The 64,199-nt window shown below is 37.9% G+C and overlaps 3 protein-coding genes across 3 annotated transcripts; all 3 read left to right on the top strand.

The window, feature by feature from the left end:
- The first annotated feature begins 19,855 nt into the window (after positions 1–19,855).
- Positions 19,856–34,058, top strand: LOC145777370 (nostrin-like). Its single transcript, XM_082588737.1, has 16 exons — positions 19,856–19,935; positions 22,356–22,441; positions 23,078–23,224; positions 24,717–24,798; positions 25,113–25,175; positions 26,231–26,326; positions 27,166–27,300; positions 27,497–27,586; positions 27,867–27,986; positions 29,365–29,532; positions 29,981–30,109; positions 30,586–30,676; positions 30,809–30,871; positions 31,402–31,563; positions 31,661–31,747; positions 32,804–34,058. The coding sequence occupies exons 1-16, from the start codon at positions 19,909–19,911 to the stop codon at positions 32,914–32,916; spliced, it is 1,659 nt and encodes a 552-aa protein (XP_082444863.1). The 5' UTR covers positions 19,856–19,908; the 3' UTR covers positions 32,917–34,058.
- Positions 34,059–44,132: 10,074 nt separating this feature from the next.
- Positions 44,133–59,921, top strand: LOC145777105 (ADP-ribosylation factor 2-like). Its single transcript, XM_082588396.1, has 4 exons — positions 44,133–44,310; positions 44,512–44,622; positions 57,194–57,318; positions 57,523–59,921. The coding sequence occupies exons 1-4, from the start codon at positions 44,166–44,168 to the stop codon at positions 57,688–57,690; spliced, it is 549 nt and encodes a 182-aa protein (XP_082444522.1). The 5' UTR covers positions 44,133–44,165; the 3' UTR covers positions 57,691–59,921.
- A 4-nt stretch (positions 59,922–59,925) lies between these two features.
- Positions 59,926–63,948, top strand: LOC145777107 (ADP-ribosylation factor 1-like). The gene is made up of 4 exons (XM_082588398.1): positions 59,926–60,105; positions 60,298–60,408; positions 62,074–62,198; positions 62,303–63,948. The coding sequence occupies exons 1-4, from the start codon at positions 59,961–59,963 to the stop codon at positions 62,462–62,464; spliced, it is 543 nt and encodes a 180-aa protein (XP_082444524.1). The 5' UTR covers positions 59,926–59,960; the 3' UTR covers positions 62,465–63,948.
- Positions 63,949–64,199: the final 251 nt, after the last annotated feature.

Genomic DNA, 64,199 nt, shown 5'->3' with positions numbered 1-64,199 from the left:
AGTGATTTGCGACAATAGTGACAGTGACAAAAAGCCAATGCCCATTGCCCATCCCTTTTATTAATATTTAAAGGCACTCACAGCCCACAAGCCACCGGTTGCCGATAGCCTACATCAGGATTCGTTCTCTCAATTAGATTAGAAGTTAGCCTATTGAACCCCATGCTATTAGCACCATCAGCATCCTCATCCCTACGTCCACTCTCGCAATCTTCTATAGATTTCGACTTTTTCGTCATGTATGGCAAAATAGAATTAGCTTTCCGTTTGCCAACACAAATAAGTGCGAAAGCAACAACTAGCACCAAAATAGTTTGAAACAAAACACTAATTTTGAAAACAGTAAATTTGACGTGGACGTTTTTCCTACTTATAGGCTACAACATTCAAATTTAGTTCGTATTTTCAAGTAAAGTCCCAGACGCCTTCGTCTCTCTGCTCAAATGTTGTAGCCTATACAGCTTTACATGTCCGTGTGATTCGGCATTGACGTACTACATCGGTACGGAAATACGTCGGTACGTAGGCAGTGGCGTAGCCAGAAAAAATATTTGGGGGGGGGCCAAATATTTGATAGATCGAAGAGAACGACGAAGTATTTGATTAAAGACATCGCTACCTGATGTGCAGTGGCGTATCCTGGTGGGTTAAGCAAGGGAACTGGTGGGGGGTAGAGCGTGCCGAAGGCACGCGTTTTCTAGGGGGGTCCGGGGGCATGCTCCCACGGAAAAATTTTGCAAAATTACACTCAAATAATGGATTATAGCGCTTTCTGGAAACACTTTTAGGGTAATATTTGTATGAAATTTATTAGCAGAAAAACAGCTATTAACTTATTAAAGGTAGGTCTTGCACACGAACGGGCAAAAACTGCGGCTAAAATTAAAGAACACCAAAAACTTAGCTACACAAAAATTCAAAAACTATACAAAAACCCAACAGAGTAAGCGATTCTGAAATTGCTTCCACAGATTAGTTAAAAGAAGCGTAAATCGCGTAAACTTTGTGCGATTTACGATTTTCAAAATTTATTGGTGTCTTTCTGCGTGTCTAAAACAAGTCCTGGGGGGCGTAAATAGCCAGATGTTTTGGAAAACGATATAAATTTCTACAAGTTTTATTATATTTTCAACAAAAGGCTCAACTTCGGAATCCAAACTTTAAAAATTTGGGGGGGGGGGCCATGGCCCCTTTCGCCCCCCCCTGGCTACGCCTATGTACGTAGGCCTATGTCCACCAGACATTTGACCACGAGAGTAGCCTACGGGAGCATCTGAACTTTAGTGAGTTAAAGAAAAGTGCTATCAAAGACCATATCATGGAGTGTTCTTTTTGCTCTGATCGAAAATTCTCTGCCGACTTATTTAAAACTTTATTCAAAGGCAAATCCCAATTTGACACCAAAATTTAGGATGCAATGTTAATCAAACGCTACAACCAAATTTAAACAAACAACTATTTGCTGGAGACGCGCCCATTCCTTTCAACATTTACTAGTCTTGATGTATCACGTTCCCTGTGGTGCAAATTTTTTTGTAGTTATTTATGTAGTTGCCTTTTCCTAATGTAATTTTACTATCAAGAAGTTGAAATTTATTGCATTTTTATAAATATTTTCAGATTCCTGATGAGGGCTTAAGTTAAACCGATAACGTTCGACTGTTAAAACTATTGGTAAACATGTAAAATATATTGTTATAATGCTCAGGCCTGTTGTATTGTTGTGTCTTATTCATATCTAACCTGTAAGCAAAATGTATAAATGGGGAGCGTCCAAAATTTTCATTTTTGGTGGCAGGTTTGGGGGGAGCTTGAGCCCCCTTAGCCCCATGCTGGGTGCGCTACAGGACTTGTGGGCAAGACGACAATACCTCTGGGAACGATAGTGGCGAGATGTGGTTAGGATCCGATCAGTAGCGTAGCCAGGAATTTTGAAAGAGGGGGGTTTTGACCAGCCAGCGGCGGGGGGTCTGGGGGGCCTCCCCCAGAAAATTTTGAAAAATTGCTTTGAATTTGGTGCATTCTGAGAGCATTTTCAACAAAAATGTGGGTACGAATATTCCTGTAAAATGGTGCTGTCTGGTAGCATAGCAAAAGGATAAGATCATGTTTTCTTCGGCATTTTTCGGAAATAAAGCTAAGTCTCTGTGTTTTCTTGTTGCTAATTCCTGGCTGAGATGTTTGAATGTTTGGTATTGGCAAAACTCGTATCTTTTAATGCAATTTTGTTTAAAACTAGGCAATTTTTTATTAGACTGAAAGCATCGTTCTTAATATCGTGACGTCACACGCGTGCCAAAGGGGGGGTTGTAACCCCCAAAACCCCCCCCTTGGCTACGCCACTGGATCCGATAGTCTTCGATGTTACATTTATTGATTTATTCCAACACAGCAAACATGATGTTGAGCAACAGAATTATATCCCTGAACAGAATGCAGAAAACAGAATACCGAACGAAAAACACCAGAACGGTTGACTTTTACTTGTGTCAAAGAAGGAGTGTGAAGACCAGTTGGCAGAGTAGTGTGGTGGAAATGCGTGCGTGGGTGAAATCAGAAATCAAGTTACGCTTACCATTTACCAATAAAGTTACTTTGTTTGGTGGCCGTGGGGAAATTCAACTTGAAGTGTAGTGTCTGGCAGCACTTGGCTAGAGGAAGGCCAAGTCAGAACTGTAGGGGTCTGGGGTTGTGACAAATTTGTGGCAGTGGTACCTGCCGCGGCACCTAGTCAGAATCAAAAGTTAGTAAAGTGAAGTTTACCAGATGTGTTCACAGATCTGGATGCTGCAGGATCACTGAATAATGGCAAGATCTCGATTTTTGCGGAAAATCAGGACAAGATTCAAAATTTTTTGATGAAAGGTTGATTCAAAATGTTTGTAAAAAATTGCTAGAGGTTCCTGAGCCATTCTGAAGCTTAGAAATTATTTGGACACTAACGCACTGAAAATTGTAGGCTACATTGCAGTCTTATTTATTCTCATCTTCAATACTGCATATCCAGCTGTGAGTGGATCTTGTGACAATGCACTAGACCAGCGGTTCTCAACCACCGGTCCGCAGACCGGTGCCGGTCCGTGTAATTTTTTTGCCGGTCCGCAGAAGATCTTACTTTCTGCAAAGCTTATTTTAATGTGGAGTCATTAGCATATTGTGAAATTGTGATCGCACTCGTGCACAGCTGTAAAACTGACAAATCTCCACATAACATTGTTTGATAATAAAGGTGAAATTTTTGATGACCTAATTCTGTGCTGTTAATAATGTTTTTGTGACAAATTGGTTTGAAACACAGAAATACATAACCAAATCTACATAATTAAATGCGGAATTTTGCCCTTAATTTTGAAAAATTTCAAAGTCATTGGAGACGAAAATATGGAATTAGCCTAGATAAATTTGAAGTTCCGAGATAAAGTCAGGCCTGCAATGGAAATTTGCCAGAACCGGAATTTGAGAAAGCAAAGATCTTGTTTTTGAAAGACTATGCGGCAAATAGCGCTTCGGAATGGAATGAAGACAAGCCGATTTGCTGTGGAAAATGCTGGCGAAATGGAGTTGTGAAAACAGTAAAAAGAGGTGCTGAGCATTGTGAGTCAACACTTGAAAGAGTTGGCTAACAATTTTAACGATTATTTTGCGTAACATGAAGATCCTCGACATGGAAACTTTTGGATAAACATTCCGTGCATCGATGATGTCAACACATGCGACCTTAATCTTCATGAAAAAGAAAGTCTGATTGAATTACATTATGTTGTGCTTCTACTTTGCAGTCCAGATTCGAAAAACATCATTGTCACACTTCTGGTTATGTCTTGCAAACGAATTCGTGCCTAACTTTCAAAACAATCGATTTGATGGTAATTGTTTCAACTAGCTATTTAAGAAACGGTCCCACGAATTACCCATAAGTACCCATAAGCACCATAAGTACCCATAAGCCCCATAAGTCGCGTCGAATTACCCATAAGTACCCATAAGTCGCGTCGAATTACCCATACGCCCCATAAGTCGCGTCGAATTACCCATAAGCCCCATAAGTCGCGTCGAATTACCCATAAGCCCCATAAGTCGCGTCGAATTACCCATAAGCCCCATAAGTCGCGTCGAATTACCCATAGGCACCATAAGTAGCATTGAATTACCTAGAAGTAACGTCGAATTACCCATAAGCCTGTATAGTGTAGAGTGTAGTCTATAGCCGTCTAGAAGCCTAGTAGTCGGCTGCATAGCCGAGTGGTGAGGAGCACGGGCTGGGCGTTCCAAAATATAGTTTGACACCGCTCAAGAGCAGGACACTTGAAGGCATGCCTAAAGGTAGAAACAAAGATTGGCTTCGTTGCCTTCTCGTCCGCTTATGTGTAATCTGCAGTTTGCTGCAGCAGATGGAGTGTTTTGTCCGATAAAACACCTTAACATTGGACAATTTTCCCTATGAACCAGGTGACTGCAGCATAGCAATCGTTCTCGCACTCAGCCAGAGACTTAATTCTTGCTTTAAACTTGATAATTAAAGAACAAAAAGAATAATGGCAAGGGTGGGAATCAAACCCGTGTCACCAAATTCAATAGCCTTTGCCTTAACCACTCAGCCACGCAAGCGCTCGTGAAATCTTCGCTTAATTTGTTTATATGGGTAATGTTTCGAGAACGTTCACAATATTATCAGTTTAGTTTGTTTTTATTTCTGACCATCACAACGAAAAAACAATACACGACAAACTTAGCACAGATCTATAAAAGGTAGAAGCGACAAAACGCGGACGTTATAACGTGCACGATACCAAAGCCTGCAGATTACATATACGCTGACATGAGGCGTAAGTAATTCCACGTTGCTTATGGGTAATTCGACGCAACTTATGGGGCATTTGGGTAATTCGACGCGACTTATGGGGCTTATGGGTAATTCGACGCGACTTATGGGGCTTATGGGTAATTCGACTCGCGTCGAATTACCCATAAGCAACGTGGAATTACTTACGCCTTCATGTCAGCGTATATGTAATCTGCAAGTCGCTGTTGCGACTTGCGATCGTGTCACTTAAACTGATTGTCCTGCTTTGGTATCATGCACGTTATAACGTCCGCGTTTTGTCTCTTCTACCTTTTATAGACCTCTGCTAAGTTTGTCGTATATTGTTTTTTCGTGGTGATGGTCAGAAATAAAAACAAACTAAACTGATAATATTGTGAACGTTCTCGAAACATTACCCATATAAACCAAATTAAGCGAAGTTTTCACGAGCTCTTGCGTGGCTGAGTGGTTAAGGCAAAGGCTATTGAATTTGGTGACACGGGTTTGATTCCCACCCTTGCCATTATTCTTTTTTTCTTTAATTATCAAGTTTAAAGCAAGAATTAAGTCTCTAGCTGAGTGCGAGAACGATTGCTATGCTGCAGTCACCTGGTTCATAGGGAAAATTGCCCAATGTTAAGGTGTTTTATCGGACAAAACACTCCATCTGCTGCAGCAAACTGCAGATTACACATAAGCGGACGGGAAGGCAACGAAGCCAATCTTCGTGTCCACCTTTAGGCATGCCTTCAAGTGTCCTGCTCTTGAGCGGTGTCGAACTATATTTTGGAACGCCCAGCCCGTGCTCCTCACCACTCGGCTATGCAGCCGACTACTATAGGCTTCTAGACGGCTATAGACTACACTCTACACTATACAGGCTTATGGGTAATTCGACGTTACTTCTATGTAATTCAATGTTACTTATGGTGCCTATGGGTAATTCGACGCGACTTATGGGGCTTATGGGTAATTCGACGCGACTTATGGGGCTTATGGGTAATTCGACGCGACTTATGGGGCTTATGGGTAATTCGACGTGACTTATGGGGCGTATGGGTAATTCGACGCGACTTATGGGGCTTATGGGTAATTCGACGCGACTTATGGGGCTTATGGGTAATTCGACGCAACTTATGGGTAATTCGACGCGACTTATGGTGCTTATGGGTACTTATGGGTACTTATGGGGCTTATGGGTAATTCGTGGGACCCTTTAGAAACGACAATTCTTTTTCATCTCCAGCTTTAACAAAGCAAAGAAATCGTCTGGATGCCGAAACAGAGCTACGTGTTTTAGAAACTTCTTTGATATCTCGTTTTCCTCACATAGGCTACTGGCAGCGTAACATTAGCAAATTTCCCACTGACATTGATTTCGTATGCAAATGGATTGACATTTTTCTGTTTGAGTTGATTTGATCGCCGTTTTATTCCAATTTTTGTCCTGAATACAAATCATATGCTAAAACCTTGCATATACAGTTAAGTATGATACGCAACAATAACTTTGGTTAATAAAACATTACAAATAGGCTATTCATTCTATTCACTACGATCTTTGGTTGCCGGTCCGCAAACATTTTTTAAAAAATTTGTTGGTCCCCCACTGTTAGAAGGTTGAGAACCACTGCACTAGACCATTTAATTGAGCTACATAAAAAAGTTGCTAGACTAATGACATTAACAACTACAAAGCTCACGCAGATTGTAACTTTTCCATAAACTACCAGTACAGCTGCCAAATACACATGAAATTTATTGCCAAAAACAGAATGTGATATCATCCACAGACTATCAGAATACCACTCACACAATAGGCTACTCGCCAATCATCCAGCAGTAACTATTTTGTTTCAAGAGTGCGTACTGGATTGGTTAAAGGCATATGTTAATAAGCAGAGATGTACATATACGTCGCAAATTACACGCCGTAGACTTGCGGCGTAGACTTTTTGTTTACGCTAACGCTTGCGGCCACATTTTTTTGGATAGTTGTCGCTTGAGGCTACCCCTAAAGTTTTTGCGGTTTTTAGCGCATAGCGTCAACGCATACTTTTAAATGTATTTTTTTTCTCTACAACACGCCAATACCTTCCAGCGCTGCAGTTGAAAGAATGTTTTCAATGGGCAAAGACATATTGAAACCAAAACGCAGCAAAATGTCAGATGAACACTTTCAGATGCTTGTGTTTCTTCGTGGAAATTCAAAATAAAACTTGTTTGTTTCGAGTGGTTTACACCATGTGAATGTTTGGCATCTAGCAAGCAAAATGAGCTTACGGTAGTGTATGCGCTGACGCCGCCAACTTTTTTTACAAGTTACGTTGACGCATACGGTGTATATGGTTTTTCGAACATTTGCGTTTACGCTGACGGCGTCAATATTTATTGTATGCGTGTACATCACTGTTAATAAGTGGTCCTAAAGTAGCCAATGGCATGAGGTTCCAGGTGACTTCAACGGCCTTTCTTCAACTTCCTTTAATAGAAAGTGTAAACGCTCAGGTCTTTAAGCTCGTTTATTCTTCTGGCGACCAAGCATGGCCTACCAAAGCTTCTTCCCTGTGGCCCAATTCTCGCGCCCGGCAGCCAAAATAAAAAAATTGTTAAATAATTGTGTTTTAAGATTCTGTTAATTAATATCGTGTTTTTGCGTTCACTCAGGTAAGAACAATGCAAAGAAACAAGACCCTGAAACATATTTGCAGTTGTATATACTTAAATGCACTGCTTCCCATATTGGTGTACAGTTGTACACCTAGCCTTCAAGCAGGTTGACGCTCAGACTTTTTGCAAAACTTTTATCAGCAACATTTCTCGTCGCCATGTGAGAGATTTTGGCTTGTTTGTGATAAAAAGATGCCAGTAAAGAGAAACAGCTTCACGTATAAACGCAAGTGGAGAATATGATTACGGTTAGAGAAATGTTGCTTGTGGAAGCCGGCGACCAAACATGGCCTACTGACGCAGTAGTTTTGGAGGCCATTTTAATAGCTTCTGGGAGCTTAGAGGCCTGACGCTATCTTGATTTAAATAAAGCTGAATAAATATTAGGTGCTCTTTCACAATTCACCCAGTTGGTCAACTGGATGATGACGTCATCATTCGCCACACACGTTGGAGTGTACTATTATAAAGGAGGAAGTACCTGGTGGAAATAGACTGAAAAACACCTGAAGGAAATTGTCTCCCATTTATTCATTTGTTGTTCAATTTCAACAAATTATTTGCTATCGCTGGAAAGCACAAGCATAGATCTAACCAACTAAGTTAATACCAAGTCCCAAAATAGTACTAGCTCCATCTGGTGGGTCTGCTACTGTTCGGCGAGTCCGATTCGGCGAGTCCGATTCGACTAGTCCGATTCGGCGAGTTCCCTATTCGGCGAGAGCCCTTTTCGGCGAGTGCCCTATTCGGCGAGGTTTTGAAATTTTTGAAAGGAAATTATCGGGTACCGTAGCCTAATTATAATTGCCGTTTTTACATCGTTTTAACGTCGCTAAACGTTGAAATCGTGCAGAAAGGAATAAAAAGAAAATGTTTGAACTATTAAATTAAAATTCGTCATGTCAGTTCAGTTGTTTTTATTTCTGACCATCATATGAAAAACAATACACGTCAACATAGCAAAGGTAGAAGCGACAAAACGCGAACGTTAAAACGTGCTTGAATTCATCATGTCAGTTCAGTTGTTTTTCTTTCTGATCATGATATCAAAAACAATACGTCAACATAGCAAAGGTGTAGAAAAGGTAGAAGCGACAAAACGCGAACGTTAAAACGTGCTTGTGACCGAAGTAAGTTATTGAGTTGAAAGAAATTTGGCACGGTCGCAACACTTTCAGAAAAATTTAAGATATGAAGGAAAAATAAAACAAAGAAAATGTTACAAAAAAAAATAAAATAGATCATGTTTATGTCTATAAGTTAGTACTTTTGAATAGTTAAAATGATTAGTTTGGACCAACAAATGTGTGGCCTACAGCTTGGATTGAAAGGAAATTATCGGGTACCGTAGCCTAGTTATCCCGACCAGCAAAAATTTGTTCCAAGAACACAGTTCATTTTTACATTGTAGTAACAGAATGAAAAGGCTAAACAAATGTGTGGCCTATCGTGTTAACGTCGCTAAACGTTGAAATCGTGTAGAAAAAGGAGCTTTTGCTGACTAGGATACTTTGAAACTGAGAAACATTTACAGAAGCCCTACGATTTGTTCCAAGAACCCATTTAGCATAACATTTCATTTGTACATTGATTCAACGTCTGAATACATTATCTTAAAAATGCAACGTATCGTAGGGCTTCTGTGAATGTTTCTCAGTTTCAACGTATCCTAGTCAGCAAAAGCACCCTTTTCTACACGATTTCAACGTTTAGCGACGTTAAAACGATAGGCCACACATGTGGTTAGCCTTTTCATTCTGTTACTACAATGTAAAAATGAACAGTTAGGCTAACTGGGTTCTTGGAACAAATTTTTGCTGGTCGGTATAACTAGGCTACGGTAGCCTACCCGATAATTTCCTTTCAATCTAAGCTGTAGGAGTGTAGGTCACACATTTGTTGATCCAAACTAATCATTTTAACCATAGGCGCCTAAGCCGTGGGGGCCAGGCCCCCACGCATATTTCCGCGTGGGAGCAACTTTTTATGCGGCATTGATACATAAAACAATAGATGAACTAGCGATCGGCAGCAGGAAAACATTTTTAAATACAAACCGCAACAGCTTCGCAGTAAATAATCACTAGAACGAGTAGCGATGCTACAATCCCACCCCAGACAAAAAAAATCTGTCATTTTTACGTTGATTTAACGTCTGCAGACGTTGAATCAATGTAAAAATGACTGATTTTGCTGCCTGTGACATTGCAAAAATCTACCATTTTGCGTCGATTCAATGTCATCAGATGTTGAATGCACCCAAAAACAACATAATTTGCTACGTTGACGCAGGGTGCGTTTAACTTAATGCGCTTGCAAACAGTCTCCTGTCGCTTTCGAAAGTCGAAACCTCTGCAGAGAATTGTCGCGGCAGTGAATCGCTTGCTGTGAAAATGAACTTGAAGTCTCGGCTCGAGGTTACCACTAACCAACGCAACAAGGGCTGGTACAAACCGCACTGCCCACAGTCGCACAAGCGGCATAATCAACACAACAACGGACTCGCGCAAACTGCATGGCGCACACACGTCCGTTGCCATGGAAACCCGATCAAAGGCGGGGAATATGCGCATCGTTTGTTTCATCTGCAACACGAAAACGGGCGTATTACAGCGAATTGAAACTTGAAAGCTGGTCAGCCATAAGTTGCGATATTGTAGTGAAAAGGGAGCAATGTCAAGTCGAAAACTTAATCAAACGTCTCTCTGTAACTATTTTTCAAGGGCTGTTTACGAATGTCAGCAACTTTTAAATTTATTAAAGGTGACGTGCTGTTGAATTGATGTAAACATGAATGATTTTACTTTCAACAGGTATATTTTCAAGCATATGATCAAGCATAGGCGCCGACTTTTATTTTTGAACGGGGTGGCGGATAGCACAATATGGCAACCTAAAAACTTTCAAACTGCATGTTTTTGTTTGATTTTTACTAAGCGTGTTTCGTAGATGCAATTGTCTTTTCACACCTGATTTGTAGCTCGATAATTTATAAAGCAACTTTAAAACAAAGCACAGGAGGTATGTCGTGAATTTTATTGTTACGTTGCTGCTCTGATTGATTGATTGATTGATTGATTTTATTTCGTTGTAGGTAAATATAATACAATAAATACAGCAATAAAAAAGGAATTTCCAGCAACGGGAATCTGCGAAGAGACCATGGGTCTTCGAGTCAAGCAGATACCCCAGATTCTAATAGAAGTTCTAAAATTGCGATAAGAATAATTCAATAACGAAAATTGAGACAAGGTGTTAGAAGATGGTCATAGAGAAATATATTTAGTAGTCTATCGGTAGCATAAAGGTAATACAAAATTAATCGTGCTAATATTTGGCGATGAGTGAGTATTTGTGTTGTTTTTTAAAAGAATAAAATGACAATTTACGCAAGCTCGTTGGTAAGGAGTTCCAGACTTTCACTCCGGCATATTTAATGCTGCGCTGGAGTCGGGATGAGGCGTAACGTGGGACAAAATAACAATCATTGGAAGAGTGTCTAGTAAGTCGTGCATTATACATGAGTTTGGTTTTTTCAAAGTAGTGTGCGAAAGGCAGAGGCAATACATCCGTATCAAATTTAAACATGAATTTAGCAATTTCATGTTCGTACAAATCTTTAAGCTTGAGTATGTTAAGTTTCTTATAGAAAGGTGTGACATGATCAGACCACCTGCCACCTGCTACTATTCTGACAGCCTTATTTTGTAAGGTGCTAAGCTTGTTCATTTGTGTCTTGCAGCATGAACCCCAAATCGTTATCCCATATACGATATGAGAATGTACCAGTGCGTAGTATAATTGTAATAATGTTTTGTTTGGAAGAATGTATTTGAGTTTCGACAATATCCCTACAGATATAGAAAGTTTCTTGTGGAGCATATTAATATGAGGTTCAAAATTTAGACCATTGTCAAAAATAATGCCAAGGTATTTGGCAAACTTAACTTGTTCGATCTGAACACAATTATAAAGTACATTGATATCTTCTGGGTAGCTGCATTTTTTAGGAGGGATTACAATGACATTTGATTTGGAAGGATTGATAACTAATTTATTGGCATTAATCCAGTTCTTGATGTTAAGTAATTCAGACGATATTTCCTTTTCTAAGTAGGTTAGATTAGGAGCGTTAATTACCAGGCAGGTATCGTCTGCGAAAAGTCTTGGAACAGAAGACGTGCAGTTTGGTAAGTCGTTTACGTACAATAAAAACAGTAATGGACCCAGCGTTGAACCCTGAGGTACACCGTGTGTTATGCATCTCTGTTCAGATTCCTGTTCATTAATCGCGACATACTGCATTCTGTCTTTTAGGTAGGAGGAGAATAATTCGTTTGCTGTACCTCGGATTCCATAGTGGTTGAGTTTGTATAGTAGAATGGGATGGTATACTGTGTCAAAGGCTTTTTTGAGATCCAAGAGAACCAAACCTGTGTACAGGTTGCTTTTTACGTGTTCATAGGTGGCACTAATAATATCAATAGCGGCATATGAAGTAGAGGAGCCAGACCGAAATCCAAATTGCGTAGGAGCAAGGACAGAATGTTTGTCTAGAAAGGAAGAGACCCTTTTATATATGAGCTTTTCCAAAATTTTTTCGAAAGACGATAAAAGGGAGATAGGTCTATAATTATTTACCTCAAGTTTGTCTCCAGATTTGAAGACGGGTACAACTTTGGCAAGTTTAAATGTATCAGGGAAAATACCGAACTGAAAGGAATAGTTAATAAGATTTGAGAAGGGCAGGGCAATAATCACGGAGGCGATCTGTATGAAATATGCTGAAATGTCATCGTAGCCAGTTGCTTTGTTGGGTTTTAGAGCTCGGATTTCTTTGAGTACCTCATCGCCAGTCGTTGGTTCAAGAAAAATAGAAGAAGGAACGTGGTTTGTAAGGTAGGATGTGAAGTTGTTATCGTTGGCAAGCGGAACGCTGTCAGAGATCTCTTTTCCAACGTTGCAGAAGAATTTATTGAATTGGTTCGCCATTTCGATGGGTTTGTTTGATGACACTCCATCAATATTAATGGAATTGATTGTTTGCTTTGATTTTTGTTTATTTGGCAGCAGTGAGTTAATGACTTCCCATACTTTACGTGGGGAAGATTTGTTCAGTTCAATTTCCGAATGTATATAATTTTGCTTGGAAATGTATTTCAATTTAGTGAGCTTATTTGCGTATTTTTTGTACTCTAGCCTGTCTGTTTGATTCCCTTTCAGGTAGTGCGATTGGTACATTTTTTGCTTATTTTTAATTGAAGTAAACAACCCACTGGTAATCCACGGCTTCCTTTTTAACTTGCACATTTTCCTTGACATTTTTTTCAGTGGAGCGTATTTGTCAATTGCGTTTTTTAAAATCTGTAATAGTTCGCTATATTTATAATCCAGTTCCTGAGGTTGTAATGATTTAATACCCAACAGAAACGTGCCTAGTTGGGAGTTCAAGTCCTCAATGAAGGAAGCCGAATCAAGGTTACGCTTGTCTCTGTAGAAACGAGGTTTGTGTTGATGCGAGTTGTCAACATGGGAAATTATACAAAAAGTAGGGTAGTGATCAGAGATGTCAGACTTAATTATTCCAGGTAATACGGAATGAGAAACATCGTTCGATAAAATGTGATCAATTAGTGTTGACGATTTATCAGTAACTCTTGTTGGCTGAGTAATTATAGGGCAAGTACCATTGCTGTTTAGCATATTTAGATAATTTGTGACCGGTGAAGGGAGAACGTCGTTTAAAATATTGATATTGAAATCACCTAATATATAGTAGGTTTGATTCATTTTGTTTAAGTTACTTAGCACACTGTCCAGCGCATCAACAAAACGTTGGATATTGGTGTTTGGGTGACGGTATACTACGCCAATTTTCATGTTAGCGCTTGTTGTGGTGTTACTTATATTAACAAATAAGCTTTCACAGTCAACACAAGGCACTTCAAAAGGTTTCAAGGGTGTGATATTATATTTGTCTAGTGCGTAAATCAAAACTCCACCTGCAGAAGTAATGGAGTTAACGTATTTATACTCGTACCCAGGTAGCGTAATATTTGACAGAGGAGTGACTTTAATACGAGTTTCAGTTATGCAAATAACATCAGGAAGTTTGTCGAAGTTAGCAAGAAAATCGTACAAAGAGTCAAAATTTTTTTGTAATGACCTGATATTTACATGAATAACGAATAATGATGCACTACGAATTGTCTCAAAAGTAGGAGAGTTGATGTTGTGGTATTCGCAGTTATTGAAGTTGCGAGTTAGTGACCGATTAAGAGAATCGCATAGGTAGAACGCATTTTCTGCGTCTGAATCAAGAGCAGCAGCCTGACTCGAGGACACATGGGTCTCTGAAATGTCATTATTGGTACAGTTAATTACGAGATATGTAGATCAGCACAGTTTGACGCGGTAATCAGCACGCAGGGTTTATTCAAGATATGAAGAGCACGCAAAAGAATAGCATCACGTGGCATTGCGGAAGGCCAAATGTTGAATTGAATTATCACTAAGAATCCACGCAGATGCATGAGTGAAAGACATTAGACAAATAACAAGCAAACAAATGATAAGGTTTTGTAAAAAATTAAATGTTACTATTAACAAAAATCAACACAGAGAGAGCAGAAGTTAATTACAGTTCGCAGGCAAGTATGCATAGGCTATTCATGCCAGGGTAATGGAACATAAAGAAGTATAGTACACATTCGTGTCTACAAAACTAGGCCGTTGAATGAAATGTCCGGAGTATTGAAAGGAAACTCTTTTACAAACATAATGTCAATGATTTCCATTGCTTCTACACTTAAAGCAAGACAGAATCAACCAGTGCCCACAAACACCGAAAGAAAACTAGTGCCCGGAGCATCGAAGGAATCCAACAATGCCTACGGCACCGAAGGAAACAATCAGTGCTTGCAGCGCCGGAAGGTTCTCAAAACCAAGGCGAAACACACTTGCTTAGTTTCACAAACTGATTTTGCTATGGGATGCAATTGAGTGAATGTTGCATATCTTATACACTAAACACAAATCTTAGGTACACTAAACATCCACAAGCTTACCGTTAATATAAAGATTTATATCACCGGGCGAGGTAACCCACTTGAAGCTTTCATTATTTTCTTTAGCTTCCTTTAATCGTGGGAGCAATTTCTTTTTTTTTAAGTATATTTGTTTCGGAAGATGGTCAGTGAAGAATATTTTACAGTTCTGTCGTTGATTATAACTCTTGAGAACTTTTAGTGACTTAAAGATTTTATCTTTTACCAACACACTAGAAATTTTGAATATGATTGGTCGTTGGTTAGACTTACTTGAAGTTTGTTTAGAGCCCAGCCTGTGGCAGTCCAGCAGTTCAACATTATTACAATCAAGGGTGTTTTCTAAAAGTTGTTTGACGATTTCTGTTGTTTGGTGTTTCTTTTCGTCTTTATCTCCTTCGATTCCGTGGATTAAGATGTTCAGCCGTTTTTCGTAATGCTCCTTAGCTAAAGTTTCTTTTCGACTTTTTTCTTTAAATTGATTGAGTTCGAGTTCTAGAGCTTGATTTGAGTTTTCTAACGCTTTAATTTGTGAATCTTGGCAGGAAATTCTAACTTCTAGGGCAGTAGTAGTTCTGTTCAGTTTCTCTATAGACTCCATTTGAATCCTAACCTGCTCCGAAAGTCTACTTTCGATTTCTTCAAGTTTTTTGGTGAACTTGTTCTCAAAATTCTCCAGCATTTTAACAATACTTTCAAATGAGCCTTGCTCTGTGCTAGATTTCCTGCTTTTTTGCGACATGGCACAATGCTTGTGGCTTTCTAATTGTTTTCCCTGTCGTGCTGTTAGAGAAGCTAGCAAACCATGCGGTCGCTTGATCAGAGAAAAAAAAATACGTCCGCTTGCTAGAACGACTGAATCAGAATGACTGAATCTGACACTTAACATGTGACAAAAGTATTTTTGCGAACAGCAGCTCTGTCAATCCAACTGTTAATTAACTGGTCAAGTTGTAACGGTGAAGCTTCAGCTTGATAAACATTTAAAATTAGGATGTGGTTCAATCGCTGTTGCGTCATGGTAGATCGCAAGTAGGTTTTTATGCGCCTGAGTGCACTAAACGATCGCTCCGCCTCGCAGGTGGTGGAAGGCAACGATAAGTATATTTTCACAATGCAGGCCACGTTAGGAAGCATTAATGAAATTGTTTCATTGCTTGCAAATAGATCAAGCAGATCAAAAGATCGTAGCTTGTGATAAAAACAATCATTTTCTTCGCAATACTGTATTGGTTCACCTCTTGCTTTACGTTGACTTGAAGCGAAAACCAATGATCAAAAAAATATTTAAACGTCCGTTCATTATTTGCAGTAAGTAATGTAACCTAAACGGGGTGGCTGCCACTCCGCCACAGCGGTTACGGGGTGGCGTGGCCACCCCGTAACCCCGTAAGTCGGCGCCAGTGTGATCAAGTTAGTATTTTCATTCCATTTACAGTATACCTTTTAGTAAACCTTTTCGTCTCTTGTTTCATGCTAATAAATCTAGTTCGTTGCTAAACTTTATGTTGCGCTTAGCTTAAAGAGTCGCAGTCCATCAACCGCTAGCCAACGCAGACGCATAGCATGTGTTTTGGTCGAGCTTTGTTTATAATAATTAACGGTAGGTCGAACGTAGCGATAACTCCGAGTGTGGCAATAAAAGCAATCCTAGTGTGACGACATAATTACATCATCCATCTGCGTGACATTTCGCTGAATTTACGTTGCTGCTGATGAAACACGCTTTCGCCCCCACGGCCAAAAAAATAGTTAGGCGCCTATGATTTTAACTATTCAAAAGTACTAACTTATAGACATAAACATTATTTTTTTTGTAACATTTTCTTTGTTTTATTTTTCCTTCATATCTTAAATTTTTTTGAAGGTGATGCAACCTTGCTAAATTTCTTTCAACTCAATAACTTACTTCGGTCACAAGCACGTTTTAACGTTCGCGTTTTGTCGCTTCTACCTTTTTCTACACCTTTGCTATGTTGACGTGAATTGTCGCTTCTACCTTTGCTATGTTGACGTGTATTGTTTTTCATATGATGGTCAGAAATAAAAACAACTGAACTGACATGACGAATTTTAATTTAATAGTTCAAACATTTTCTTTTTATTCCTTTCTGCACGATTTCAACGTTTAGCGACGTTAAAACGATGTAAAAACGGCAATTATAATTAGGCTACGGTACCCGATAATTTCCTTTCAAAAATTTCAAAACCTCGCCGAATAGGGCACTCGCCGAAAAGGGCTCTCGCCGAATAGGGAACTCGCCGAATCGGACTAGTCGAATCGGACTCGCCGAAACGGGCCATTCCGCCATCTGGTAGCCACCTAAACTTGACCAAATTCAAACCATTATCAAAAGTTTACTTTAAATGATAAAAACATTAAGCGACAGCCAATTAAAAGAACAATAGAACATGTTACTGTGTACTGTGTTACTAACCCTAACTCAGTGCATTTCCACCCCGTACTTTCTCCTTTATAATAGTCCATTCCAACATGTGTGACGTATGAAGACGTCATCATCCAGTTGACCAACAGGGCGAATTGTGAAAGAGCACCAAATATTAACCGTTTTGTATACATAATCACAGGGTGCAACTTATTCCGTCCCCTAAACACTTTGTCCCCGATTTCGTCCCCTGAAAAGATTGAGAAAAAAAATACAACAGAGCCGAAGTCACTGATTACAGTTTAAGGTTTTTCCTTACAAGTTACAGGGTTACAGTTAGGATTTGGGTTAGTCATACTTACTTTGTGGTGGCACATAAAAATTTAAGGGAAAAGTTAAAAACTCCGATAAGCGATTTTTTTTTCAATCTTTTCAGGGAACGAAATAGGTTGCATCCTTACAGGGTGCAGCTAATTACATTATGTTATTAGCTTCATCTTGTTGGACGTTGGTCTGCCTTATTTTTTATGTATTGTATTTGGCAATTGATATCTTGAACTGTTCTATGTACTGTTCAACAGTTTGTTATTTTTTACACAATGGAAACATGTGCGGTGTCTCTATCATCAAATGCTTGATTTATTTTGTGTGTTTATATATATACATCATAATTAATGTGTATGTTATTTTCATCATTTAACAGAGGCAGCTGCTGACTTAATGACCAGCTGGTCTTTTCACAGTTTCCTCGTCCTATGGCACACAACAGTTTATGGCATATTTTTTATGATTTTCATGTTTGTGTTGTATGACAAATGAACTGATGATGATTTATGATTTGAAAACAATGTGTAAAATTATTCACAAACTCACCAGATTTTCTTCTCATACGCGCCGACTTCCGGGGGGCGGCGCCCCCCCCCTAAATTCATGGTTGAGGGGCAGCGAAAATGGCTATTACAAGTGGTGTTTCAAAGGTAAAATACTTCGCCAGAGATTTAGATCATTTAAACGGACTTAAAGAATGCCGAAAGTGAAAAATAGCAGCTGATCGCATGGCTTTTTCTGGAACGTGAATCACTACAGTATTGAGACGCGCACGGCACGCACGCTCACAGTCACACACTGCTAATCTTCCGTGAGCCTGAGGAGCAACTTCAAAGTCAAAACGCATGGTAGCGAAAAAGCGAATGCGAGGTTGAATGTATATTCTCATTTTACGAGTTATCCAAACCAATCGTACTTTTACTTCGGCTGATGCCATTTCACACTCCGTAATCTACATTGGCAATGATTTTACCGTAACAAAAATGCGTTCATTTTGAAAACGGCCGAGCTGAAGACAACAGCTTGTCCATGTACAAGTCAAACCTGTCTGTTTGAGGTGAAAATCACTTGAGAACATCTCGAGTAGTATATACGCACGGTATTCGATAAAAGACTATAAAGACTTTCGATAAAAAAAGAAGAGAAAACACTTCGCCGTTGTTACCGCTTTGAAGGTAAGTAATTAGCGAAACGAGGTAAACTGATAGCGGGTTTCCACTATGCTTGAGATCATGATTTTTTGCGTTTTATTCCAGTAACTGAACACTGTCTTGGTCGTTGTCATTCACTCGCACGAAAAGGAAATGAATTGGCTTGTTTTCCAACTGTTCCAATTATGAGCTAATAATATCAAAATTGTTGCGACTAGGCGTACTGCATGCGTAAAACTAACCGTTTTAATTAAATCAACATGCGTAAAAGTAATCGTTTTCAATTCATTGGCTGCGTAGCCGAAGCAGTGAGAATGTCTGCGGCTCTGCGCGACGTTCGAAAGGACTTGGGTTCGACACTGCTCCAGAGCACGCGGCTGTGTCTCGGCAAAGACACTTAATGGCAAGTCAAAATAAGGGGAGCAGTTGACTCGAAGACTATATGTCACTTCGCTGCTTCCTGTCGTCTGTTGTATCGCATCTGTGATTGCAGTGTGTTATCGCAATGGGCGCAAATAAAAACACGATTATTATTATTCAAGCAGTGGTTCTAATAAATTCGGTTTGCGACCTAGGTGTCAATATAAACAAGACAGTAAGCTTAATCAAAGACTATTTTAATTGAATAAAATAGCGTTATGGTTGTGACGTCATCACCTTTCTCTCGCCCCCCAAGGTTTTTTGATAAGTCGACGCCTATGTTTATTCTATATATGAAGAGCTTGTTTCCAAAATCACTTACATCCACTTTCGGTGATTCGAGAAAACCACGAAAAACGTGATGGCGCGTAAGTGGTTTTAGAAGAAAACGCAATTTTTAGTGTCGAATTTGAAGCAGAAAGAGAAGGTTTTGGAAAAAAAGGAATGGATAGTACGTATTTATGGCAATACTCTACCTAATGACACTCTAAACTCAATTTTGGTAAAAGTGGCGCCTAAGTGGTTTTGGAAACAAGCTCTTCATATGTAGCTTATGCATGACATGAAGCTACAGTTTTGGTCTGCATCTGAGTTGAAAATGACATTGGTATGGATTGTAAATTACATTGACATGTCATTTAAAATTCATTTTTTCAAAAGATTGAGGACTGTGAAATAGGGTTGCCAGGAAACAGAGATGTTCACAGAATCATTTAAAATTGACATTATCTTTTAAATTTCCAAAATCATCAGACCAGGATCTTAAAAAAGGTACCGTAGATTCGAACATCTCTGGAAGTTACTGAGTTAGCCTAAGCTGAGAGGCTGATGGCTTAAGAATTTTTGAGTTGCAAAGTACATATTTAACTGTTTGCTAGGCTTACTAAAACTCCAGTCATTGTATAGGCAAAGCCAGTAAGCCTATAAGGTTCTTATTGTACAAATGTTTTTTCAGAGGTAGAACACCTATTTGTTTTCTATTCTTTTGATCATGATGAGTGGTTTGTACTACAAAAAGTAGGCTAACTGTCCTAGTTTTATTTGCAGTGCTGTCATTGTGTTTACAGTATCGTTTACAATAGCTTTTCTTGCAAACTATAACAATGCCATCGTACAAGAATACATTTATGGTGAGTCCACTGGTTGCTAAAATTTATCTCTACATTATTGATACTGGTAGTAATATTTCAAAATTTGTTGCATTATACAATTGTTGTTTGGCGGAGTATATAAATTATGTACATATAATTATTCCTTTCGATAACCAGTTATTTCATTTTAGTATTATTTTAAACATTTATAGAGTGCATTAGTGTATATCTTCTGTTTAGATTATTAGCCTATCGTATATATTAGAATTTATTGATTGATTAATTATGGAAATCTTTATCCTCAGACTGAGAATTGAGAAAGCTTTGTTAGAGAGTTTATTTCTGGCAGTTTTGCATACTTGTGGAGGCTTTGAACCACTGACACAAGCCCATTCACTGACTTCGACAGAGTCAAGTTTTCGCTTGTTGCAGTGTTGTTGTCTGTAAATTATTATTCCTTGGACTAGCTGCCTCTGAATAGAGAGCAGTCATTAAAATTTTTTGCTTAAACGCACTCCAATAGCTGAACCAGCACCACTTGAGCTTGTGTTTTTTTTGTGCTGGGCGTTTTTAAAAAAAATCAGCAACGTTTAATTGTATAGTATAGCTTTGGTAGAGAGGTACTTTTTAAAAACCATAGACAGACAATCGATAACAACTTAACAACTTAATAGATTAATCGATAACAACTGCCGAAAACGTTTGAAATTATGTATCTGTTTCATTTCTGTATTAATTTTGAATTATGCAATTCAATGTTATTAAGTTGTTATCGATTGTCTGTCTATGGTTTAATTGTATATCCACCAAACCTACTCATTGACAGTGAAGATATATGCAGGTAGTTATTTTCCCAAACTTGGCTAGCAAATAACCACACTGAAACAAAATTTCAGTTGCGTGAACTAGTGCAAACGGTAATGTGGAAAATATTATGTGCGATTTGTTTGATGAACGTGGCCACATCCTTTTTTGGCAAACAAAAATTTACTCAAGAAATTTTCAAATTTAAAGATAATTAAAAAATAAACAATAAATCTTGATTACACACAATTGAAAAAGCATAACAATTCAGAAAATAGAATAAATTAATAGTGACTTTAGTTTGTGCGCATTGTGACAGCGTAAAGTACCGTACAATAAAAAAATGCAGTGCAAAAACAACTGGAAACAGCGTACTACAGTAGTCAAATGATCTTTGAATTTGAATCAAACTTGCCAAAAAAAAAACGATTTCCGGATGTGTCAAACTAAACTCCTATTTAATCTTGCTCGGAAACATTACAGATAAGCCATCTAAGTTGCCACAAAATATAATGCGTGTTAATGAGCTATCAGCTTTTCTTTGTTGTTAAAGAGTCGGTTAAATCTTTCAAATATATTTCATGCTTAAATGAGTAAGGAACCATAGCCTCAAAGGCTATGTTTACTGCATATGGTAAGAATAGTCACTATGTAAAAAGAAGCCATAACCTCTGAGCTGAGGCCTGGTTACTTCAGCTGAAGCTTGTAAATTTATCATTTTTTTTTCAGTTTATTTGTTAACAATGAAATAAGGAATCACAATTTGTTTATTTTGTATGTACTAATTTTGTGGGTCTGCTACTATTCGGTGAGTCCAATTCGGTGAGTCTGATTCGGTGAGTTCCTAACCTCTAACCCCTAACCCTAAAACGGCAATGATAATTAGGCTATGGTACCCGATAATTTTAAAAAAAAATTGAAAAAATCCCCCGTTAAGGGATCGGACTCACCGAAATGGGCCATTCCGAATTTTGTATATGCCTTTGTATGGCTCAGTGGCAGGCCTACAGTCCCTACATAGTGTTTGCGCGAAGCTTTGTAGAACCTCGGTATGATATTAGTTGAAAGCATTTTCCTTTTAGTTAAATCATTTAGGTAATGATTTAATATCGGAGCAGCTCACTCGATGATTATATTTTCTACTGCTTTCATCTGTCTGTAAAAAAATATCTATAATATTCAACAAAATCATTCACTAGGCAAACACAACAAAACATGAAGAGCATTACTCTGACTTATAACTCACAAATTTGGGAAAATCTGCACTGCTTGACAGTATCATCATCATCATAATCCATCATCGGTTTGTTCCCCACTAGTGGGGGTGGCCGATTGTTTCCGCGCAGCAATTGTTTTAATCCCTTTTCTCCATTTGGAATCATACATTAAGATTCATCATGTTTGGATCGAGAATAACGCAATTAAGTTTAAAATACTGTTTTACAATATGGCAACTGTTTTTACAGTGCTGTACCTGCACTACTGTTTTACAGTACGGTAAAGTATGTTTATATAATTTTTGAATGAAGTAATTTGTTAATTTGGCCTTATTGTAATAACTCCATGATCTGTAATTACCATAGGCTCAAAGTAAATTGGTTTCAATATTGTTATTACGGCATTTATAAGGCTATCTGTTTACTCACCATATGCAGGGACATGTTGGGTTTGATGAACTGAAGCGCTACACTAGACAAGCCACAGACTTTGGAAGAGAAATTGTCAACATTCTGAATGAAAGGTAAATCATGAATGAATGACCATCGTGATATGGCTCTTTGCTTTGTTTTTATGAACTTTCTTGTTGCAAATACTGTATAAAGCATGCAACTTATTTGGCGTTGCTTTTTTGATGCACAGGTCAAATCATTTTACACTGTTTTACATAGCACAATCACTATTGTAAGTTGAAAAAAACTGCCTTCCCTTTTAAATTCAAAGTAGAAAGCCTCTCATTTTATGAAATGGTTATTTGGTTAATGGCATATACATTCCGTTATCTACAAAAGGTGGTGTCAGCATTGGAGCAACAGCAAAACGAAGTGTTTGTGGTAAATGCCATTATAGCTTAAATTTCAACAAAATGATCTAAAAAAACGTATGTGGAAGTAATGCTACCAGTACCAGGTGTTATAGAAATGTGAGAGTTACACGTGATCATATAGCGAAGCGGCATTAAATAGATCCATGAAAAGAGTTTCATCAGCATTTCAACGCTTGCCTCAATAGCTCAGTTAATTCTGGACAGGCACTCTAGCAAGCTTTAGCAGGATTCATGGAATCAGAACGAAGGCAGAAAACAAAAACATGTATATATGATTTTTTTGTCTTGATAATATGCAAATACTTCTTTAAATTAAAAAATCTCCTTCTGTAGAGCTCAAGTGGAACAAAATTATGCAAAAGCACTCCGTCGACTGGGCCAAAGAGTTTCAAAAGCAACATCCACTGCTCTTGGCTCTCCATTAACCAATGCTTGGAAGACTGTTGGTGTAGAAATGGAAAAAGAGGCAGACATACATAGGTGAAGTAAATTGAACAATATGTTTACTAAGTTTATAGCGCCGGCTACGTAGTTGTATATGTTCATAATCATGCAGGCCATTATTTGGTTAGTATTTCAAGGCTTGTTTGAAATTAATATGTGACTGATACTATGCTACTTGTATTTGTTAATTGTTTAAATATTGATCATTAAGTTGAATGAGTTTCGTTTTTAGCAGCATGATCGTTGCTTACTTCACAGTGTAGATTCAAACAATCTGTTATAGCTTGATGCTGCGGGTTCTCAACAGAAACTCAACAGCCGGCAGCCTCAAGCTAAACTAAAGAGCCACTTTAAAGAACCACTCACTGACTTCAACACCATTCGTCATAGCACATGACTAGGGAACTGTGTTCCGAAAGCTAGTGTAATTTGATATTGCCAAAAAGAACCCGCAGCATCAGGCTATAACAGATCGTTTGAATCTACACTGTGAAATTGATCACTAAATTTGTAATGGATGCCTTAAAAATACATTGAAAAGACTTCCTTAGTACGTAGATAAATTACATTATAGGGTCATTCCATGGCTACTGGTACAGTCATGGAACCATATGTCGTAGATTTTTATGAAATTTCATATGTACAATCTCCGTGCAATTCTAAGAAAAGTGATTCCAATTTTACCGAAATCGACACAGTACTTTTTGAGATATCGGCGATTGAAAATTGGCCCTTTTCAGGCATTTTCGTGATCGCTCATACGTAAAAATTAACTGCAAATTTTGATTGACCTATTATGAAGGTGTTTCAAATGGTAGGCCTAACTTGAAAATTCCAATGCATATGAGTTATCCAAAGTAAGGAGATTCTGAAAAGAGATATTGTTTGTTTGTTTTATACCACTACAGGCCACCAAGTGGCTAGTTTCACACATGACTATTTGTGATCAGTCATGCATGACGAAACTTTGATCGCTTATAGCAAAAAACACTCTACTTCGATTTTTCTGCAACTTGGCTTAAATGAAAGGTAATTTTCTTGGCTTTCTAGCTTCCAAATATGAAGTGGGATATTTGAGTAGAAATGAGGTAGTTTGCTGTAGTAAGTGTACCGTAAAACTCGCCACTTGGTGGCCTGTAGTGATATAAAACAAACAAACAATATCTCTTTTCAGAATCTCCTTACTTTGGATAACTCATATGCATTGGAATTTTCAAGTTACCTCTTGAAACACCTTCATAATAGGTCAATCAAAATTTGCAGTTAATTTTTACGCATGAGCGATCACGAAAATGCCTGAAAAGGGCCAATTTTCAATCGCCGATATCTCAAAAAGTACTGGGCCGATTTCGGTAAAATTGATATCACTTTTTTTAGAATTGCACGGAGATTGTACAATGTACATATGAAATTTCACAAAAATCTACGACATATGGTTCCACGACTGTACCAGTAGCCATGGAATGACCCTATAATGAAATAAAATTATAACACGTTCGTTAATTATTACGGGTGTATGAATTTTTAGAGATCTTGCTGCCCGCCTAATTGAAGATTGCGTTGATCCTTTATCCAGGCTTACAGAAGGGCAATTGAAACCTCGTAGAATGGTTAGTAACTCTAAATTCAGTTGAATAACATCATTCAAACTGTAATGGAAACAATAACAAAACAAAATTAAATGTTTTCGGTGCAGTGCAGTGCTCTCGTCAAAACAATATCACCAGAAAAAAAATACTTTTTCAAAATTATGTAGCTCTAAACTTGGTCACTAATTTTAATTCAAAGTTGCTTTATCACATTACAAGTTTTATCACACCATTGTTTGTTAATATTGGATGACAAATTATTTCAGAATTTCAAATGGTAGATAGCCTGATAAAACTTCTTAAACAGATTGACTTCATCTTGCTGTTTGTTGCAGATGGAACAACGAGTAGAAGCCACAAGCAAAACGTGGACTGATCGATATACAGATCATGTTAAGGTGACGAATTTTCATGGGTCTGTTTAAACATTCTCACCAACGTTTTTCAATGTCTTTGCAAGATTTTTTTGTTTCATATCACATCCCCTGTTGATTTGTAAAAAGGCCTAAATCATAGAAAGATACTGGTTTTGTGTTTTTCGTTCTTTCAATTTATGAACAGGAGAATATGAACAATTGTTTTGGTACGGACAGTATTCTTTTTTTTCTGAATAGGTTGTGTCAAAGTCCCGTTTGCTTTAGGTTCCGTATTGACTTTCGTTTTATGTTTTGTTATTGATGTGTCGAGAAGGAAAACGAAAGCATTTTATGTTAACGTCATTGTGCGACATAGCAGCACACCAATTAGAAAGGGGAAAGCTTAAAAAAACTTGTTTGTTTAAAACTCCCTTTAATGAATAGTGATTGGGATAGTGAGGTGCATGGTTCTATACTCTGTAGCTTCACTCCCCTATTGACATCATCAGTGTAGTAAATTGTTTTCATGGTGCCATGGGAAGGCTATTTTTGTAAATTGTCACAACAGTATTTTTCCTTCGCTGGTCCAACGATTGTGTCACACCAACTTCTGCCAATACTATCTTTAACGAAAAGCGAGTTGCCAAATTCTGGTTCTGGGATCAGTTCTGTTATGACTGGATTATATGACTGGTTGACAGTTATGATCTGTAGTGTCTACTTACCATGACGTACAGCAAATTTTAAAGATGAGTGCCTTTACTCACAATCAATTAGCGGTTGGAATATTATACATTTTCGATTGTCATAATGTAATTCTTAATTGCTTTGGGTTTGTAATCGGCCGCTAAAGATCAGGCAATTATGTGGGAGGCTTGAAACTGCATGATTGATGATTTAATACCCCCTCGTCTGGTCTGATATGGACTCTTTCGATTTTATTGTCTCACAAAACCGCCATATCGAACACTTTGGGAATCACTGATCCAGATTTGTTACCTTGCTACTACCTTACAGATTTCTTAGCTAAAAACGCTTACTGGGCACCAAGATTAGAATAAATTTTCATATGCATTTGTGCTATATTTTCATCCCAGATAAAACGACGCTTTCATACGGTCACTCGGGAGAACGAGGCCTTAACGGACCAGATCGACGCTTCACGATTGAGGCCTGATAAAGACCAGCAAAAGGTATTCTTGGCTCAACAGCCTTAAATACTCCACTTACGTACGTCGTTGCTACCCGAACATCGGTGATAACTTTGTTTTTATAGTGTTTAATTGCACTACTGCTTCCGACAAATGTCCAGCGGCATTTTTCAGGCATGACGTGATTGGCTTGTTTTAAGCAGTGTAGAAAATGGTTGCTGTCATTTTTTGGTCTTAGTTTCTTCGATTGTGGGTTTAATGCCAAAAATATAAATTATTTTGTGTTTTCATGTTCGCCTACTTGTATTTATACTTTGTATCAAGTGTTGAATTAGTTCTGTTTGGTCCTTCACCCAGTTTACTGCGTCCTTTATATTTTACGCTTCCGCTACGCTTGAGTTGCTTTCTTATGATCAGATAGGACTTAGACAAATACAGACCGTGACAAGAGATTAGCTGTCAATAACCTTTACACAGTATATGCTACTGTACAACACTACAACAGTTTACGAAGTGGAATCTGTTTATAATTTGACGTTGCGTGGGTTGAATTTGATGTAATGTTTGCCTACCTTTTAAATCTTAGCCAGAAAAGTTCCCTTTGTTTCACGAGGCAACACTTTTCTGCTTTTTTAAACTTTGAATATACAAACTACCTTATACCAATTAGGTTTTGTTTTTACCTGTAAAGAATAGGCTTGAGTTAGGGTTAGCTTAAGCTTCGAAAACGTTCGTTCGGCCATAGAATACCTATAAAAAAGTGTCCACGTTTGGTAGAGGTCTTACGATTTACACGTTCAAGCTAGTCACCAAGTTACGTTGTACCTGTCTCTTGCAACTTGCCTTTGGTGCGTCAGTCTCACAAACTTTTACGTTTACAGCTATTCGCAAAACAAACAAAGCAAATTGAAGTTGTTCAACAAGCGGATGCTCAATATTACAATTCCTTGCTTTTACTGGAACGTAACAGACAAGAATGGGAAAATGCAAGCTACGACTGCTGTACGGCAGCCGAGGTACCCCATCCTCAATAGCTTCTGTACTTTCATAACTTGTTTACATTTGCGATATCAGATCGTTATTTGTTTAACCAAGACCAATAAGCTTCAGTTCATTGTCACGTCTTAATAATGTCTCTAGATACAGTATAACAGTATATCTACTAATTATTTCTATCTGCCCATCTATCACTTCATCATTACGTTTCATGAGGAAATGGACGCTGATCGATTTTCAAAGTTATCCCAGGTCATAAGGAAGTATGCCGACAACGTGTACGAGATACCTTCCAGAATGAAAACCGTAAGTGGTTCTGGTTGCCATGCCAGTCAGAAAATCTGTCGTTAGAAAACGGTAGATTTTCTGGCTGGCTTCCTTTGAATGTTGCAACCTCAGGTTACCCTGTCTTCTGTAACCCTTTTAAAAGTGGTCCGTGAAAGAGAAAAAAAAATGACCGGGTGGAGTTGAAGTTTCCCAGATCGATGATCAGTGATTGTACGTTGCAATGGCATCAGCATAACTTACTCTCTAAATAAAAATAATATTTGTTGAAACTACCTGGTGTTTTGTAAACTGCTAACAGATGTGCCGCGTCATCGATGAAGCTACAGACGAGCTGAGCATCAGCAAAGAAATTGCCGTTGTCAGCGACAAGTTGCGCACCGGTGCATACGTCTCCGAGCAGCTCTTGTGTGATTACTACGTAAGTTATCATTGTCCTAGCCTGTGTTATTATTTCCACATGGTTTGGTGCATGGACAATCATTTGCTGGTAACTACCAAGCTCATATTTGACTACCGGTTTGGGATAAAGTGAAGTAACTGCCAAAACTACAAACTAAATTTCAACAGCTTTTCCAAAATGCAGTTTTTAGCCGATTTACAGGCATTCCGAATAACCGTGCATCGATGTAAGTAAACATTGATGAAATGTAAATAGTTTTGATTGGCAACGCTAGGGATTAACATCAAAGAAGCATTGTACAGAAAACAAGTGCCTGAGCTGAACATCGCTACGTGGTATAGCTGCTTCCCAGATAAAATCAGTCATTTTTACCCTGATTCAACGTCTGAAGTCGTTAAATTAACGTAAAAAGTTAAATTGACAGGTTTTGCTGTCTAAGTTATTAAAATATGAGCAATAGAATAGTTGTTTCGCCGACGCTTATCGAATTGTTGCATCATTCTGTTCAATAGCGATTCGTTGTTAGCAATAAGTTCGATAGTTCGATAGCAATAGTTCAAAAATATTTTGGAAATTCTCTTTAATTGTTACGTGTTCTTGTTTAACTTTTTGACATCGTATGAGGCTAGCTGGTTGGTGGAAACGTTACATAAAAGAACTTTCAAAAATATTTTCAAATTAATTTTCTCAAGCGCTGATATAATCTAACTACTCAGGGCAAACTTTGAGTAAACAACTCGAGAAAGTAATCATGCTTGAAAGAAAAGTGCTCCTAGAACAGTGATGGCGAACCTTTTAAGTGAATGGGTCATAAATGAGAAAACAAAACAAATTGGGTCACAGATTTAATGATATCGAGAAACTTGTTGCTGCATCTTCTCTGCAAGTCTTGTAATCCTAGGGCTGGGCTGATAATGCGTAGTTTTCAACTTAACACATGCAGCACTTATATCTGAGCTGAGGCGATTCCTTGTACTCGATTTTATGAAATTCATGTGTGAAAACAAGTACTCTTGCAACTATAGTATAATTTCTAGACTTAGAAGAAGGCATGACTGATTTACAAATACAGAACTGTCGTCACTTAAATATTTGTTAACACTTTCTTACAGTTTTTAAAACTTCAAGTGGGTCACTGAGATGCCAGTGGTGGGTCACTTCGTGACCCGCGGGTCGGTGGTTTGCCACCCCTGTCCTAGAACGAGAGAATGGCCATATATGCACTAAAACGTAAGCAGAAAAAAGTTACTCTCGTATTGAGGAGGGTATCACTTTCGGAGCATTATGGAAGTATTTGTTAAATCTAGCATTTGAACGTCTAAATATATTTTGTTGAGGTCTTTATCTTCATTTAAACTCGACTGTGGCTCATGTGTTTTTTTTTTGTGCTTGTTAGCAAGAGAACTTCAGCTGCCCCATGAGCACTGAGGGGAGACGGTCTTCCGTTAACAAGTTGCTAGCCCGCTACATCAATGACCTGCAGAAGGAACGTTCTCACCATGACGGTCTCATACGGTTAGAAGCTCGTACAAACGACACTGATCTCAGTGGCAAGTTAAGCCAGGTACACCTCATGCATTGGAAAAATATTAAAATGTTTAAGTTTATGCAAGCGACTAAATTAGAGAGCCAGCAACAATGCGAAGAAACGTATTGGGAAATCTTACTTGTGCAGAAAGGTGTAAACATTTGGTCACTACAATAATGTTTCACTTGTATCCTATCATTAGTTTAAAAAAACAAAACAATACAGCCGTGTAGTCCCCTGACAGCGATTTCGTAAACCCTGAAAGCAGATTTCCATCTTTTTTCATCGAAATACTGAATAACGACACTAGAAAAACAAGATGCACTAAGCTGCCTGTTTGAGTATATCTGATTAACTGGAAAAGCCAAATTGTCTTACAAAAATATAGCCAACTTTTCATAAGTAACCATTTAGAAGGCTTCCCCATTGATACAAATATCTGTTTAAACTATTGTATCAGATGAGCCAATAATTAACTTTGCAGTCGTCAGCCATGCTTGTCTTCTTCGACGTCATCCGATACAAGCTGAATTGCACCATTGCGTCTCTAGACGGCCACAGCCAGCCAAGCCATCCATTGTCCAATAACATAGAGCGAACTTCAGATAAACAGGTTCGATCTTTTCAAGTTTTTCGAAACGCAATTAGATTTATTTTGTCTTTGTTTCGTCTTGCCCGAAACGAAAACGAATCCCACAAGAATTTTTAAATTCAGAAAGTGCCAGGACACTGAAAAAAAATTGGCATCACTCCATAGCCTCTGAAGGTTTTCATGTGTTCGGGGCGAAAATGTTTTAAAATGATATTTCGTTTTAAGAAAATATTACTTTGATATTTCCAATTTAGTTCCTTGTCAAAAGAGTTTGTTTTCAGCCAAAGTCAATTTTTTTGCACCTCTGCCTTATGTTACAAGATCAAAATTTTAATTTTAGTTTGCATGTAAAGTAAGTCCCATCATTCACGTTTCGTTTACAATTTATTGACGAACCCCCGCAAAGTCTCTTTTTTCAACATCTTATTTTATCAGTCAGAATTTTCGTTTGTCAGCTTGGAAATTTTATTCAAATGTATTTTTTCATCTATTCACAGGGCATCATGTTCTCAACACTGAAACTGAAACCCGGCGAAGCTGATGAGAAGATGAAAAGTTCCAGTAAAAGTAAATCTTCACGGCCCAAATGTGAGTCTTCGTCTTCTAAGTTTGATGTTTTGTTTGAGTAACACTGAGTCTACCTCTTGTTCCACCCATTCCATTGAACTCTTCTATTCAAACGAAGAATTTTCTTTCACAATTAATCCTATCTATTTTCAGCATCATCAAAGGACTACCTATCATCCTCGCATTCAAGCAGCTCGTCACACAAAAGCAAATCAGGTATCGATATTTTAATGATAGAAATGCTGAGGAAAACTCTGTTAGGAACTTACATGCCACAAATATGATTAGTAAACGCAATGTAAGAAACGTTGCTATGGTTTAAAGAGTTTGTATCCCAGCTAGCAAAAATTGAACCTTTTTACGTCTGCAGACGTTGAATCAATGTCAAAAGCACAAACTTTGCCAGCTGGGATATGTGTTGTACAAACTACATTGAAGAGTTGATTTGTGGTACAGAACTTGAAGATAGCGATGAGACGGTTTGTCATTGCTCGAAACTGCAGCACTTTTCGTCTGACCCTCTTCAGGAGCTTTTTTGTCAGAATAAAGCCGAAATATGGTGAGGTACCACCTACATACCACCTCACCATATTTATATTAACTTTATTCTGACAGCAATTAAGCTCCTGAAGAGAGTCACACGAAAAGTACTGCAGTTTCGATCAATGACGAATCTTCTTCTCGCCATGAACTACATTACTTTCATCCACCACCACTTTTAATTTCATCGTATTTCCTACTTTAAGATCATCATCGGTCGTCATCAGACAGGAAACTGAGTGCGCCTGCAGTAGATACCAGGAAGCATGGATCATCATCCTCTCTCCACGATCACAAGAAACCATCAAGCCACTCTTCCAAGGAACCCACTCCTCCGCCGCCTGTAGTCTCGGTCGACAGCAATGGAAGTAAGTCTTTCGAAAATTTAACATTTTTTTGAATTTGAATAAAAAGCGAAACTGGTTGTGTTGATATAAATTGATGTTATTTGATACCTTTTTTCAGCTGACCATTCACCAGTCGTGTTGTGTCGATGTGTCGCTATATACGATTATGCAGCCACCAGAGAAGATGAACTTTCAATACGAGAAGGTACTGAATGTTTTTAATGTCATCTCACTTTGTCATGCTACCATAATGTTTGTTGTGTTGCCAGTTATTTAAAACTACACGTAACCACCACTTACAATTTAACACGTCAAAGCTAGCGAACAGAAAGATTCATTACCGTAGTGATGAAAAGGGGTCATGAATACCGTACATGCATGGTACGTTTTTTGGAGCAAAAATAAGCTAACCTGTTTTGAGATATTGTGCAGGATAGCTTGTATTTTTTCCATGTTTCCAACAATCAATGTTATAGATGAGCCAATGATTAGTTGCAGCAGCATTATGGTAGAGCACGAAACCATGCTGCTGCAGGCGCTTCATAAATGATAATCATCAACTCAAAAGTTAGTAATGCTCGCGAAATTTGAAAACAAGCAAAGAAAAAGAAGTCGAACGTCATCAATCAGCATGCGTAAAACTTAAATACGAGTTAGCAAGAGAAGAAAGAAGTAAAAGGCACACATCAAGAAAACTAAGCATTTTCACTACCATTGCACATTTTACGAGCAAATTAACTCCACCCCTGCTAATTTGCATTCGTCATTTCAGCTTTAAATTATCTCACATTGTTACATGAAATCCTTGATGTCTAACTACCTTTTGACGAACTGTCATACGCAAACAGATAACTTTATTTGAATCTCAACCAGTACTCAGATTTCAACATAACCTAGTAACGGAAATATCCACATAGCTGCAGCACTAAAACAATTGAACTTATTATTGATACTGTAGTTGGAATGTCGCAACGCTACCAAGAAAGCGTATTTAACAGCGGCCGATTAAGAGGTCATGGAAAACGTGTAAGGCAAATGCGAAACACAAGGTACAAACTTAAAGGGCAACTTCTTCCAAAAATTAAAAGTTTAAAGGCACGTTTTCAATATTACACACATGAGCAACAATCAAATCTCTTGAAATTATTGATTACTTAAGAATCGATTTTGCCATAGAAATCCGAGATTTATTGCAGAGTTTGCTGTGATGATTGTAAATTTCTATAAGCCAAATCAAACGGGATCTACTTGCTTTTAACAGGTGAAATAATCAATGTTTATGAGAAGGGAGCAGACGATTGGTGGAAAGGAGAAGTGAATGGCGAAGTCGGATTATTTCCAGCTAACTACGTTGATATAGAAATATCTGTCTAGCAAAGTAACACATTCCATGATAGCAGATCTTTTTTATGATGTGCCCTTTTACGCTTTAACATTTTTCATGCTGTCTTTGATATTGATCAGTCACCGTTCGCAGCATATTTTGTAATCATGTTTGCTATGCTTTTGTATGAACTACTACAGTTAAATGTGGAAACAGTTGCTAAATATGCGGGTGCTTGAAACTTGATCTGGTTTTAAAGCTACTGTAGGCTACAATTTTTTGTAATGTTATTTCAAGCAGTGGAACTTCATTTTTGTGGCTTGCTTTGTAGGAAACATTTGATTGGTTCCTTTAATATGGTCAATGTCTTCCGCTATTTTACTGATGTTCTTATTCTGACAGCTTGGATCAAACGAGAGCTGTTTGCTTTGAAGTTTCTGATAGCTTGGTATGATGTGAGTGACGATTTTTCAACAAAGCCTGCACCCAACCATCAAAAATGGTTCCTTTTTACATTGATTGAATGTCTGCAGACGTTGAATCAATGTAAAAAAGAACCAATTTGTGGTAGATGGGCACCGAAATCCCTCACTACTTAGTAGCCTACTTAGTACTTACTGTAACTGGAAGAGGAAAGCACAAAACGGATTTTTTCGTCACGACTATTTTACGATTAATTGTATTATTGTTACTTTTAAATACGGTAGCTTTACATTTTGTTTAATACGTTTCTTTTGTTACGTCATTTCTCATCAGCTTCTTACATCGTTGCGTGCTTAGGCCTGTGTGATTTGTTGCCAAGCTGATATCTTCTTGTTTGATAAAATAAAATTTATTGTTTGGTGCTGTAGTGACGGAGGAATGTTTTGTGTGGTAATTGCCATTATTTGCCCATTTCATATAGCCTATTTGGCTTTTTTAGCAGTTATTGTTCATAATATGTGTGTAGGCTACATTGAATTACTACCATGTTAGATTTTTTACTTATCGTAATTTGTTGTAGACTATGTCAAGTCTATTTCACCCCTTAATACGTTTTTTTTTTAATCGTACTTTTAATTATTTTTTATTGTAAAATGTTGTAATCTCGAATCATTTCGAAACCATCATTTTTATTTATTTTAACAATCGCCTTATTGTGTCCTTATGTATATTTTTCCTGTTCGGCGCTAATAAAATCACCTTTCGTGTAGCCTGATTCTGCGGTCAACACAAAATGAACTGGTCAACAGGGTAAATAGGTCAACACAAAACAATAGGAATCATGGGACACCTGAGCTGTTAGATGCCCCAAGAACAATAGCCTATCGGACTTAAAGCAGAACCTAAGTTGAGTTCAACGGAGTCGTTTTTGACTAGTAGGCTATAGGAAACAGTCGGTGTCTTTGCCGGTGTTAAAGGCATACTAAATGAAATTTTCAAACGGGAATTAAGCATTAAAATGCGTAAACTGAACATTCAAGAATACATTTCAAAAAGAATTACCGAAAAAAATTGGTTTTCACTGGCAAGGCCCAAAGTCCAATGTTTCATTTATTTTTTTTCAAAAAGTGCAAACACTGCTCGAGAATACGTCACTATCGACAGCAATAACAAAAGCCACCTTACCACTTCTGATGTTTCAACATCAGATCTGATGTTTTGAGCAAACTGTTGATGTTGAAATCTGATGTGTTGATGTAGCCTACAGTTAAATCGCCCGCAGTAGGCCTAACAACTATTGCGCGATCAACTGATTGCTCGCCTATAGTGACGTAGACTGTACAGTCGCACGCTTCGCTGCTCACGCCCATTCCCGTTTTGAAAGCTCTGACAAAAGCAGGCGCGGAATGCTGATCAGACCGCAATGGAGCAAAATTTTATTTAAAATCGTTTTATGGTAGCATGTTAAACACAAAGAACGTGTAGGCTACAATCGCCAAGTCAGGTTTTTCCTTTAATATCCCTTTAAGGATAACATCAATTGCAATTTTTATACATTGTTTCATCTTCTTCTTGCTTATGAGGCAGCAATTCAGGTAACATCTCCCAATTGTTGCAACCAGAGCAGTGTCTTCATATCAGGGTCTATGAGATTCACATGTTTTTCAGGTCGAAACACTGGACAGTGATTTATGATGTGCTGTGCTGTTTGACAGTCACCACAAATACAGGCTGGTGAGTCACACAATCCCCAGGTAAACATATTGTGCTTGAAGCGACCAACACCAGTACGGAGGCGATTCAGAGTTACCCATTCTTTTCTTGGAAGGTCTGAGCCAGGTGGTACCGTAGTGTCTGGTGTAACTTGGAACTGGTTGGGCCGTGAGATGGTTTCCCAGCGGTCTCTCCGTGACTTCATCAGGTCGAAGTAACCTTCATGAAGCGCCACAATGTGTCGAGAAAAAGGGCACCTGGAAGGCAGGCGTTGACGTGTGAGCTGTTGTGCGTCAAGGACTACATTGTGGAGGAGATGGCGATCATTGACCTTTGCCTTTAATGCGAGCTGTATGGTAGAATTTTCTCGGCGTAGTTTTGGTGGGGCGATGCCTGAAAGCACTGGTAGTAAGTCTGTAGGAGTTGGACGCAGGCATCCAGTGATTATGCGCATGGTGTCGTTAAGGGCGATATCTACTTTTCCTGCGTGTGTGCTGCGGCACCAGACTGGAGAAGCATTATTCGGCAGCACTGTAGCCTACACAAGCGCTAGGGCACTAGTGCGCAATGTTGGGGTTTTGGATCCCCAAGTCGACCTAACTAGATATCTGAGAAGGTTGTTTCTTGCTGATGCTTTGGCACGAACTGAGTCACAGTGTTTTTTATACGTGAGTTGCCGATCCAAGGTCACTCCCAGATATGTAGGGCAGGGGTCATGTCGGATAAAGGTTCCATCTAGGGGGACTCGTAACTGGCGGCCAGCTTCCTTGTTGTTGAGGTGGAAAGGTGTGATGGTGGTTTTAGCTGTGCTGAGTTTTAGTCTCCAGTTCTTTAGGTATTGTGAGATCAGCTTCATATCCTCGGTTAGGACATCCTCTACCTTAGATAGATAGATAGTTATTTATTGGCCGCTGCGAAAAAAGATGTACAACAAATCAAACACAATGTAGCCTACAGTAAAACTGTTGAAAAGATTACAGTAAAAAAAAACGAATAAAAATGATGATAGCATCACAGCAGCGGGAGGCTGCAAAGTGACCGTTCAAGGTCTTCAAGTCAAGCAGCCACCCTTAACTCATCAAAGTCTTAACCTTAGTCCAATTTTTGTTTGTATATAGTAGTGTTCCAGACAATGGTTCACCTAATCAAACGTCATATAAAAAACCGTTCAAGTCTACTGAATATTACGTCATGGAAGTTGCTAGAAAATGTGCCAAAATTGCACCATCGTTCATAAGACTTGTGTCAAACCTGTTTGGACCTGTTTGGGCCTGTTTCAGTTTGAAACCTGTTTAAACAGGAAATATTACATCAGCTTTCAACACCTGTTTGAATGACTTCATAATTGTCTTTCATTATTGCGTCACAGTAGCCTACTGCATATGTGAGTTTGAGATATTGCTATCTATTCTGGTCATTCGTAAAATGATTGTTTGAAAGTTGGCCGCACATTTAACTGTTGGCTTAGTGCTTGCTAGCTGGACAAAAGTTCCGTCTTTTATCCAAGTAATCTGTATCGTAGTGACAGTTTTTAGTGGTGTATCGCGTTGCACCCCATTTCGATAGCCGCGGGCTAATTTTACAGGAATACACTTATTGAATAGACGTTTCAAGGAGTGTTTCTTTTTCGATCGATACATACAGACGAACGGATTCGGGAATCTTATGTTACAATTTTCCCACGAAGAGATTATGGTTTACCGCTGTGACCAAGTAGGGCCAAATCGTCTGCATAGCTGTACTGTGTGGACTTTGTCTGGGGAATGTCGCTAGTATAAATATTGAATAACATGGGTGCTAAGCAAGATTCTTGAGGAACTCCATTCCTTAGACGACGGGGGCGGCTAGATTGTCCGTCGCTAGTTTTCAACACAAATGAGCGGTTTGCTATAATGTTAGCGAGAAAGCGAACAAGTTATTTGTCAGGAATTTTTTGTAAGAGTTTAAGCACAACACACATGTTGTGTTGAGCAACAGTTGTGTTCAGTAACAGACATAGCTTATATAGGTCTACTTTTCTGGGCAGTTCTTATTCTGGCTGGTCCAATCTAAATTTATGAAAATTTGCGTTTTCAAGGTCAACAAATAGGCTACACTGTGCAGTTCTTTTTGCATTTCACTATGTTCTGCATGTTGACAGCTGTCAATGCATTCCTTTTGCATCCATTCAAAATAGATTTGTTAAAGCTTTAACTCCGTCATTGCCGACGTTTTTCTATGTTCTCGACATGTTTTCTTACCACACAGCTTTGTTGTTTATACTCTGCAGCTATCGAGCAATTTCTTCTGTTGAAAATAATCGAATTTGATTTAGTTTAGAGAGAGAGAGAGAAACCTTTTATTTTGTCTGTTGCGACAATAGTACGGTACAATTATACACAATCCGAATAAAATAGTACCATATAGCTATCTAAATACCACAACAGACAGGAAGCAGCGAAAGACTATATCAGTCATCGAGTCAGCTGCTTCCCAGTTCTTAATGTGACAAATGTCAAGCATCGGCAAATTACGTTGAAACAAGATAGGCTGATGTTCAGTAATATTAATGACAGAAAAAAAATCATGTGCTGCTGCGATCCTCAAGTGAAGTCCTGAGGTTTTATTCAAATATAAACTTTATTCCGGGTGATTAAAAATAGGAAAAACTTTTGAAATCGATAAACTCTTTAGGTTTTGTAATACTTAGACATTTACTAGCTAGTGACTTATTTTCGGTGTTGGCCTAAGTGGTTTCTCACAGCCTCCCGGTAGTATTTTTTTCGCTTTATGTCCTTATTGATAGGCTGTCTGAGATTTTATTTTCATTTTCACCAGTTTAATTCGTGAAATGTTGGTTAGTTTGAATTTCAGGTTTGGTGGCCGTGCTTAACTATATTTATCGATGCATGTAACCTACCGTAGAATTAGATCTTTTCATGAACGTCTTAAACCATTAAGGTTTTGCTACCTTTTCCTTTTGTTGGTTTTGTTACTGTAGCCTATTTCTTTTCAACTACCGTATATCATTTCTTCTGCATTCTGACAAAGAAAAATAAATTTACTTGAATTTATCCTTGAATTGACAAAGCCTTTGGTATAACGCAGTATCGCATGTTTGTAGAGCCAATAGCGTTGACAGGAGATAATTTTGGACCCGTATCATTGTGATTTAAAATTTTAGGTGGCCGAAAAACTTGAAAAGACAACCTCGCAGTCGAGAGCCTGCATGTTCGACTCCAGCCACCCGCACTTGCTGTTGTTTCTCTGGGCAAGAAACTTTACGATAATTGCCTCTACCCAGTGATCGATTTCGAGTAATGGGTAGTACCAAATTTAAGTCATAAGTAGAGTAGACAACCGGAAACAGACATTGCCGTCGGCTGCAGCGTGGGTCAGGTGTACGTCGGAAGGCGTAAACCGATGCATAGCGCTCAAGTCCGCTTACGTCATCCAACAAGAATTACCTTCTTTTTTTGACTTTATTCCCGAAGTCACTGCTTAACAAGTTAATCAAAAAAAAGATAGCCCAAAATTGAGGAAAACTCCATGTTGAAAGCAGTTGACTTATTTCATTCCTTAATAATTTGTAAATAAATTTGATTTTTTACGTCATTAACAAAATTAGTCTCGTGACGTGTCAAGCTATTGTTCCTGCTGATAAAACAGAAGTGCGTTTTTTTGACAACGCCTTCAAAATGTGTTGGTTTGTATATGTCATTTTGAACTACAAAATATTTTGAAACTGCACAGTTATGACCATTATTGGTGTGATTAGGCGAACTTATATGCCACGTTTTTTACAGAATTTAAAATTATGAAGAGATACATTCTTCAACCGTACTTCAAGACTTACGGTAGTCTCGGAGGTTTGGTTGACATAGCCTGCCTACTTGTAGAAGCTTTAATCTGGGGAAACTAGACTTGATCATAAAAGTTTGCAGTTTACATTTATAGTGTAACGACAAGGTAGTAGTTACCACCGGGTGGCAACAATGTTGTCCCCTGCCGATGCACCTTCGATGTCGTCCCCTCATATATTGGGACTCGCAATCATTTACGCCGCCAGAAAAGCTTCATATGCGGCTGGCTGTTGAATTTCAGGTTGAGCGTCAATGCCCATGTCATCTCCGGTGAGTGATTATGAATAATGTTGCCGAATAGACTTCATATGCGGCGGGCTGTTGCATTTCTGCTTGAGCGTCAGTGCACGTGTCGTTTCCAGTGAGTGGTTATGAATAACGCTGCCGAAAAGACTTGATATTCGCTGGGAATACGCTTTTTTGCTTCAGCGTAGGCTACAAAAGCAGAATTGTGAAAGTAGGCTATTTCATTTTCAATATTTATTGTGGTGTTTGTTACGTTAGGCTATTCTTTCAGTTTGGTACAACTTGGGGAATTAGTTGATAAACAAAAGAACAATCAATTTGGTAGGCTCCCCAAGCCTCGAAACTGAAAACAGCCATCGCTGCAATTAACCTACAAAAACCAACATTTTGTCCGCCGGGTTTGCCCTTCCGCCAGCCACATTTGTCCTCCATGAAGTTCCGAAAATTTTTTTACGCAAACGGCCTTGTGAATAAAGTAGGAAGTGGCTATATTTGCGGTGCTGTAAATACAGCCGTTCCATGCCTTTTTTTTTATCTTTGGCGTCGCTTTTATTGCGCATGCACGCTGTTGCTGGAAAAAAAAGTGCATATATAACTTCTAAATTCAACCGTTTTTGCCAAGTGAATCAATGGCGCATGCGATCTTTGACTGGCTGATACCGTACTCCCAAGGGTACGAGTTCGATTCCACTAAAAGGTAATTTTTTTTTTAAACTCAATTCTAACCCGAAGTTCAATTAAATTCAAAGTTCAATTAGTAAACATACGAATTTGACACCGACAAAAGGGAAAGTGACTCAATCGTTAGGCTACACATTTTTGTGGCCGTTCAGTTTAGTTTGTTTTTAGTTCTGACCATCACAACGAAAAAGCAGTATATGACAAACATAGCAGAGGTCTAGAAAAAGGTAGAAGCGACAAAACGCAGATGGTATAGCGTGCATGATAGCAAAGCAGGACAATCAGTTTAAAATATGGCAGGGACGTAACACCTAAAAGTTTTATAAATTTAGAACTTTTTTTTTACTCATTTTAATTGTGAAAGAAAAAAACTAACTTGCCTTTTTTTCTCTTTGTTTTAATTGTTGCGATTATTTAGTTGCATTCTCGCGGCAGCCCGGAGCGATTTTGAGCGGCTGAGGTTTTGATTGTTAGTGAATTGCGCGGCTGCGCTTGTGATTTTTCGTAAATTGCGCGGTTGACACCGCGGCTGGAAGTTGAAGTGCGCGGGGGATTTATCCCCCGCGCAGGCCAAACTTTCCAATGTGGACCTCCGTGTTTTGTCGCTTCTATCTTTTTCTAGACCTCTGCTATGTTTGTCATATACTGTTTTTCGTTGTGATGGTCAGAACTAAAAACAAACTAAACTGAATGGCCACAAAAATGCGTAGCCTAACGATTGAGTCACTTCGGGTTAGAATTTAATTAAAAAAAAAAAATCACCCATGGTGGATTGGTGGTATCGAACTCATATCCTTGTGAGTACGAGCCAGACAAAGATTGCACGCGCCACAGATTCACTTGGCAAAAACAGTTGAATTTAGAAGTTATATATATACATTATACAGTATGCACTTTTTTTCATTTGTTCTTTCGTCTTTTGTTTAGAAAGAGAAGGTGAAAGAGGAAAAAAGTACGCAGCAAGCGCGCAGACGCAGCAACAGCGCGCGTGCGCAGTAATAGCGACGTAAAGATTTAAAAAAAGGCATGGAACGGTTGTATTTACGGCGTCGTAAGTGTAGCCACTTCCAATAAAGTACTTTGCCACTTATAATCACAAAGGATTAGAAATCAGACAAAGCACCTGATAAATCACAATACATACTGTGTATGCTTGAATTGTTAACATTATTGATTGACCAAGCAGCTGATGTCTGACGATAAGCAGGATGCAAGTGACATCACAATATTAGGCTATACTTTATTGATGCGATAAATCATTATGGCAGTGGCTATTTGACCGGCGCCGGTCTTTGAATCTGAAACACTATTTGACCGGTCATGACGTCACTATACAGTCACTTTTTTCTTTTTCTCTTTCAAAGCAAAAGACGAGAAACGGATATAAGTTCTAAATCCAACCATCTCACTTAACTCGTAACGTGGCTCATGCGATCCGTCGCCGCCTCCGACTCTAGAGGGACTGAGTTCGATACTACCCGGAAGCGTTCTTTTTTTTTATTTATTTTTTTTTAACTAAATTTTGACACGAAGTGCATTTTTGTAGTCAGTTTTTAATTATTTTTTATGTCTTTTCAAATGTGAGTAATAAAGTTAGAGTTTTTTTAATTTGCTGGAATTTGAGAATTTCTCTGGGTAATTTTCCGATTGTGGCCGTGCTAAATACTGATACGGAAAAAAGCCTACATAATTTTTCAATTCAGGCACGTTTTAAACTTTTCAAGGTTTTGCCACGTCTTCCCGTTCATTCACGTGCTGGGAGGTCTATGTGTATCGATTTTTGTAGTTAGTATCTTTTTCGTCCCGGACGCGTTAATGACGAAAAATAAAATGATTGATTGATGTGACCGTGTTTGCCGAACGAAGCAATACCGTACATTTTTGCTCTCAACAAAATGCACTTTGGGTTAAAATTTAGTTAAAAAAAAAAGAACGCTTCTGGGTAGTATCGAACTCAGTCCCTCTAGAATAGGAAGCGGCGACGTACCACACGCGCCACATAACGAGTTGAATGAAATGGTTGGATTCAGAACTTATATGCGCGCTTCTCATCTTTCGCTTTGAAAGAGAAAAAGAAAAAAAGTGACTGGATAATGACGTAATGACGGTCAAATAGTGTTTCAGATTCAAAGACCGGCGCCGGTCAAATAGCCACTGCCAATCATTATTGATGCGTGTCAAAGTTCCGATGGCCGCCAAACAGCTTGCTTCAGTCGGACACATTTGGCCGCCGGAAAAAATTGTTTCGAGGCCTGCTACCATTTTTAAAAGTCTCTGATTTTGTTCAATTACATTTTTAAAATAAAAGTTAATTTCTAGGCTAGTTGTTTTTTTTTCAAATATTCCCTAAAAAAAGGAAAAGATGGCAAAAATTCGTTTCAAACAACCCTAATTTTTACCTACATTTAAATACACAGTAAAAATTGAACATCTGGCAACACTGCTTTCAAGAAACAACATCGACGTCGGACGACATCGGGTGGACGTGTTCAGGACATCGGTGGCATCCGGCACGAATACCCATAATTACCACAGGCTGGGGTTTTTTTTTTCGCTGAGACTTTTCGATCATCCATCCAAAATGACTTGAAAAAATTCGGTCATTTTTTATTTATTTCGGTCATTTTTAGTCATTTTTGGTCATATATAGTCAATTGACTATATATTTTTTCGCTCATTTTGACCGAATTGACTATATTTTTTTCGGACATTTTGCTAAATTGGTCAATGACCGATAAATGACCGAAAAAAAAAACCAAACCACAGGGCCATCCAATTAACCATAATCATCATAACTTGCATCAAATTACCCGTAAGTGAAGTCAAATTAACTATAATTCGCGTTGAATTACCCAAAGGTCACATTGACTAACCCATAAGTTTGTCGAATTGTTGTCTGATGTCGTCCCTTAAAAGCACTGTTGCCAGATGTTCAACTTTTTTGTCCATTTAAATGTAGGTAAAAACTAGGGTTGTTCGAAACAAACTTTTTTCAAGTTGAAACAAAATTTTTGCCACCGTTTCCTTTTGTTGGTTTTGTTCCTGTTACTCTATTGTTAAATTCATCATTACTGTTATACTCGTTACAATATTTTTTGACCCAACTTGCCGGTAATTTTATGCAACTTATGGTTAATTCTTTGTGACTTTAGGGTAATTCAATGGGCTTATACGTAATTTGTAATTCGATGTCACTTATAATGCTTATGGGTAATATGTGGGACCCAAATTATGTGCAAGTTTTACTGCACAAGGTTAGACCCACAGTTTTGCTTCATTAATGCAATACCATTCGAAGCAGTTTATTTTTAGCATTGTCTTACTTTCAAGTATTTCTTTAATCAACTTATGTTTATTCTGGTCGGTGTTTATTGATCTACCATGTACTCCATACCAGTATTTGAAAATCGATTTTTTTGGTCAAACTACAAGTGATCATTTTCACGATGCTGAAGATACAGCCATACCAGGCAAAATATTTTGTGTTTACATTTTTTTTTTACATGTTTACATTTACATTTTTGTTTACAAAATATTTTGTGCAAAATATTTTGTGTTTTGTGTTTACACATCACTTTTATTACAATTGTGTGTAGTTATTATCGGTATGGCCTGTTTCGGTGAGTCCAATTCGGTGAGTCCGATTTGGTGAGTCCGATCCCTATTCAGTGATTTTTTGAATTTTTTTTTTAAATTATTGGGTACCATAGCCTAATTATCATTGCTGTTTTAGGGTTAGGAGTTAGGGGTTAGAGGTTAGGAACTCACCGAATCGGACTCACCGAATAGTAGCAGACCCAGTTATTATACACCCAATCATAATAAGAACCTTACAGTTGTTAAAACTCTGCTGAAATTTTCTTTGTATCAAAAATCTTTTGAGTAGATCGGTCAGCATATCACGTGCTGAGTTGCATGAATGAAATCAGCTGATTCGCAAGGAAAACTGTCCCATGTCAAAGTTCCCACCTGCGCAATGCTCTCGGCTACCGCCGTGTGACACAAAAAAAACGCATAAAATTTTGTTTGATTAAAGCATGAATCGGCAATTGCCGCCGCAATCCAAGGTTTGTTGATTTGGCGACGGCAATTTTTTGCCGTTGTAGATGGAAGCTAATTTCGAGGGCTGATGTTGTGGTACCCTAGTCTATAGTCACGAGAATAAATCAACAAATTTAATAATTGTATGTCCTGTAAACTGTCTCTTTTCTCTTTGTGTAAAAGTTATTTTCAAACACAAAATATGATCTTGAAAGATGAAACATGTGGTAGCCTACTGTATTCATCATTCACTTGTCTGATGGTGAATTCAATAATGCATTTTAGTACCAGATGAAAGTATACTTTTATGATGCAGGTTATTTAGAAATTCATTAGCAAGGTTTAGCTAAAGCATGGGGGGTTTTCAATCACTTTTCAAAAGCCTTTTTGGCAAGAAGGAAATGCGAATCTTGATGGTAGGATTAGATGCTGCTGGCAAAACAACAATCTTATATAAATTAAAACTTGGAGAAATCGTGACAACAATTCCTACTATTGGTAAGTTGTAAATGTAATGGTCAGGAGAAATAGTGAATGCATTTTTAATCATGTCTTATATTCTTTTGAATGTAATATTTTTAATTGCTACATGCTATGGATGATCTGTTATATAGTTACATCATGTTATTGTTAACTTCACTCTGAATTTGAATGTCAGCATTTATTGTTAGTTAACCTAACCTATTGATGTGTACTTAGGGTTCAATGTCGAAACTGTTGAATACAAAAACATTAGTTTCACTGTGTGGGATGTTGGTGGCCAAGACAAGATTCGTCCACTGTGGAGACACTATTTCCAAAATACTCAAGGTACCCTAGAGCACTTTTTTACATATTTTTGCTTTTTTATGCGTTTATTCTATGTTGTGTGGCCTGGCTGTGTTTGAAATTAAGGATTTAATTTATTTCTGAATCAGGACATTCTGTTACAGACATGTCACTGCAGGGAAAATTTCAAAGTGGGACTATGTAATGCGCATTCTATTCTATCTTGCATTGTGCAAATATTTTTGTTTGCCAGTGTTGAATTGTCATTACGTTTTGTTTTTTTTACTTGACACTTGTGATTCACAAGTTATTCAATTCATAGGCGCCGACTTTTCAAAAAACCTTGGGGGGGGCGAGAAAGGTGATGGCGTCATAACCATAACGTTATTTTACTCAATTAAAATAGTCTTTGATTAAGCTTACCGTCTTGTTTATATTGACACCTAAGTCGCAAACCGAGTTTATTAGAACCGCTGCTTGAAACGATTAGTTTAACGATTAACGCATGTAGTTCACAGAGCTGCGATTTTTTCTTTCTTGTCGAACGACCAAAAATTCTGCGTTTGTTTGTCGAATAGTAGTATGACGTCACAAGAGTCAGATTATAAGCGTTTGGCCGCGAATTACTGCGTGATAGAGAATTTTTCCTTTGGCATCTCTTTAGTTTCGCTTAGTACGTTAATGGTTATGCACGTTAGGGTAATACATTTTTTCAAACCAACTATAATATAGTGTTTGTTTGGTGGGAAATGCACTCAAACAAACTATGTCAAAATATTTTTCACTTAAAATAATATTTTGAAGTTCCACACTTGCATTAACGATTCACCCGATATTGGCGATTTTATCAAAGGAACAACACAGTAACAGTATGAGTAATGTTATTGAATCTGTCCTGGTAAGAAACATAGACATGGGCTAATACATGCAAGGACGTCGGCAGAATTTTTTTTAGTTGGGGGGGGCGTTTTTGTATTTTCTTTTTGTAATTTTGACATTTTTTAGGGGGGCGCCACTTGAGTAAGCTACATAAGTAGAATTACTTTCGTTACTTTACACCTCTGGTCATGGCTAAGTGGAGAATTTGGGGCATTTTTTATTGGAATAGTGCGTTTCACAATCATATTGATTATTCAAATTCCAGGGGGGGGCCAAGGCCCTCCTTGCCCCCCTCCTGTCAACGCCCTTGAATACATACACTGTATTACTAAATAATATCAAACTCTCAAATAGTCCACAATTCACTAGTGTATCTGTATATTTTAAATATACAAAATATTACAAAAAAATCAAGTGTCCTACAGATATTCGAGACTGGTGGTCATGCAAGTAACATATCCTCTGATCGCTGTATCAATCTTTTTCAGTTTTTCGTCACTCATGTCATCATTGCTATCCTTGATTTTCTTTTCCTCCAAGCATTTCTTAACATTCCCAATCAGTCTTTCATTTGGCATTTGGTTATTTTTGAAACTTTGCCATATTCCTCCATCACCCAATGAAATACAAGGAGAACATTTACTGGTGATATCAAAAAAAGCTTTGAGGGGTCTAGCTGACCATACAAGTTTTCTTGTATCAACAGCTGGCACTGATATGTCTTTAATTTGATTTAAAGTGAGTGGTGGTTTTGTTGAATGGCAAGAGATGGCAACATTTTTAGGAGAAAGCCAAAGAACCGAATGGCGAATGAAGCAAGATTTCCCATATTTAACAATATCAGCATCCGATGCTCGCATTAAATCTCTTGCCAGAAGCATTAAGGCTGGCCCTTCAACCGCACTGGGTCTTTTAAAAATGGAACAAAACATTGGAGTGTAGACATCAACAATAAATTGGGAAATTTGGTTCAGAACAACATGTTGCGAGGAATTCAACTGAAATGGACAAAATGATAAAATGCGCAAATACCCATTTGCAGTTGTTAGCCATCTTGCATGTCCCACTGTCTCCTGCTTGTAAAATAAATATTTTTGGAAAGAACTTGGAACTTATCTGAATGTATTGCAGGGTCTGCTACTATTCGGCGAGTCCGATTCGGCGAGTCCGATTCGACTAGTCCGATTCGGCGAGTTCCCTATTCGGCGAGAGCCCTTTTCGGCGAGAGCCCTTTTCGGCGAGTGCCCTATTCGGCGAGTTTTTGAATATTTTGAAAGGAAATTATCGGGTACCGTAGCCTAATTATAATTGCCGTTTTTACATCGTTTTAACGTCGCTAAACGTTGAAATCGTGCAGAAAGGAATAAAAAGAAAATGTTTGAACTATTAAATTAAAATTCTTCATGTCAGTTTAGTTGTTTTTATTTCTGACCATCATATGAAAAACAATACACGTCAACATAGCAAAGGTAGAAGCGACAAAACGCGAACGTTTAAACGTGCTTGAATTCGTCATGTCAGTTCAGTTGTTTTTATTTCTGATCATGATATCAAAAACAATACACGTCAACATAGCAAAGGTGTAGAAAAAGGTAGAAGCGACAAAACGCGAACGTTAAAACGTGCTTGTGACCGAAGTAAGTTATTGAGTTGAAAGAAATTTGGCACGGTCGCAACACTTTCAGAAAAATTTAAGATATGAAGGGAAAATAAAACAAAGAAAATGTTACAAAAAAAAAAAAAAGATTATGTTTATGTCTATAAGTTAGTACTTTTGAATAGTTAAAATGATTAGTTTGGACCAACAAATGTGTGGCCTACAGCTTGGATTGAAAGGAAGTTATCGGGTACCGTAGCCTAGTTATCCCGACCAGCAAAAATTTGTTCCAAGAACACAGTTCATTTTTACATTGTAGTAACAGAATGAAAAGGCTAAACAAATGTGTGGCCTATCGTGTTAACGTCGCTGAACGTTGAAATCGTGTAGAAAAGGGAGCTTTTGCTGACTAGGATACTTTGAAACTGAGAAACATTCACAGAAGCCCTACGATTTGTTCCAAGAACCCATTTAGCATAACATTTCATTTGTACATTGATTCAACGTCTGAATACATTATCTTAAAAATGCAACGTATCGTAGGGCTTCTGTGAATGTTTCTCAGTTTCAACGTATCCTAAGCACCCTTTTCTACACGATTTCAACGTTTAGCGACGTTAAAACGATAGGCCACACACTTGGTTAGCCTTTTCATTCTGTTACTACAATGTAAAAATGAACTGTTAGGCTAACTGGGTTCTTGGAACAAATTTTTGCTGGTCGGGATAACTAGGCTACGGTAGCCTAACCGATAATTTCCTTTCAATCTAAGCTGTAGGAGTGTAGGTCACACAGTTGTTGATCCAAACTAATCATTTTAACCATAGGCGCCTAAGCCGTGGGGACCAGGCCCCCACGCATATTTCCGCGTGGGAGCAACTTTTTATGCGGCATTGATACATAAAACAATAGATGAACTAGCGATCGGCAGCAGGAAAACATTTTTAAATGCAAACCGCAACAGCTTCGCAGTAAATAGGCTAATCACTAGAACGAGTAGCGATGCTACAATCCCACCGCAGACAAAAAAATCTGTCATTTTTACGTTGATTTAACGTCTGCAGACGTTGAATCAATGTAAAAATGACTGATTTTGCTGCCTGTGACATAGCAAAAATCTACCATTTTGCGTCGATTCAATGTCATCAGATGTTGAATGCACTCAAAAACAACATAATTTGCTACGTTGACGCAGCGTGCGTTTAACTTAATGCGCTTGCAAACAGCCTCGCTGTCGCTTTCGAAAGTCGAAACCTCTGCAGAGAATTGTCGCGGCAGTGAATCGCTTGCTGTGAAAATGAATTTGAAGTCTCGGCCCGAGGTTACCACTAACCAACGTAACAAGGGCTGGTACAAACCGCACTGCCCGCAGTCGCACAAGCGGCATAATCAACACAACAACGGACTCGCGCAAACTGCATGGCGCACACACGTCCGTTGCCATGGAAACCCGATCAAAGGCGGGGAATATGCGCATCTTTTGTTTCATCTGCAACACGAAAACGGGCGTATTACAACGAATTGGAACTTGAAAGCTGGTCAGCCATAAGTTGCGATATTGTAGTGAAAAGGGAGCAATGTCAAGTCGAAAACTTAATCAAACGTCTCTCTGTAACTATTTTTCAAGGACTGTTTACGGATGTCAGCAACTTTTAAATTTATTAAAGGTGACGTGCTGTTGAATTGATGTAAACATGAATGATTTTGCTTTCAACAGGTATATTTTCAAGCATAATTATGATCAAGTTAGTATTTTCATTCCATTTACAGTATACCTTTTAGTAAACCTTTTCGTCTCTTGTTTCATGCTAATAAATCTAGTTCGTTGCTAAACTTTATGTTGTGCTTAGCTTAAAGAGTCGCAGTCCATCAACCGCTAGCCAACGCAGACGCATAGCATGTGTTTTGGTCGAGCTTTGTTTATAATAATTAACGGCAGGTCGAACGTAGCGATAACTCCGAGTGTGGCAATAAAAGCAATCCTAGTGTGACGACATAATTACGTCATCCATCTGCGTGACATTTCGCTGAATTTACGTTGCTGCTGATGAAACACGCTTTCGCCCCCACGGCCAAAAAAATAGTTAGGCGCCTATGATTTTAACTATTCAAAAGTACTAACTTATAGACATAAACATTATTTTTTTTCTAACATTTTCTTTGTTTTATTTTTCCTTCATATCTTAAATTTTTCTGAAGGTGATGCCACCTTGCCAAATTTCTTTCAACTCAATAACTTACTTCGGTCACAAGCACGTTTTAACGTTCGCGTTTTGTCGCTTCTACCTTTTTCTACACCTTTGCTATGTTGACGTGAATTGTTTTTGATATCATGATCAGAAATAAAAACAACTGAACTGACATGACGAATTCAAGCACGTTTTAACGTTCGCGTTTTGTCGCTTCTACCTTTGCTATGTTGACGTGTATTGTTTTTGATATGATGGTCAAAAATAAAAATAACTGAACTGACATGACGAATTGTAATTTAATAGTTCAAACATTTTCTTTTTATTCCTTTCTGCACGATTTCAACGTTTAGCGACGTTAAAACGATGTAAAAACGGCAATTGTAATTAGGCTACGGTACCCGATAATTTCCTTTTAAAAATTTCAAAAACTCGCCGAATAGGGCACTCGCCGAAAAAGGCTCTCGCCGAATAGGGAACTCGCCGAATCGGACTAGTCGAATCGGACTCGCCGAATCGGACTCGCCGAAACGGGCCATTCCGTGTATTGCAAGCCAATGCTATTAAAACTGCTTGATCACCTCGAATTGATTTCTTGCAAGCAGGTTTAGTGGACTCAGCATCCAAAAAGTCAGATAAAATCTGTTGACTTTTTGTAGTTGGTTTTAAATTGGGGATGGTCAAATTATTAGCTAGAAGATGATGTTTTGAAATTTGCGAAATAAAGTTAAAAAACGATCCATGCTGCAATAACTCCGGTGATGTTGTATCGCCATCAAGAGCTTTAATAACATCTCCCAAAAACAATTCGACAATATGAAATAAGCATTCCAATAACAGCACATCATGCTCATACTCTGTATTAACATGCTGTGAAATTCTTGCACAAATTCCACGCCTGTGAGTAGAGATGTTGTATCTGTCATAACACATACAATCTTCTTGAAAAAGCTGGGTTGGATCAACTCCTTTATTGCCAAAAAGCAAGCTTCCCCGGTAATGCTCTCATTTCTTAAAGTTTTAAGAGCTATGAAGATTTCTTCATCAGTGAAATTGGCCAAACATACTAGTCTTTCTCTGTTGAATATTCGCTTTCCATCAAAGCATAGCTGATAGTATACAGCATTAGTCATTTTTTCTTCTACTTCACCAAGCAACGTGTTCCTCAGTGCCAACTTATGCCGATAAACTGTAACATGGGATCGTTTTGCTTCTGGATGTCCAAATATTTCAGCAGCTGAGTTCAATAGTGATGATGATAAACGGTTTGAAGCCAGTTTTTTATCCGCCATAATACAGTTATCTGTGCTAACAACACTTAACCTTTTTGTACGCTTAGATGGCCTAGCCTCATCTTCTTCAACTTGGATTTCTGCACTTTCCATTTCATAATTATCATCACTATTTGACTCGGTTTCATCAATTGCTGAACTGCTTGCCTGTATTGATTGTTCATAAAGAATTCTACATGGTTCTGGTCTATTGTTTTTACAGCTGTATTTGCTAATTCTTCTCATATTAGCGTCAGTTTCCTGAATATCTAAACCACCAATCACTTGTATTCTCCTATTTCTCTGATCATTAAAAACCCTGCTTCTAGCACTGGAATGCGCCTTTCAAAATCACATTTGCATACTGTTTTCTTGTGCCATTGCTGTTCAACTGTTATTTTGCACTTACAGGAACTCACATCAAATAAGTTCTCAAGTTTACTCTGAAATGCAGCTACTTTCATTAAATATGCTGGGGAGTTTAGACGAGATAATGGCTGAGCTTGAAGTTTTTTCACCTGATCAAAAAGTTCTTTCGTCATTTGAGTTATATACACGATCAATGTTAACATGTGGCAGACCAGCTTTTCCCCACAACTGAATGATATTTTGTATTAACAATGTCTTTACTTCAACAAATGTAGGAATTTTTTCAGTATTTTGATCAAGCATTATTTTATTTCTTAACCAAAAGAAAGCTCTTGCCACGTCACCATTAGTAGGAAGTTGAAGCTGCGGTAACTCAGTTGGATAACCAACGCAATCCAAGATTTTAGTCCGATTTCTAGTGACGGGTGAAGATATCATTTCATATTTTAGGTTGCCAGATAAGTACACAACAACTTGATTTTATAAACTAATGTTTTTAGAGCCTATTTGCTGAAAAAAAAGTTAATACACATGAATAAATCCAAGAAATAGCAGGCATAAAAATCCTGCATTTTTTTGAATTTTTTAGATTTTATCCAATATTACCCATAGAGCGTGGAACCTCAAAATATAAATATTTTTAATTTATTTTTTGTGCTAACTAGTTTTTGTGCAAAAACCCATCAAATAAATGATATATTGAAACATTTTGCCCTAAGTTGTAAAAAAATGTAACACCCTAATGCACGTACCCGCATATTAACGCTACACGCTATTAACCGGAAATTTACCTGAATGATAAGTTCTAAAGTGACGTGGCAATGCTTCTCTTGATAGCTCCTTCAAACAGATCCGGCACTTCACTCGCTGTTTGCTGAACCTCGGAATGGCCCGTTTCGGCGAGTCCGATTCGGCGAGTCCGATTCGACTAGTCCGATTCGGTGAGTTCCCTATTCGGCGAGAGCCTTTTTCGGCGAGTGCCCTATTCGGCGAGTTTTTGAAATTTTTAAAAGGAAATTATCGGGTACCGTAGCCTAATTACAATTGCCGTTGTTACATCGTTTTAACGTCGCTAAACGTTGAAATCGTGCAGAAAGGAATAAAAAGAAAATGTTTGAACTATTAAATTAAAATTCTTCATGTCAGTTCAGTTGTTTTTATTTTTGACCATCATATCAAAAACAATACACGTCAACATAGCAAAGGTAGAAGCGACAAAACGCGAGCGTTAAAACGTGCTTGAATTCGTCATGTCAGTTCAGTTATTTTTATTTTTGACCATCATATCAAAAACAATACACGTCAACATAGCAAAGGTAGAAGCGACAAAACGCGAGCGTTAAAACGTGCTTGAATTCGTCATGTCAGTTCAGTTGTTTTTATTTCTGATCATGATATCAAAAACAATTCACGTCAACATAGCAAAGGTGTAGAAAAAGGTAGAAGCGACAAAACGCGAACGTTAAAACGTGCTTGTGACCGAAGTAAGTTACTGAGTTGAAAGAAATTTGGCAAGGTTGCATCACCTTCAGAAAAATTTAAGATATGAAGGAAAAATAAAACGAAGAAAATGTTACAAAAAAAATAATGTTTATGTCTATAAGTTAGTACTTTTGAATAGTTAAAATCATAGGCGCCTAACTATTTTTTTGGCCGTGGAGGCGAAAGCGTGTTTCATCAGCAGCAAGGTAATTTCAGCGAAATGCCACGCAGATGGATGACGTAATTATGTCGTCACACTAGGATTGCTTTTATTGCCACACTCGGAGTTATCGCTACGTTCGACCTACCGTTAATGATTATAAACAAAGCTCGACCAAAACACATGCTATGCGTCTGCGTTGGCTAGCGGTTGATGGACTGCGACTCTTTAAGCTAAGCACAACATAAAGTTTAGCAACGAACTAGATTTATTAGCATGAAACAAGAGACGAAAAGGTTTACTAAAAGGTATACTGTAAATGGAATGAAAATACTAACTTGATCATATGCTTGAAAATATACCTGTTGAAAGCAAAATCATTCATGTTTACATCAATTCAACAGCACGTCACCTTTAATAAATTTAAAAGTTGCTGACATCCGTAAACAGCCCTTGAAAAATAGTTACAGAGAGACGTTTGATTAAGTTTTCGACTTGACATTGCTCCCTTTTCACTACAATATCGCAACTTATGGCTGACCAGCTTTCAAGTTTCAATTCGCTGTAATATGCCCGTTTTCGTGTTGCAGATGAAACAAAAGATGCGCATATTCCCCGCCTTTGATCGGGTTTCTATGGCAACGGTCGTGTGTGCGCCATGCAGTTTGCGCGAGTCCGTTGTTGTGTTGATTATGCGCTTGTGCGACTGTGGGCAGTAAGGTTTGTACCAGCCCTTGTTACGTTGGTTAGTGGTAACCTCGGGCCGAGACTTCAAGTTCATTTTCACAGCAACCGATTCACTGCCGCGACAATTCTCTGCAGAGGTTTCGACTTTCGAAAGCGACAGCGAGGCTGTTTGCAAGCGCATTAAGTTAAACGCACGCTGCGTCAACGTAGCAAATTATGTTGTTTTTGGGTGCATTCAACATCTGATGACATTGAATCGACGCAAAATGGTAGATTTTTGCTATGTCACAGGCAGCAAAATCAGTCATTTTTACATTGATTCAACGTCTGCAGACGTTAAATCAACGTAAAAATGACAGATTTTTTTGTCTGGGGTGGGATTGTAGCATCGCTACTCGTTCTAGTGATTATTTACTGCGAAGCTGTTGCGGTTTGCATTTAAAAATGTTTTTCTGCTGCCGATCGCTAGTTCATCTATTGTTTTATGTATCAATGCCGCATAAAAAGTTGCTCCCACGCGGAAATATGCGTGGGGGCCTGGCCCCCACGGCTTAGGCGCCTATGGTTAAAATGATTAGTTTGGATCAACAAATGTGTGACCTACACTCCTACAGCTTCGATTGAAAGGAAATTATCGGGTGGGCTACCGTAGCCTAGTTATCCCGACCAGCAAAAAATTTGTTCCAAAAACCCAGTTAGCCTAACAGTTCATTTTTACATTGTAGTAATAGAATGAAAAGGCTAACCAAATGTGTGGCCTATCGTTTTAACGTCGCTAAACGTTGAAATCGTGTAGAAAAGGGTGCTTTTGCTGACTAGGATACGTTGAAACTGAGAAACATTCACAGAAGCCCTACGATACGTTGCATTTTTAAGATAATGTATTCAGACGTTGAATCAATGTACAAATGAAATGTTATGCTAAATGGGTTCTTGGAACAAATCGTAGGGCTTCCGTGAATGTTTCTCAGTTTCAAAGTATCCTAGTCAGCAAAAGCTCCCTTTTCTACACGATTTCAACGTTTAGCGACGTTAACACGATAGGCCACACATTTGTTTAGCTATTTCATTCTGTTACTACAATGTAAAAATGAACTGTGTTCTTGGAACAAATTTTTGCTGGTCGGGATAACTAGGCTACGGTACCCGATAATTTCCTTTCAATCCAAGCTGTAGGCCACACATTTGTTGGTCCAAACTAATCATTTTAACTATTCAAAAGTACTAACTTATAGACATAAACATGATCTATTTTATTTTTTTTTTTGGAACATTTTCTTTGTTTTGTTTTCCCTTCATATCTTAAATTTTTCTGAAAGTGTTGCGACCGTGCCAAATTTCTTTCAACTCAATAACTTACTTCGGTCACAAGCACGTTTTAACGTTCGCGTTTTGTCGCTTCTACCTTTTTCTACACCTTTGCTATGTTGACGTGTATTGTTTTTGATATCATGATCAGAAAGAAAAACAACTGAACTGACATGACGAATTCAAGCACGTTTTAACGTTCGCGTTTTGTCGCTTCTACCTTTGCTATGTTGACGTGTATTGTTTTTCATATGATGGTCAGAAATAAAAACAACTGAACTGACATGACGAATTTTAATTTAATAGTTCAAAAATTTTCTTTTTATTTCTTTCTGCACGATTTCAACGTTTAGCGACGTTAAAACGATGTAAAAACGGCAATTATAATTAAGCTACGGTACCCGATAATTTCCTTTCAAAAATTTCAAAAACTCGCCGAATAGGGCACTCGCCGAAAAGGGCTCTCGCCGAATAGGGAACTCGCCGAATCGGACTAGTCGAATCGGACTCGCCGAATCGGACTCGCCGAATAGTAGCAGACCCGCTGAACCTTAACCGCTTCTCGGTAAGACCGACCGAAGCTTAATATTTAATAGTTCAAACATTTTATTTTTATTCCTTTCTGCACGATTTCAAGGTTTAGCGACGTTAAAACGATGTAAAAACGGCAATTATAATTAGGCTACGGTACCCGATAATTTCATTTCAAAAACTTGCCAAATAGAGCACTCGCCGAAAAAGGCTCTCGCCGAATAGGGAACTCGCCGAATCAGACTAGCCGAATAGTAGCAGACCCGTTGAAAGTAGCATGTCTAGTTTAGCTGGTTTACTTAATATTGCCGTGAATAGTTAAAATGTGACTATTCCAGCAGCGTAAGTTACTCTACGCTCTACTTTGAAATTTCCATTCTGTATGATTTCCAAGCTGTATTCACGCAGTTGTTCGTTGTGTGTAAGTTTCAACTCGATAAAGTTTGCTAAAATCGATATCGTGTTTGAAGTCACAAAAAATCTAACAAACGTTTGGATAACTCGTGAAATGAGAATATTCAACATCGCATTCCCTTTTTCGCTACCACACGTTTTGACTTTGAAGTTGCTCCTCACGCGCGAGAAGATAAGCAGTGTCTGTGTGACTATGAGCGTGCATGCCGTGCGCATCTCAGTACTGTAGTAATTCACGTTCCAGAGAAAGCCATGCGATCAGCTGCTGTTTTTCGCTTTCGGCATTCTTTAAGTCCGTTTAAATGATCTAAATCTTTTGAGAAGTATTTAATCTTTGAAACACCACTTGTATTAGCCATTTTTGTTGCCCCTCAGCCATAAATTTACAGGGAGCGCCGGCCCCCCCGGAAGGCGCTTTTTTTTCAAACATATAGCAGTCTATTTTGCCCTGATATCATCAGGTCATTCTTTCTGAACATCTCATTAAGGATGAAACAACCTGTTGAGGTTTTTAAGATATAGTAGTCCCTGGTCTGCTACTATTCCGAGAATCCATTTTGGAGGAGATTCGGAGAAATCCCAGTTTGGAGAAAATCTTTTTTGTAGAATTCTAAAGTTCCACAATCCACAGGCAACGGTATCTGTTTATTGAAATGAGTTAGCTTATAATAGAGGTTAACCAAGTAAAGTGTCAGCGAAAAAGTCACTAAAAAAAACAGTTGTCCAATGGTGTTTCATGATTAACAGTGTATGTTAATTAAAAAACTCTCGGCCAAAAAAAATTAGTGGTCGTCAACGAAAAAGTCTCAACAAAAGTTTCAGCAAGAAAAAATAAACAGTTATCAAATGTCAAATGGCCTTCGAAACTATTGTGCAAGGAGGCCATGTTAGGCCGGCTTTCACAAGCCAACATTTTTCCATTCCGTTGATATTTGAAATGTTTTACTCTTCACTCTCATTCGCAATATTTTTACACTCAACAACACCAACAAGGCAAAGTATGAGCATCCCTGTTGACCTTTAAAAGCTCGAAGACTAGTTCTTCACTTACGTGGAAAGCGGTGCATTTAAATACAATTGCCTCAAACATAGGTATATATTACCAGTACTCTCTAAATCCTCTACAGCTTGTTTCACTCTAAAAGGGGGATCATCAGAAGTTCCTTATTCAAATAGAATTACTTATTCAAAAACACAAAACTAATTTTAACTAAACATAGCACTGGCTGCATGTTAGTATTGAATTACGTACTTGAGTGCCAGCATTACTTGGAAATGATTGCTAGTTTGTCTTTAAAAATTTCTTTTGGACCAGTGTTCTAGGTTAAGTAAATTGCCTAACCTTTTGCAAGGGTATGGAAACAAACGTAAACACAAAAACCATCTCCCTACAAATTCGCGAAAATTCTCCGAATCAATTTTCTGTGAAAAAGGCTGTCTTTGTCTTTGGAAGGATTTGATTTCTGCCAACTGTTGAATGGGAGTAATTCCTGGCTGGACCAAATTGGGCTTTATAAGCGGGGGACTACTGTAGTAGCAATTGCATTTGTTTTAACTTGCTTTGCTTGGCCTAATGCACTCTTTGTGTGTAGTGTTGGTAATCATAATATTTATTGTATATACTGTATATATAAAGTGTATGATTTGACATATACAAATAGAATTGTCAAACCATGCATAATTGCATACTTTTCATATTTCATGTCTTCAATTTTTTTCAAATTAGGTCTCATATTTGTGGTGGACAGCAATGATCGCGAACGAGTGTCTGAAGCTGCTGATGAATTAAAAAGAATGACTTCTGAAGACGAACTACGCAATGCTGCTGTTCTAGTTTTTGCCAACAAACAGGTGACCATCTTTTCCATTTGGTGGTATTGTGGTAACATTCTATAAATTGCTGAAGTTTTTACCAGGATGATTTCTTCCAGCTTCTCATAAAAAAAGTTAATGAATAAATGTTTGTGTTTTATGTGTACTTGCATAATGCATAAGTTGCATGTGCCTTATTTGCAGGATAAATGCGGGCATTAAAAGAATGCTATTGCTTTGCAGGATCTTCCAAATGCTCTATCTTGTCAAGAACTCACTGAAAAACTTAATTTGAATGGCATGCGAGGAAGGAGTTGGTATATCCAAGCAACATGTGCTACAACTGGAGATGGACTTTACGAAGGACTGGATTGGCTTTCTAACATACTGAAAAAATCAGGAAATAATTAAATGCTCATTTTGTTGTGTTTCTTGAACAGATGTCAGTACATCCATCCACATGTAACTAATTGACTTACACACACTCACAAAAACCAGTTTTGTGATTCCTAAATAGAATATTTGGAATGGTATAGAACTATAGATACACCTACTACAGTATGACTTTCGGTGTTTATATGATGTGTGATGTCAATGAACACAATTTTGTTTAGTAATTTTTATTGAAGTTTTAATTTTTTTGTAGCAGCATGTCGAGATAATTTTCTTGAATTTTTTCTATTAGAAGTCGAGATACTTTCGAGAAATTAAGATCAAAAGTGTTTAACCACAAAGTTTAGTACTGTACTTGACAATTGTAACGTGCCACCATGCTTGGATTGCCCCCAAAAAATAAAATTTGAATGAACTGACGGTTGTGCGACCATTGAGCATGCGGCTGTAAATATTGTTTGATAGACTTAAGTTTTACATATTACATAGCTAGTTAATCTGTAAATATTTGAACCCAATAAATCCATATATATTGTAAACAAAGTTATTTGTTTGAACCTTTGGAAAAGTTGACCATTTTTTTGTATAGTGTCTATTTTTTAAAGCTGCTTTTTGTTAAAACTTTTCAATGGTTAATTGAATCCATAGCAATTATTGAGTCCTTGTTGGTGCCAGAACAACTCAGTTCCGAAATACTTTTTTGTTGTGTGAAAATGCTCAAGATGTACGAGGTACGGCTTTCATTATTTTCTATGCGAGAGAAATTTGGAGACCAGTGATTGATGCCGACTAGTCATGCCAGTGCTGTCTTCCGCAATCTTCTTTCAGCTGTACATTTCTATACAGACCGAAAAGAATACTACAATTGTTCTAAAATAACTGTGCCAGGCCTATTCATGCTCCTTTTTTAAAAGGCGATTTAATTGTCATTACAGCTATTACAATAGATATTTATAATTCTATGGTAATTATTCATAATTTAATTTTTATCAGCTTTGCTTCCGCCATCAGTATTGTATGAAATTCACAATTCCATGCTTGGGATGTCTTTCATTTTATTGCTATACTTTTTGGTCACTACATAAATTCTAATAGTTGCGACTTGTGCATTAATTTTTCGCTCAGGTTTATCGTCAATGTGAAAAAACGTTCGGCGCTATTGGTTGGCTAATGGCTATGCAGTGTTCCAAATGTGAAGGAAACAAAAAGAAGAAGTCTCTTTTTTATAAGAATTTTTCTTTGTATAAACATTTACTGTATCAACTTATTTGTTTATCTTTCTGTGCTAATTTTTCGCTTGTGCTTGTGTGTGTGTGGACACATGTGACGTCATTGATGATTTCTAACATTTGAAAGATTTTTTAAAATCATTAACTTTGCCGTTTCTCGGTCCCTTTTACAGTAATTTCATCACCAGTTTGTTTTCCATAGTTTAGTATTTATATTGCGTATCTGCAGTTGTTGCTACGGTTCTTGGTGTAAGAAGTAATGTCAAGGGAATTTCCTATTTGCTCTGTAAGCTACAATATCAATTTCTCAGCCAGCAAATCAATCCTTTTTCTGAAGGTATTGAATCATTGAAAAGAAATTTGATTTTCAAATTCAAACACTTTTCCCAGAATTTTTGAGTGGTTTAGAAATACTTTTTATCACTATTGGATGTTCATCAGAACTATCATCGCTTCTAGCAATAGTTGCAACGTTCACCTGATAAATGCGAAGCTATGCGCAATATTGCGCATACTCGGGATAAAATACATGAAAAAGAAATTTCGAGATTGTACGTTGCATTGTAGTTAAAGGCAAGATAAAAATGTGATTTTCCGACTACTGCTTATAATTTAAGACAAAAATTGGACTTACCTTAAATATTAGGCAACAGCATCAGTCATGCAACAGTGAGATTGGGTGTTGGTGACTATTTTTTTTTAATTTTCTGTTACTATCCACATATTTATTTTTGTAATTATCGTTTAGTTTTTCATGTGATGCTAGCTCCATTGTAAAAATATTTTGTTGAAACAAATGTCTCCTGTGCGCTATGTTTCACATAATAGAAATGATTATATGAGGTTTGATGATCAATTTGCCAAATTGTTTCGTGTTTATGACCAGATTGTTTGAAATAAAAACAAACCGGTTTGTCCGCAACTTCGAACATTGTAAATATACGGTGTAATATGTCAACAAGTTTTTGTAAAGTTACGATTTGTTGTGTGAATCAATTATAATTATATTCTTATGTGTAGGTTATTAGGGAAATTGTTTATTTATTGTAACGAATTAAAATGGGAGCATTTGCATCTTTGTTTAAAGGCCTTTTTGGCAAAAAGGAAATGCGAATTTTGATGGTTGGATTGGATGCTGCTGGTAAAACAACAATCTTGTATAAATTAAAGCTTGGAGAAATCGTAACAACAATTCCCACTATTGGTGAGTTGCAAAGTTCGAGTGGTTATGATCAGGAAAAAATATGAACAAGTTGTTAATAATGTTCTATTCATGGTAATACTCTTGTGTTTTATTAGAATTAGACAATGCTGTGTGCAATGCAATTATGCGTTGCTCAGTGCTATCTGCTGTAGACAGTTATTCCCGTGTACATTTTTTCGTATTTGTTTACAGGGTTTAATGTCGAAACTGTTGAATACAAAAACATCAGCTTCACTGTGTGGGATGTTGGCGGTCAAGACAAGATTCGGCCGTTGTGGAGACATTATTATCAGAACACTCAAGGTATGACGTTGCAAACGAGAAACCACTTACTTATACTGTAGTTTGCTGTTCTTTCCAGTGCTTACCACTTCTGATAAAAGTTTATACAAATGAGATCATCCCATTCTAAAAGAACAAGTGTAGCACTGTGGCATGTAGTATTACCCAGCTGTCGCCACTTAGAATAGTTTTTCATGATTAATGATAAAATTTTTGCCTTTTTGTGGCCCTGACTCGTCACCCTTGTTTTTGCTGATTGCATTACCAGCACCTTTGTACTCTTCTTCATTGTTGTGAACGATATGCCTTTATTGCCAAACGGTAGGCCTAGTACTTTTGAGTTAGCATGGCCGCAGTTTTAAGCTGTATAAAGTTATTGTAATGCAGTGAGGCTGATCTTGTTCACGACAATAATGAAACTATGTGTTGGCTTGGCCATGTATTGGGGTAGGATAAACAACTCGTTTTTGTTACCAATGATGGATGATAGACTGTCAGTACAAATTTATATGTTTTTTGAAAAGCATTTGGCGGTCGAACAACTTATTAAACGAAGACTATGTGACCGCAAGTTGAGAGGGCTGCTACGTTATTCGAAAGGCGTGTGCTCAACATCTATCAAGAGTGTACGTTTTTGGCTTTAGCAAGACACTTAATACCACGATTAATTCCTTGCCTTCCCTTTTCACCTATTTGGCATTGCGTTTTGCTGCAGCTAACTATCTACCCAGCTACGCTTCACTTAAAAATAATTATAACCTGGTGTCAAAGTGGCAATAGACAATTGTTCACACGACAAAGTAAACTGAAGGCGCAATGATTTGACTACAAAGTTAGAAACATCAATCTAGAACACGCCATGAAGTGACAACCCTGAAATGTTAACCTATGCAAAATTGCAAATGGGCTACAGAATCCCCATTTCAGAAAAATCTCATCGCTGTTGAACTTTTTCCTCTGCAAATCTTTTCGCTTAAAATCAAACTCGTATGTTTACAGAATAATAAATCTTTTCCAACGAAAACTCTAAAAGATTTGCTTTAAACATTGAGCCTATTAAAGTCTTGATGGCTGGTGTGGAGGCTACACCGGTATGGTTAGCGAAACACAATGCTCACTGTTCTACAAAGAGAAGTCAAGTAGTGCTGACGCCAGGAAGATCGGTCCTTCTCGACAAAACCTATTAAAATTGGCCATTTTTAAATATTGGGCTGTCCTGCCTGACTTTTCTATCCCTTCGTTCTTTCTCACTAACTTGGAGAGTAGGTCAAAAACAGTCCTAACTTTATGAGCTAAGAACGTTATCTTAACCAATATGGAATACATTTTGAAGACCTTTTTCATCCACGCAAGGCTCATTTGTGTAACAGATCTGCCAGATTCTCATTGAGATGCTGGCTAGTGCTGATGTCAGAGCTTAGTTGACAGTTTGTGTGAAGGAGGAATTTTTGAATACAATGTTAAGTTTACCTTGAGATTCTGATGGGTCTGTATTAGAAATTCCCTGCAAGCGTAAGTACACATATTGTATAGTGTGTAGCAAGAAAAAAAGTTTTTTTACCAGAGCTTTTTTGTCACCTTACAAAATCGTTTCGCGATGTGTTATAACTCGTATGGATTGGTACATACAGTATCTTATTTTAAAAGGTTTTGTGGCACTTAAGTATAACTTGAGAACTCTTGCAGGTTTAATCTTTGTGGTCGATAGCAACGATGGGGAACGTGTTGTGGAAGCTCGAGAAGAATTGAATCGAATGTTAAATGAAGATGAACTCAGAGATGCTGTGTTGCTGGTATTTGCAAACAAGCAGGTTAGTACAAATGAACAGCACTGGAATGGCATTTCTGCTGTCACCACAAAAGCCATGCCGCTCGTAAACAAACTTTGAGGTAACTATAACTTAAAACTTTTCAGGATCTCCCCAACGCATTGCCTGTCGCCGAACTCCAAGAAAAGTTGGGTTTACAAAGTCTCCGTACCAGAGCTTGGTACATGCAATCGACCTGCGCTACCAGTGGTGATGGACTGTATGAAGGACTCGACTGGCTTTCAAATAAATTGAAAAATAGTAAATAGGTGCAATAAGCTGCATGTATCGGTTTTTCACCGGTGGTATTTTTCATACCTGACTTGTGGTTACTGGTCCTTTCGTGTAGGCTAAACGAATTCGTATTTTTTTCTTTAAATACATTGAAGTATTTCCAGTTGATAACATTGTTACTTTGTCATATTTGTCTTTTACAAGCTAAACATAGAATACAGGTGGCAAATTGCTAGCCTCTTGCTGCTCTTTCGAGCTTTGTACGTGGCTCTGTGTATACTTCAGTGCACACAACTATATTCTATACTCCGGGAACATCATCATGGTGCCAATGATACTACGTTTGAACATTTTCTTCATCGTTGCTCGCTGTAAGAAGATTTTCTTTGATTTGCCTGTATAATGCCAGAACTTCACAAAACTGTTTAATCCCATTTCATGCCCTTCAAAGTACCGCGATGGGTACCGGCTACTGTTTCAAGCACAAACGCAACTGGCGTTTTCAGAAGTTACAAGAAAACTTATGGAAATCGTGAACCTGTTGGTTTGATTTGAAAATTATTTTAACAAAAATTGAAAGAAGCTTGAGGTAGCTTACATTACACTATTAGTGATCTAAAGTAGACGGATTTTGAAGTATTGGACCATCTCTAATAAACCACTCCCAAATACCTCAATATACTTTTTGTCGGGACTATGTGACGTAATTTTTGGTTTGTGAATTGTCAAGGTGTGTAAATATACACATCTATTAGCTTTGTTTTGTATTGCGACTCTTGAATATTGGAGATTTATTTCATGCTGCTCCAATGTGAAGCAAATTTGACCGCCTTTGATATAGACGATAAACCTCCAAGCCTATCAAACTTTTAGTTGGATGACAGATAGATTTTTATCCAGCAAAGCGGGTTGGTGCAACGTTCCAGTTTTAATCATAAAACTCATTAATTTGGTGGCTGGGTTACTGATTTGTTAAGAGGCACCATCCGTTCATGTAAGCTGAATAATGTAAAGAAATATACCATTTCTCTGGTTAATCCCTATGTGTTGTCAGACAGCACCGTCGATGAAGTGCAGGTAAAAGAAAATTGAATTACGCCGGATCATTTGCACTTGTTTCGATGTAACAATAGCTTTTTTTGCGTTGTACCATGTGTGTGTACTCTTAACAGCAATTTTATCGCTTTTATGTTGAAGACTGAACACATCGTATGGTGTCATGGTTCTTACGCGTGTTCGATGATGATAAACTTCGGTTACAGCGGTGCAGACAGTTTGTAAATTTTCTTTTGGGTGAGTAAATGTCACTTGATCGAATTGAAATCATCGTTTGCAGCTGAATTCGATCACTCACTTTTTGGTTATACATTTTTATAATGTCCGAGGTTGTAGCTTGGAAAGACTACATTTTTGCAACGGACTGTTAGTTTTCCGCTTGTGCAAATTATATTTCCACGATACCGTACGCATTGTTTTCATCTATTGCTTAGTTTATGTGCTATTAAATGAACAGCTTTTACACATGTCTTACAACTCGTTCAAGTCTACAACCTTGTTAATTAATGCTCAAGATCCATATACCTCAGTGATACGCTGACCACAACTTCACTCAAATTTGGATACGCCCACGACTGAGCTATTGCAGTCTAGTCCAAATCCTTACAGTCAAAAGAAGAAACACTAACTGATGATCTATTAGGACTGAACGGTTACTTTAAACTATGATACCTGCCTATGAACATCGCCAAAACAGTTCAGCTCTTTTTCACA

The sequence above is a fragment of the Aplidium turbinatum genome, chromosome 9 (assembly GCF_918807975.1).
Source record: "Aplidium turbinatum chromosome 9, kaAplTurb1.1, whole genome shotgun sequence".
Classification (NCBI taxonomy): Eukaryota; Metazoa; Chordata; class Ascidiacea; order Aplousobranchia; family Polyclinidae; genus Aplidium; species Aplidium turbinatum.
This window is presented reverse-complemented; position numbering and strand designations above follow the sequence as displayed.

Bases quoted from the DNA above. Each gene is read 5' to 3' on its own strand.
- LOC145777370 (XM_082588737.1), top strand. From the start codon at position 19,909: ATGCCATCGTACAAGAATACATTTATG. The intron at 24,799-25,112 runs GTTAGTAACTCT...TGTTTGTTGCAG, and splicing joins AATTGAAACCTCGTAGAATG to ATGGAACAACGAGTAGAAGC. The intron at 27,987-29,364 runs GTAAGTTATCAT...TGTGCTTGTTAG, and splicing joins AGCTCTTGTGTGATTACTAC to CAAGAGAACTTCAGCTGCCC.
- LOC145777105 (XM_082588396.1), top strand. From the start codon at position 44,166: ATGGGGGGTTTTCAATCACTTTTCAAAAGCCTTTTTGGCAAGAAGGAA. The intron at 44,623-57,193 runs GTACCCTAGAGC...TTTTCAAATTAG, and splicing joins CTATTTCCAAAATACTCAAG to GTCTCATATTTGTGGTGGAC. The intron at 57,319-57,522 runs GTGACCATCTTT...ATTGCTTTGCAG, and splicing joins TAGTTTTTGCCAACAAACAG to GATCTTCCAAATGCTCTATC.
- LOC145777107 (XM_082588398.1), top strand. From the start codon at position 59,961: ATGGGAGCATTTGCATCTTTGTTTAAAGGCCTTTTTGGCAAAAAGGAA. The intron at 60,106-60,297 runs GTGAGTTGCAAA...ATTTGTTTACAG, and splicing joins AACAACAATTCCCACTATTG to GGTTTAATGTCGAAACTGTT. The intron at 60,409-62,073 runs GTATGACGTTGC...GAACTCTTGCAG, and splicing joins TTATTATCAGAACACTCAAG to GTTTAATCTTTGTGGTCGAT.